Source organism: Onychomys torridus, chromosome X, assembly GCF_903995425.1.
Source record: "Onychomys torridus chromosome X, mOncTor1.1, whole genome shotgun sequence".
Taxonomy (NCBI): domain Eukaryota; kingdom Metazoa; phylum Chordata; class Mammalia; order Rodentia; family Cricetidae; genus Onychomys; species Onychomys torridus.
Window position 1 is genome coordinate 108,670,456 of NC_050466.1, and position 72,089 is coordinate 108,742,544.

Below are 72,089 nucleotides of genomic sequence, written 5' to 3' on the forward strand. Positions count from 1 at the left end.
AATCCCTATCACTTTCAGGATATTCAGCTTTTTATCTGTTATAACAGCGAACCTCACATAGTACTCATTATTTATAACTTAACTATATCCCGTAATTAATACTAAATAAATTTATTAATAGTACACCATTTATTTATGGTAGTTTCAAACATCTCAAATGAGAGTTTACATATATTACAATATATATTATATATATTTCCCAGATCGTGTAATTCTTCAGCAAATTCAACTCCAACTTTACATCTTCCAATGAATGCCCTCACAGCATCTTAAGTGAAAATACATTTGCATGGCTAGAGTGAGTGTTGTAGGGCATTACCATGGTTTGTGCTAATATTTTTTTTCACTCAGCAAGTTTCTTTAATGATAATTTATTAATTACTTTATCTTTTAAAGAATTAAAATAAATTCATATGTATCATGTTTGCCTGCATGTATATATATGCATTCATGCTTGCCTGGTTCCCAAGGCCAGAAGCAAGCACAAATCCCCTGGAACGGAACTGGACTTTAAAAGGGTTGTGAAGGCATATGGTTACTGGGAACTGAATCCAGGTGCTCTGAAACAGAGGCAATTGTTCTTAACCATTGAGTCACAGCTCCAGGCCATATTTTTTTAAAAAATAGGTTTTCAATAGCCTAGGCTAGTCTCCAGTAACTTGCTCTGTGGCCAAGACAAACTTAGGATTTTTGACCTTCCTGCCTCTAACTTCTAAGTGTTCTTCTATGATTTTTTTTTTAGCAAACTTGGCTGCTGTTGTTCTTGCTATTGTTGCTACTGCTGCTGACAGTGTCTTGTTATCTGAGCCTGGCCTTTTAAAGGAAATAGCAAATGTTTACATTGACCAGGGTGGATCAACTCTGGACAGGAATAAACTCATCATGGAGCAGATGGCATTAACCGTTAAGGAAGAGTGAAAGGATGAAGTGGCAGAGGTCACTTTCTTGCTCAGGTTGGCAGCATTGAGGTTGGCAGTTGGCTTCAGCTTTGAATAACAGCAAAAAAGAATCTAAGAAAGGTATGAAAGATCCTGCTAAGCATCTCTCACAGTGCCATTAGCTTCATCCTCAGGAGATTTCTTTTTATAACATCCACTGGCTTATGAGTTTCAGTAGACAAATATGCATGCCAATGAATGCTGTAGGCTAATAGGTTTCCCTGCTCTTCTTAATCTTCACAAGGAGTTGATGCAGCCTGCACAGACTGCTTGTTTCAGGAATCTTAATGTTCCCATTACACGCCTTCTTTTGTAATTTCACCTCTATCTCCATTCTCAATAGTTAAAAGTTAAACAAATAGCAGGAAACTCCATTTAGCTTCTCTTACACCTATCCATTGTAATTCACCTTTAGTCTTGAGAATGAAACAGCATCTGTAAGCAAGTCACACTTTAATATGTTTCTGTGTGTTTATTTTTTCATTATGAAAAACACAGAGAAAAGCTGCTAAACTTTAGTAAGAGTTCTAAAAAGGATGTTCATTCCAGATAGAACTTTTAAAGGTTCTAAGTGTTGCCTAGCAGCTACAAAATATATCTACTTTGGCAACCTATGCAGCCACAGAACAAAGCATATTATATTTATTAGTCTTCATTTTAGCTCTGCGAAACTAGTAAATCTACCCAATGACATTTTTTAAAATAATTTTTATGTTCTCTGAATGTTCCATATATTTATATATGTTTTAATCATAGCCATCCACCACTACCACCTTCCAATTCCCCCCAAATCTCTCCTCCCCATCTCCCTCCCATCTTTATATATCTTTGATATTTATAACCCTGAGTCCTGTTAGTGTTGTCCATATGCACATGCTAACTGGTCATGCTGAAAAACTGCATTATAAATATTTGTTTATTCCCACAGATTTATACTGCTTTCAACTCTCGTCAGAGACGCTCCTTTCTGCATTGGACAATGGTTAATGTAGAGACCCATAACTGGTCTAAGTGCTAATTATAAATAATTGATTGCTCATCTGAAGATGGATCACCTATGTTCTAAGGACTTTTGTTGAGCACAAAAATCTCAATTACAAGGGGCATTCTTTGCTGCCAAACAGTACTATAAAAATAAACAATTTGTTTCTTGACATTTATATCATAACCTAAAGATCCAAGTATATGTGACTAGTTATGTATACATGTCATGAGTTATACATATTTTTCTTTTTACATACATGAGATAGAAAACTGTTATTAAGCAAGAATAAAAGAAAGATACTGAACTATATGCCTTGTTCTGTGGCTGCATAGGTTGTCAAAGTGGATATATTTTGTAGCTGTTAGGCAACATTTATAGCAGAACCTTTAAAACGTTTTTACCTGGCATGCAACATCCTTCTTAGAACTCTTACTAAAGTTTAGCAGCTTTTCTCGGTGTTTCTGATAACAAAAAGGGAAACACACAGAAACATGGTGGGATCTGGGATGATTATTACCAAGTTTTATGCTCAAAGGCCCAGAAATTCTATAATCCTGTCTTCTTCCTGTCACAGTCATTTCATATCATCTTGATGGAAAACACCTGTACGGAGAAATAGTAATGTGAAATAAGGTACTTTATTACTTCTAGTGCTTATTATGTCTTTATAGTCTTAATGCCCAGTACAGAGCATATTAGTAAAACTGAATTTAAGGAGCCTAGTCCTCTGGCTAGACTCAACCCCAAATTTCAGGATGTGATTACCTTGGGACCAGCTGTGATGTACAGATGAAAAATGATGTCACCTATAAAAAAAACAACAGTCAAGATATTGCGACCTCCTGCAGATCAAAGGACAGGGTAGGCCCTGGGCATTTGAAAGCAGCAGCTCACATCTTTCTGAGTAAGATACTCTCCCTCTTTCCCACCCAACTCTTCCCTCCCTACTTCATTCCCTTCCCCTTCCCTATACACATATTTCTCCCTCTTCTTCCTCCCATTTACTTCTTTCTCACCCTTTGTCTACTTCCACTTTCCTCTTCTACCTCCCATCATCTCCTCCTTCTCCTGTACCATTTCTCTCCAATAGCTCCATTGGTATCCTCCAGTTGAAGAATTATGATCTAGGAAATATATCAGAATGTTAATAGTCATATATTTATTGAACAGTCATAAACTCATTCTATTAAGAGAAAATGGCAAGTTTTTATAGCATGGCAGTTTATTTGACATTTATTTATTTTAGGGTGCAATAAAGGAACATGAAAAAGTATCAAATAATGTATTAATTTTCAACGAAAGGCAAAGCAGAACACATTACAAATAAAATGATTTCTTTAGTTTTCAGTTACACAATATACAATGATGCAACTTTTTAAAATACTGTATCATATTTAACACTTCAGTGGTAAATAATACTTTTGTTTATAGACCAATACATCACATAAAGAAACCCACAAAACTCTAATGTGGCACTGACAGACATTTTTTAAATATATTCTCATCTTTTTTTCTCAAGCAACTACATTTCACAATAGAATGTTTTAGTTAGTATTATTACTACATTTCCAGGGCAAAGTAATGAAGGCACAACTAGTGCAAGCAGATTGAAGTCCTTAATCTCCTGGGCCGAAAAAAGAAAGAGAAAACACTTATACATTGGCATTTAAAGTTTTGCTTTTTCAGGCAAAGATTTGTCTAACAAGTCTGACAATTTGCACAGGTACAATCTACTAGGAACATGACAAAAGGACTTCACAAAACCAACACTGTAGCACCAAAAAAAAAAAAAAAAAAAAAAAAAAAAAAAAAAAAACATGCTTTGGAAAATTAACAGCAGTTTACAGATTTTGAAGAATATTACAATACAACAGGCAAGGTAGAATAAACAGATGCTTAAGACACTTTTTAGGACATTACCAGGAAAAAAGAAAACACCAGACTATAAGGAGTAATAGTGTTCAGGTAATAGGGTAAGTTTTATCTTTTACAAGGTTAGGTGAATCTGTTTCACTTCTGCTTGCTTGACTTCTTAACATTCTTGAAAAATCTTTTAGCTTGCCTTTTTCACTTGTAGTACTTCCTGTTTCCATAATCCCTGACATCATGGTAGTAGGGATCATTGATTTCTCCTGTGAAGTAATAGATTGATTTCAAGACGACGTTATCATGCAAGATTTGACCAATTTCAAAGTCCTCATCAAGGATAGCATCTTCTTTTGGTTCCAGCTTCCCAATCAAAGGAATCTCAGGAGGACTAAAAAAATTGAAGAAGGATGCATTAGGAACCACTCTTGGCTGGACTTCAATTTCTCCAGTCGCAGCTGGGCGACTCCGGGTAGTTGTCACTGTAACATCTTTTCCTCGTCTCCAGTCTATTTTGCAGCCTTTGCACTCTTCAATTTCCCATCCCCAAGCAAAGAAAGGGTCATAGTGATCTGGTTTTGACCTTATTATGTATGTCTTCATCAGGAGCTCATTTCTGAAGTATGGATTAGGCAGGAAATGAAATTCAAAAGTGTAACTTACAGGCTGGCCAGGATTTGAGAACTTCAGGCTAACATCAGACAAGAACTTCAAAATGGGCTCATCACACTTTTGAATCATAGGCCCAAGCTTATCAACATTCTTTAAAACAGTCAGCCAATAGTCAGGAATACCTTTAGGATCTTCTCTCTTAGGTTTGCCCTTTCGAGCTCTTTTAACTTTCCCTCCTTCAGGCCTTGTCTCAGGAACTCTTTTTTGAGCCTCTCTTACTGGAGCCCTTACTTTGGATTCTTCCGTAGGCTGATCCTTATTTTCTGCATTTGCCTGGGGAACTTCTTTGGGGTCTTCTTTTTCTTCAGGAGTTATCTCTATACAATCTGTAGAGTCTGCCTTTTCGTCAACCTTTACCTCAGGAATTTCTTCAGAGGCTTCCTTTTCTTCAGTCATCACCTCAGGAATTTCTTCAGAGGCTTCCTTTTCTTCAGTCATCACCTCAGGAATTTCTTCAGAGGCTTCCTTTTCTTCAATCATCACTTCAGGAATTTCTTCAGAGGCTTCCTTTTCTTCAATCATCACTTCAGGAATTTCTTCAGAGGCTTCCTTTACTTCAGCCTTTACTTCAGGAATTTCTTCAGAGGCCTCCTTTGCTTCAACTTTTTCTTCAGGAACTTCTTTTGGAACTTCTTCAGTTTTCACCTCAGGAATTTCTTTGGGAGCTTTGTGTTCTTCAACTTTTGCCTCGGGAACTTCTTTTGGAACATCCTTTTCTTCTTCCTTTACTTCAGCTTCTTCTTTACAGCTTTCTTCTTCTTCCTCACCCTCTAAGGGAGGCATTTCATCAGGTGTGTCATCTTGCATTTCCTCATCACCGCTGAACTCTTCTTCTGAATTCCACTCACATTCTTCTTCTGTAGGCTCATATTCTGCATTTATGATCTGAAAACGCTTATCATATAGAGGCTTATTGAGTTCAGCATATTTTCTTTCAAGATCATGAATTGCCCTTAAGAACAAGGTGTCTACCTTGTTACACTCATCCTGAATATTTCGGAGTGCCTGCACCCGATTTCTCACTGCCTGAGGCAGGTTATCCAAGAAATGTTTCCCGGAGGGAGGCCGCTGGGCCCTTCTGGGAGGCTCAGGTACCCTCTTCTTTCGGTATACTTGACTGCCACGGCTGCTGCTGCCACTGCTACTGCTGCTGCTGCTGCTACTGCTGCTGCTGCTGCTACTGCTGCTGCTGCCGCTGCTGCTGCTGCTGCAACTAGAGGTACTGCTAGAACTATTGCTGTCAGAGTCTTCCCCAGAATCACTAGCTGAGCTAGCCATCGCCTCTTCAGCAACCCCCTGGGTGGCAGGTTCTGTGACCATTTTAGGATCCGCTTCTGCCATGCTGCTAGCCCTGTACACCTCTTTAAAGTGGTGACAACAGAGATCGCTCACCCAGAGATGGGCAGGAAATGACTCACGGATGCTCTGGCGGCGACTGTGAAGGCCGGGCTGGTGCGGCGGCGGCTGCGACGGCGGCTGCGACGGCGGCGACTTCGGCGGCGGCAGAGGCTGCGGCAGGCGACCCACAGAGGCAAGGACTGCAGCGGCTGCCGCGGTGGTGCGGCTGGGGCGGGGCCACGGCAGCGGCGCGCAGGAAGCCGCGGTAGCGGAAGCCGGCCAGGAGCCTTGGCGACTAGGCCTGTTTAGGCCGCAATAGACAGGGGCCGAGACGTGCCGCAGTCGAATGGCGCAGTACCAAACACAGAATGGTCTTCTGGGTTAGGATGGCGAGCCCCTCCCCTCGCTGATACCCCTCCCGTTAATTTCCTTCCCAGGTTGCCATTAGTTCGCTCCTCATTTGTTGGACAGGATTGATTGACTAGGGTTACAGCCAATAAGTGGCCAAAGGCAGCGGCTCTTCCTCTCGGCTCCTCCCACCTTCCCAGATCAGCCTTGGTAGCTGAGGCACAAACCCCCGAAAGTCGGGTTTCCTCCCCCCTCCCCAAATTCTCTCCCTATGTGGTTTTTAAGTCAAAGGGAGAGGGGGGGGGAGGGAAGCGTAGATGTGAGGTTTAAAATGCCAGCTATAGTTCCTAGCAACGGAAGAGAAGGATCCCTTTAGCTCAACTGCCCATTCTGAATTCCCATTTGGTTGATCACAGCTTCCGCACCGCAAACTGTTAATGGAAAGAAAAAAAAAAAAAAAAAAAAAGTGAAAACGCTCCAAGTGGCGTCATTGGATAGTGTGACTGTGGATGATTGACGTGGGGAAAACACGCAAACAAACATGATTTTCTCTAAATATTCCATGAGCATGTGTTTTCACACTGGAAAGGGGGGAGTCATTTATTGGCAGAGGGGGGAGGGGCTAGACAGGAGGCATATTGCACTCCACGTAGCAGATTTAATAAGTGCTGTCTGTGATGTTTGGCAAGCCTGGTTTATATCCATCTACAAGGTTTGCGAACCCATGTTGCCGTGAGTCAGTTACACCATTTTTTTTGGATCGTATTTCTGTTTTAAAGATGGCATAAAATGTACTCTAATCTTATTGCTAAATTGCCACGTAGTCCTTTTCAATGCTTGTACCAAAATTTTAGATAAAACAAAGGGGTATTCAAACGTAAAGTAATATTTTTTAACAGCAAAGGATTTGTTTCAGACTCTTGTGCAGCAGGTTTCAATTCCACGAACAGCAGGATGGGAGGGGGGATTTGTTCTAACGCAAGTGCATCATCTGTAAGTGTTTAAGGTGTCATCTGCTACCAATTTCCTTCTAATTTTGTATTGTATCCATATTAAAGGATGATTTACAAGTCCAGTAATATGTAAACAAACTTTTGCTAAATGAAGTTTAAAAACAAATATTTGCTATTTTTATTTACAGGATTCAGTTCTGCTACAACCAAAAAGACCAGTGTTTACTTTTCATTGAAAGGTAAGGACATATTAGCCCCTTTTTTTATGAATGACCAGAATTGTCCATCTGTACTTAAAAAAAATTCACAGGCTATAATCTGTTAAAGATTTGATTGGAAGATATCTTGATATTTCCAGACAAGCAAAAAAATCCACAGGGGTAACTTGGCATACAAATGAGAAAATAACCTACTTAGCCACATTCACTCTCTACACTTGGTCATAGACTATAAGTGCTATGTTAAAGTATAAAATATACTTCATTATTAATTTCAAATGAAGAAATTATTAAAATGAGACTAGCTTTGTGTAGTACTTTTCATTATAGTTTGTGCTTTTCATTTAGTAACATTTTTAAGTTAAGAAATGCATTTATTTGAAAATAAATTTGTATTTATCTGTAAGTGTCAAATTATATGTACATTTTAAAGAATAAAATTCAGTATAGAAGATTCTGATGAGAGTCAACATTTAATTTTAACAACCAAATGATAACCATTTTTAATATTTTTATGCATTCCCTTCTAGAAGTTTCCTTATGCTTGTATACACTGGCTTCTTTATGTATACTGTTTTATCTTTGTGACATAATATGATGGTTTGTAATTTGCTGATTTATGGCTATTAATCATAGGAAATAATCAATTCCTTATTTTTAAATAGATCTATATTCCATTATAATAATTGCCTTGACATATTTAGCCTGAGTCAGGATATACTCAGGAAGATATATATCCTGAATAACTATAGCATGCATTAGTATGTACTTCAGAGCATTAACATAGGATATATTCCTGAAAATTGGAGTATGAACTAAGTCTTATGGTTATTTTGTAATTTTGTACCTATCACAAATGTCCGTGAAGGTTCTTATAGTTTAAAGTACATAAGAGTACATCCAGTCCAACATTCAACCAATAATGTCCTTGTCTTTCCTGTGACAGGCATACTCGTAATGGATGACACTATAATGCTAAATAGAACGTGTTTACCTTTCACTTCTTGTTTTGTGATTTTAATGTAAACATACACTGTTTCAACAATAATTAAAATCAGAGGGTTTGCATGATAAATGCTGTACTACCACTTATCTGTACTTATAATAATAGACGTATTGTAAATAAAGATACTTATATTTTATATTGTTTTAATGGTGTAATTTACATGTTACCTATTTTTGAGTCAGTTATGAGTTAATATCTAGATTTGTTTGTTTATTTTTCAGAGGTGGGTCTGGAATACAGGAATCACACATGTTAGGGTGCTTTATCACTGAGATATACCTATAACCATAGATATTTTAAATTTTTATTTTTGTAACTACCGATTTCTTTGTGAAATATTTACTCAGTAATCTCTCCTTCTGTACCTTTTGAATCCCCTTATTTACCATGTAAGTTGAATTGATTAGATCTATTTCTACATTCTCTTTTTTGATTTATTGGACACAAATTTTCAGCAAATAATGGAATGGGGCAAATTTTTGTTGTTGTTTTAAGACACAGTCACACTGTGAGTCCCAGGTGGCCTCAGAACTTTCTGTTTATCACAGATCTGCTTCAACAGTAAGGGACTTTTCAGGTCAACTTATATTTTTTGAAATTACATGTACTTATTGAAATAAATTGGTATATTAAATACAAATAATAAATCAAATGTAACTCAAGATATTGCAAGACACTATTACTATTCTCGATTTAACTAATATTTCTTAAATATTTTCTCATTGCTATAAACATCCATTTCATAGATTAGCAGTAAGATTCAATATCTTTTCATATTTATTTTTTATTTATTTTATTTAGTTTTATTTTATATTCAGCAATTATTTGTTATCTCCTTCTCATCAATTGAATGAAAAAAGAATTAATTGGTGTTGAAATCCAAAAAGTAAAGTGACTTGGGCCTTGAATTAAGGCAACCATGAATATTTTAGAAAATATCATTGCTCTAATATACCACATAATACTATATTATGGATTAAATTCAAAGTTATTGCTTTAGAAAATTTTTATAATTTTAAATTATAAATTCATATTCACAAACTTATATTGGAAATTCTCTGATAAGAAATGAGAAAGAAACCCATAAATAACAAATACAAAACATGAATTTTTATGAATTTTTTCAATAAACTATGAATTTTGAAATTAGATGACAGTCTCCATTCATAGTACACTTTAATGTGTATATTTTCTTCCTTAGTTAATATGTGACATTTTTGTCTATTATTTATATTATATAACATTTTATATATATAAAAGCCATAGGCATTTCTTCATGTAAGAAATGTTACACCATATACAGCATATATCTTCTACTGTAAGTATATTTAGATAATTTAGTTCTAGTACATTATGTGCCTGCTTTTCGTCAAAAGATAATGTATATACTTCTTTCCCAATGAAGCAGTGTTGATTCTATAATTTTGTGATGTTTTAGTAGAAACTAAATTCTCATTCTTTACAGGAGATAATATTTGTCATAAAATTTGTTACTCAGGCTATACATGGCTTTTTGAGAACTGTTTATAGCTTTCCTGATATAAACATATGCATAGTTCCTTGTATTGTTATCTCTCTCTCACATGTGCATGTGCAGGCACACACACACACACACACACACACACACACACACACACATACAATAACAAGTGTGGCAATGTTGTATTCAGTTACAAATGTCTATGAAGCTATGCATAATCAGCTTAATTATTTTAAGCTTTTAAATTAAAATTGTGTAAATTGTGTGTGTGTGTGTGTGTGTGTGTGTGTGTGTGTGTGTGTAGTACCTGGGAGTGCATATGGAAGTCAGAAGACAAATTTGGGAGTTGCTTCTCTCTTTCTTCCATGTTTCTCAGTTTGCATGCCAAGCATCTTTACCCACTGAGCCATGCTACAGACATTAGTTCATTTTTTTTTCCTAATTGGTGTGCAGTCGGGGATCAAGGATTATCTTGACAGTTTTATCTGACTAAACTCCCATCCCCTATTTTAAAAACTATTAAAATATAATATACACAACAAACTTTAATAAATCTCTACAATTTGACATCATCTCTGCCACACAGACAATGGGGTTTTTTGTCATACCAAAAGTTTACACATATATCTATGCAACTATGATTTCTTCCTCTGTCCTTTGGCAACCACTAATCTGTTTTATGTTCCTATAGATCAATTTTCCTTTTTTACAATTGCAAATAAACAATATCATTGGATATTCACAACTTTTTGCCTGTACTCTTTCTCTAGCACAAATGTTTTGCAATTTATCCACTTTGTATGTATCAAGAGTATTTTCCCCATTTTTAACTGAGTAGTGGTAAGTTCTGTAAGTACAATCATTTATTCTTATTCATTTGTGTGATTTTGAGTTTCTGAATATAGTTGCTATGATTCCTTTGTGTACAAATATCTGTATGGACATATGTTTTCATTTTTTTTAGAAAACATTCATAGGAGTGGAATGGCTGGATCACATGGTAGGTACATGTTTGCCTTTAAAAGAAATTACCTATTTTCTCAAATAAGTTGTTATTTCAGCTCTACCAAGAGTAAAAATATTTGGTGTGGTCAGTGTTTTTAAATGCAACCATCCTAATAGATATGTGGTAGCATAGTCTTGTGGTTTTTATTTGCATTTCCCTAATGACTACTGATGTTGATCATCTTTTCATATGGTGATTTACCAATCACATTTGTTCTATGAAGTGAGTACTCATATTTTCCCTTTTTAAAAACTGAGTGTTATTTAAATTGCTATTATTCTTTGAGTGGTCTTCTATACTGTTCGCAAGAGTCCTTCATCAACTAAAACATTAGCTAATCTAGTCTGCACTTATTTTATCCTCTCTCAACCCTGCCCTTCATAGTTTTCAAAAAGCAGAAGCTTTTTTTTTTTACATTTATGAAGTCCAAGTAATATTTCTTCCAGGTACCGTGTGTCATCCAAATTCACAGATATTTTTCTTTTTCATTTTTTTCCCGGAAATTTAATGCTTTTCAGTGTGATACTAAAGCTGATGTTTTGGCGTATGACAAAAATATGTGGATTGATGTCATTTTAATATCATAAAGATATACAATTAGTTCAAAGTCAAGAGACTTTCATTTCTCCACTTATTTGACTTTTCACAGTTGTCAAACATTAATTGACTGTATATGTGTGGGTTTATGATAGAACATTATGTTCCAGTGTCTACTGGTTTTAATCTCCTAACTGGTAGGCATGCATTTATTAGATATATTCATTAGGGAATAAGAACTACAGTGTGGAATAACAGAATTTCATTACAATGGAGATAATTAAGCTGCAAAAATTTCATCATTGACCTTTCAGTTCTACTCCAAATGTTTGAGAGATAGAAATACACAACAGCGGGATAAACATAGAGAACAAATTAGAAAAAAAAAAAAAAGACAAGTTGATTTTATGGAGTTGCCAGTGTATAGATATATACAGTATAACTATCGAAAGAGTATTTAGCAATTTTCAGAAGCATAAATAATGCCTTTTTCCTTCTTATAACAGAAACACCTGTTTACTATAATTAAAATACAAATAATTTTAATATTGTGGTGATATTTTATTTGTACTGCATAAGATGATATAGATTATGATGGAAAAGTAATAGTAAAACTATATTATTTGTTATTTCACAAAATTATTTTCAGTATATTATTATACTTCATTCTCATTCCTTTGTATATTTTACAAAGGAATGGAATGTGTATAGATATGGATTTTGAATTTTTAAAGTAATTACCTGTAAATTAATTACATCTTAGTCAATGTGCAGTGAAGTGTACAAACTAAAGTTATAGTTAATGTAATAGCACATAAAGAAAAATCAATTATTTGTATAATTACTATAATTTAAAAGAATTTTCAAGTAAAATTGTGTGTATAGCACATAGCATGACACATATGTATGCATATATGTTCACATATGCATTTTAGCTAGCTAGGTCATAGACTGCTAGATCATCTGTTCATGTTTCTGTGCCTGCTTTCTGTGCATGTTTCTGTTACTTCACTTACATAATGTCCGCCATACTCATCTGTGTTGTCACAAATGACAAGATTTCTAGTGTTTTGGGGTTTTTAAATGCTATCTACTCTTAACTTTATATGCATTCCAAATTTTTTCTCATTTTTATAGTCACTTAGATTGATTCTATATCTTGCCCATTTCAAATAATGGTATAGTGAACACAGGCAGCAGCTGTTTTCCTGACATAATGATTTTGTTTCTTCAGCATACTCATTTTTGTAATGGCGTATTAATTTGTACTGGCTTCAAGAATGTTAAAGGTTTCCCTTTGCTCTACATCCTTAACAATGATTAGGAGTCTTTCTTTTCAATGATAATCATTTCAACAGGAGTGCAATGATATTTCATTGTGGTTTTACTTTTTTATTCCTTAATGATTAATGAAATAAAACATTGTTTTTCATGTATCTTTGTATGTCTTATGCTGAAAATGTATATTTAGTTCCTTTATCCATTTTTCAACCTCGTTATTTTTTTAATTCATTGAATGCCTTTTCTATTTGGAGCATTAGTCACTTACAAGATCAATGGTTTGGAAAAGTAATTTTCCATTCTACAGTTTTACTCTTTACAGTGTTGATTGTTTCTTTTGCTATCATAGCTTTTCAGGTTATTACAATCCCATTTGTCTATTTTGTTTATTTATTTTATTTTACTAGTGATAATTTTCAAATTAAAACTGCATACATGGTTCACAGATATAACATCATATCACAGAGGGATACTTTTACAGGAGTTTTCAAAGATTTTTTTCTTTATTACAATACCTATCTAAAGTGTTCTCATTATAATTCCAATAAATTGTATATTTTAAATTATAAGTTTATGTTTATTTTATATAGTTTATTGAAGACAGGAAAATGTGAAAGAATTTAAGTCGTGAACTGTTTTAATATGTATTTAACCTCAATAACTTATGCAAAAATTTATGATTTATTTGGATAGAAGTAGCATAATGGCTTGATATTATCTGTCAATTTCAAGGCAGAATAAAGAAACATCGTTATTTCATTTTATGCTTGTGTTGAAGGAAAAATAGTCTCATGATAGTGCAGATATCCTTGCAGATAGAAACAAATACATATTTATTACTATTCAAACTTGTTTATTTTCTGTTTTTACAATGTGGTTACATTCTTTTTTTTTTTTGAGCTGAGGGTCAAACCCAGGGCCTTGCGCTTGTGCCCTACCACTGAGCTAAATGCCCAACCCACATTCAATTTTTTAAGTGAATGATTACAAGTAAAATACAGCATGTTTTCCATTGTTCATTTTCTTACAGAATTTTATATATATATTCAGTACACAGAAACTTTTCTTTGAGTTAAAATGGAGAGATTTGGAACAAAAACATTTTTTTCCAAAAAAATAGTTTTTCTTCAGTATAGACTCTGGAGTCATAATTCCCAGACTGGATTCTGATTTCTTTACTAACTCTTCTAAGTATTGAACAGTTCATTTCACTTTCCTGCATCTGTTCTCCATCTTTGAATGAGTGTTAATAATGGATCATAAAATAGAGATTTTTGTTACTTTGCATTTTGTCTATTATCATTAATTTGTATACAAATCCTTTCTTGTTATGATTTGAAACACTCTTAGAAATTTCTCCTGTACATGCTCTAATTTATGTTTTAGAGGTAACACATGAATCTACATACAGACAAATCCTTTTAAACTGTAATTTGACTGAGGGTAGAAATACAATGTATTGTGAGAATCTCTTGATATTTATAACATTATTTGATCCAGATAGTTATAAGGTCATTAAACAGTTAGCCTGTCTAATATTTACTTATAGAATGTCCTCTTACATTTCAACACCCCCCAAAATCACATTTACAATAAAATATCTGAGCCTAGAGAAATGGCTCAGTGTTTTTTTTTAATTGGTGTGAAGGTGTCAGATTCCTTGGCACTGCAGTTACAGACAATTGTGAGCTGGCATGTGGGTGCTGAGAACTGAACCCCGGTCCTCTGGAAGAGCAATCAGTGCTTTTAACTGCTGAGCCATCTCTTCAGCCCCTAATAGTTTATTTATTTTATGTGTATCAGTGTTTTATCTGTATACATATCTGTGTGAGGGTCTCAAGTGCTCTGGAAATGGAGTTACAGACAGTTGTGAGATGCCATGTGGGTGCTGGGAATTGAACCTGGGTCCTCTGCAAGAGCAGCTAGTGCTCTTCACCACTGAGCCATCTCTCCAGCCCGGCTTAGTGTTTAAGAGCACTGGCTGCTCTTCCAGAGGACCCAAGTTTGATTCCCAGCACACATATAAGTGCTTACAAAATTCTGCAATAGCAGTCCTTGGTATCTGTGTTCTCTTCTAATCTCCACAGGCACCAAGCATACATATGGTGCAAAGAAATGCATGCAGGCAAAAACAAAACAAAATAAAACAAAACAAAACCTGCACATAGAAATAAAAATAATAATAAAATAATTTTCAATAAAAATAAAGGTTTAATATTTGCACATTATAATCTGTCCCCATTCATTGTGAAAATTCCCTACTCCTAAACTACACCGTCTGTCTTATCTAATACAAATTTACTGAATATCATGACTCTTTATATTTTTTTATTCCATTATAAAGATGTAAAATGACATCTGCTTGCAATTAACTATATCTTAAAATATAATAGCACATTTGTGAAATAATAGTTTCTGTTCTTGATATTGATAAAACCTCTTTTTTTTAATTTGTCTATAGCTAAAATTTAGCATATATCAGAATGTGTTTCTCTCTCTCTCTCTCTCTCTCTCTCTCTCTCTCTCTCTCTCTCTCTCTCTCTCTTTCTCTTAGACAAGGTGTCTAAGTAACCCTGGCTGTCCTGAAATTCTATGTAGACCAAATTGGCCTCAAATTCAGAGAGATCCATTACCCTCTGCCTTCCAAGTGCTGGGATTAAAGGCATGTGCCACCACACTCAGCAGAGTAAGATTCTATGCAGTGTGTTGTGTGAGTTAGGTTTACATTCAGCTAATACATTTATTTTCATTTCATTTAGTTTTTCCTTTTTTTTTTTTAAGCTGAGTATTGAACCCAGGGCTTTGCGCTTACTGGGCAAGCACTCTACCACTGAGCTAAATCCCCAACCCCTTAGTTTTTCTGTTAATTATATGAACTTCAGAATTATCAGTTGTTGTCCTTGGAAGTGGGTGGTATTTGGGAACTGTCCAGTTCAATCAATGTCCACTGAGTAAACTTTTGATGGACATTCTAGGTGGTTCTGTATACTCATCACTACAAAATTTGGAGGTTACTATACTTATTTTTATTATTAAGTATCCAATAGATAATTCTTATTAGGATTTTGGTTTAGACGTACATCACAGAATAAATCCAGGTTTCAAGTGCACTAATAGTGGATACTTATCATCAACATTATGTGGAAAGTGGTCATAGCTGTGAATGAACAATAATATCCAACTTCATCATTTTTACTGTAGTATTTGATTAAATGCATTCCTTTAACTGTAACATTTTAGTTAACAGAGTAAGGTGTTCCTTGGTATTCTAACTTATCAAAGTCATATATTTTATTATTAAAAGAAACTCAATATAAAAACAGATGGTTTGGCATTATGTTATATTTTTGTTGTTGTTGTTGTTTGTTTTCGAGACAGGGTTTCTCTGTGTAGTTTTGCACCTTTCCTGGAACTCACTTTGTAGCCCAGGCTGGCCTCGAACTCACAGAGATCCTCCTGGCTCTGTCTCCTGAGTGCTGGGATTAAAGGCATGTGCCACCACCGCCCGGGTATATTTTCCATTAAAGAATCACATTGAATGAACAGCAGTGGACTACTGGCTCTAGAACTGAAATGATTATGTTACAGTCATGGCCATACTCTTTTATTGCACTAATACTGTCTATTTACCATCAGCATTAGGAGTACTAGTCCTCATGTTTCTCTGATTTACACAAAAGTTGTATAGTGATCCAACAAGGAATACAAAAATGAAGTTACCTAAAGAAAAAGATAGGTTTCATTAATTCTCATACATTCAAAGGTAATACCAAAGTATTTTATTCAAAATGAAGTGAAAAATACCCCCAAAACTTTTCCACCTAATTATCGCGAGGAACAGAAGCAAATGAGGCTACCTATAAAATATGTGAAACTCTTTTGAGATTTACACAGTTAAATGTAATTTTGTTTAGAATATTTGAACTATTTTCTACAATTTGTTAATACTAGTTGTTATATGGAATCAAATTTCTTAGCCCTGTGTAAGATTTTTCACTCAGAAAGGTGCATTATAATGATCCATATCCCTGTGAGTTTCACCTTAGAATAGCTCTGGAGACAAAGTGCCAGGATTTAATTCTTAACATACTATTGCTTTTATGGCCCTGGATAAGTCACATTTATCTAAAGCTGTTTTCTTATCCAAAATAAATAAATAAATAAATATAGAAATTGTACCATGATGGAGTCTGGCAAGATGGCTCAGTGGTTAAAAACACTTTTTGCTTATCCAGAGAACCTGGGTTCTATTCCCAGACTCCACATGCATCACAACATTTGTAACTCCAGTTCCATTGTATCTCATGCCTCTTGTGGCTTCTCTGGGTACCGGGCATACATGTGGTACATAGGCATACATGCAAGCAAAACACCCATGCACAAAAAATAAATATTAATTACAAAATAAATTTTGATAGTTTATGTAAATTGCATATCAATAAGTATTCTCTATTATGCTTTTTCCAAGGATAGGTAGAAATTCCCATGTAAGTTAAATATGTATGATCCAGCATAATGGACTTAATTGATCTGTATTTGTTATATTTTACAAGTGTGCCATATCTTTCAAATTAGGGAATAGATAAAATTTTCCTTGTAAATGAAAGTCATATTTTTTATTAGATGACAATTGGAGTCCTTGGATCATTTATTCTGTTCTCTGGTAGGCTTTACTCTTAAATTATATTTTTGCATGTAGAGAATAGCAATGCTTCAGCAATCTAGTGTTAATGCATTCAATGTGAAGTTACTTTATACGTTATTGTTCTTTAAGTCAGTAGTGAAGGAAAGAGGGCGAGAGCACCATGATTGAATACAAGTACTAAATAAGAAAGTTGTCTCATAAATCAATAACTGTTTCAAGTCTCATAAAAAATCTCTTAATTGTTGAGAAAGAAATGGGAAACAGAGTCATAAAACTCTCTGATTATATTCCTTCTTAAATGAATATCTTAAGACAGTAATAAACAATTTTGAATCATTATATTGAATGTGCTTGTCTTATAAGCATTATCTGTTTATGAAGTGTTCTCTGATTTAAAGTAACCAGAAACTCCAATAATTACTATTTCCTTATCTGACATCATGAGAGTGTCTCTACCTTTCTTTTTAAGTTGGAGTAAATATTAGGTATGAATAAAATTATACAAATTTTTAAACTAGTTGACCACTATGGTTATTGAAGCTTCCAAGTTGTTCCCTAGGTTTTTACATATACTGAATGCAGTTCTTGTAAAAATCATCCTAAAAATACATTTCATATGTTCTCTAATTCTATGTGTCTTTCTAAAACATTATTTGTTTTATGTGTGTAAATGTTTAGCTCACATGTATGTGTATGCAACACATGTGCGTAGTACCTGTAAAGGCTGGAACTGGAGTTATACCATATGAGCATTTGGAATTGAATGCACATCCTCTGGAAGAGAAGCCAGTGCTCTTATTTGCTAAGCCATGTTTCCAGCCCCATCTAATTTTCTACTTCCAATAATACTTCACTGTCCAGAGTAAGACTTAGTTATAAACCATCTCTTTTATCGGGTGATAATCATAGGTAAATTTCTTAATTCCTGTTTTTAATGATTTATCTATGTATTATCTGTGGTAGTTGAGAGATAGGTATGTAATGTGAACACATGTGCATGTGTGTCACACTATATGTGGAGATCAGAGAACAACTTTTGGGAATTAGTTCTTTACTTCTATGATGAGGCAGGGTTTTTATATGGCAGCTTTTGCTAATTTTCTTCTCTCTGCCATGTATCTCACTGTTAGAGCCCAGAGATTATCCTGGGATTAGAGACTATTCCATCTGACATTTTTTTTAATATGGTTTGTTAGGGTTACCTGGCAAGTGATTTTACCCTACTCTGAGCTATTTTACATGTCCAATATTATCAACACCTTATGGCCTAGTTTCCACATATGTAATAGGGCAATTTTAGTAGTATCCAATTCTCTATAGTCATGATATGATTTGAATGATAGAATACATACAAAACCTTAAAACAGTGAGGACTCTCAATCATCCTTTACTAATCTTATATTTTTTGTAGTAATACTTGCTCTGTCTTCCATTCCTTTTGATCTTTTACTCTTGGAGTTTATTACATTTGTGTGTGTGTGTGTGTGTGTGTGTGTGTGTGTGTGTGTGTGTGTGTGTGTATGTTAAACATTATAACAGAAATGCATAGGTCATTTTTCATACCTGCACACCTATGTTCTTTTCTAATACATTTCAGCTCCCCTAGGAGAAGAGCACACTATTTCCTCATGTATTAACCTTCATTATCACACAGAGTTTCTTTGCAAAAGAACATACTTACTTCTAATAAGCTATTTTGTCATTTAATCACATCATAATTTGTATATAAATTGTCCACTTAATTTGCCTAATTTAAAATTGGATTACTGCCACACAACAAATCACATTAGTGCACTAAAATTTCAGGTTTATGGTATTATTCTTTTAGCAACCAATTTCTAAATATTAATACCTCATTCACTTGGTTAATTGCTAGATAGCCATAAAAATACTTTAAAAGAAAAATTATCTGATGTGTTTAAACATTTAATATTATCTTAAGAAATATGCACATGTAAGTATTCTGTTTCATTAGTTCTTTAATTCTAACAATTTTAGAGAATAATTGTGTCAAAATATTTTAAATGCAGTAGATATTTAAGAGAAAATGCTTCACAATACCAGGATTTTTTCTTCTTATCCAAGACCAAGTGGTGAGCTCTGATATTATATCATATGCATACAGGTAAAATTACATAGACTTTTAAAGTTATATTTACATATTTAGGAATATATATATATATATATATATATACATATATATATATGATAGAAATATTAGGAAGATATGTATATTAGAAATATATATGTATAATATATAATACACACACACACACACATATATATATATATATGCAATTGAAATCCAGGGCATGAATATGACACAGAAAGAGCAAAGGAGTTCAGAGCAACAGTTTTTGGGAGGTGATAGAAGTGTCAAATTATGTGATTATAGTTTCAAATAATATAATTTTATAAAACTTATAAACAGTTTATTTGAAATGAATGCTGAACTTTTTAGTATCATAACCTTATTAAGGTTATACATAATTTCAATTTCAGTTTTCCTTTCTCATAAATTATTAAAAACAGTGCCCACAAATTTCTTTTTATTTTAAAAGATCATTTTTTGAGGAATTTAATGCATTTTAGTACAAAAATATCAAGAATTTTGGTCATGGTGAAATAAATGCAATAAACAAGAGATAAAGAACATACTTGCTTTGTTAACTTAGAGTACAAGAGTTGGTCTTTTTTTTTTGTGGTTTTTCGAGACAGGGTTCCTCTGTGGACTGGAGAGTTGGCTTAGCTATTAAAGGCTAGGCTCACAACCAAAAATATCCAATAATATAAGAGTGATACTTAATAGTGACCAAAGATCTACAGAAGTGTCTCATGTGAAAAAGCATGCAATAAAGTTTGGTAATATATTATCATGTATATAATATGTATAGGCATATGAATGATTTGCTTTTAGTGTAATTAGAAGACATACATATTTACTGTTGTGAGACATTTCTTGACCTTTTAAACTGTGTTTTTGTTTGTTTCTTTTGAGACAGGATTTCTCTGTGTTGTTTTGGTACTGGTCCCTCGGTAGACTGGGCCTGGCTCTTGCTTCCTGGGATTAAAGTCATGAGCCACCACTGCCTGGCACTGTTTGTTTGGTTGGTTGGTTGGTTGGCTTTTTATTTTTTAATTATATTTGTAGTTAAGCAAAATTTTAAGCCATAATTGAATAATATTGAAAAATTGTGTTTTTGTTTAGTCACAGTTTATAAAAAGAACTGAACTAGTGTCCAATGACTACTTTTGTGAAATTGTTTCAAAACTATATAATAATCCCTAGATGGAATTCTTCCAAGGTTCTATGTGTGTGCAGAACTTCCCTATTCACTGGCAGAAGTAAATAATAAGTGCGGGTGCCAAGGATCTGCCAGGGATACACTACTACCTTTTCAACTCTCAAAGACTACCATCTCTGGAAACTGGATTAACCACTTCTGAACACCCCTCTAAGAAAAATCCAACCCCAACCTCTCCAACTTCACTTCACAAAATACCTGGCCATGTGACCATTGAATTCCTGCTTCTCCTATTACTCGCTGACATACAACACCTCTTCAAGTCCCCTAGTTTCTGAAACCTCATACTTCCTTTCTCACTTCCTAACAGTGTACAACTCCTGTTACACAATCTCCTCTATATACCTTCATGAAAATGGCTTCTCTCACTTATGTAATACTGCCACTGTCACTTCTACACCCTACTAGAAATTGCTGGTCACTGCTCTTCCCCTCCAGAATCCACTAAACACCCACCTGTGGAAATGCTTTGAGTCTCAAAATTTCCAGTTCCTCTATAACTTCTGGGTGCCCCTCATATTTTAATTTCCTACATCCAAAAACATTTGCGCTCCTAGACACCTGTCCTCCAGAATGCCCCTCCACACACCCCATAAACCCCTACTTCTGGAAAGAACCTCCTTCTCAGTCCTTCAGCTCATCCATTCTCTAGCACCCAATGATTCTGAAATCCCTGCCCTCACATTCTGAGCATTACTTCTGCTCTGGTAACTACATGTCTCCATGTGTAGATCTCTCCTATCCTTGGAAATCTGAGCTCTTTCAGTGTTTGAATTTCTCTAGTATACAGAATTCTCTTCCACACTGCATGATCCCACCTTGTACTCCTTTATTATAGCCCATGCCTCCTGTGAAATTATCAAATCTTCCTACTGCTGCTAAAACTGAAAAGAAAGTATAGTTTGTTTCTGACAGGATCTCCTTGTGTTTCCACCTTAAACATTCTTCCTGATTCAGCTTCCTTGATGGCTAAGACTACAGGGAAAGAAAAAAACATAAAAATTAGCCTTTCCCAACCCCCACATTGCAGTCTCTAAAGCTTGTGTGATATAAGTAAACCATTTTGAGCCTCCTTAAATAAATACCTCTTTTATTGAGTATGTATGTGAAAGACAGCCCAGGATTTATGGTAGGGGAAAAGTAGAGAAGGGAAACATAATGGTGAGGGATATAAGCATGCAGAGCTGGTTTTATTATATATAATTTGTTTTGTTTTTGTTTTTGAAATATGACTTCAACACAGTGTCCTTTTTGTCTGGAACTCTCAGTGTAACCTAGGTGGACGTAGATCTTGTTCTGTCACTGAAGCTTCCATTAAGCAGGTAATTTTCCTTTGTCCACACTATGTTCTAGGATGACAGGTTTCTGTCATCATGCAGAATTCCAAGATCTATAGTGTCCCACCTGACTCTAGTACAGATGTTCAGTGGACATTATTTGAAAAGCAATTTTTTCAAAGCCATGGCTTTTAATATTTACCAGATAAGGATTATTTTCCATTATTGACAAATTATTGAGAACCCTAAGGGGCATCTCTTTATGTGGTAAATAGTTTATGATCTATATCATTGCAATTGGAATTTGTGGCTTTAAAACTGAAATACATATTTTAAATATTTAAAAATAACAATCACAAAACTATGTATAATCTAGATACAATTTTGTTTAAATATCATATTTTCCAAATGAAATAGTGCCAAGAAAATAGCACTTTATGTTTTCCAATTTTCTTTAATATACAACTGAATTTTCAGATCTTCTTCTACATGGAGTCTTTTGTAAGGTATATCTTAACTGAAGTACATAAATGCAGTCAAGCCTTATTTGTAATACCATTTTAGGAAGAGAAAAATCTTGAAGATATGTATATGCTGCAATGACACTTTGAGGTTCTGTCTTAGGTGTGTTACTGTTACTGGAATTTTCTATATTAATCAATTTATATTGGACATTAAAACTTAGGAACTGTATGGAAAATAGAAAATTAATTACTCCATAAAGTAAAGTTTGTATCACCACTCAAAGGGTCAATAAACATCATCAAAAAGAGGGGCAGTGTACCTGAAGCTTTCCTGTATCCCTGCCTGAAGGCAGTTGGAACAAATCATCTCCCAAGTAAAAACACAGAAACTTATATTACTTCTAAACTGTATGGCCATGTCAGTCTTCTTGCTATCTGTTCTTATAGCTTAAATTAACCCATTTCCATAAATCTATGCCTTGCCATATGGCTCATGATGTGGCTAGCTGCATCTCCCTGCTTCAGCCTTGCATCTCCCAGAATTCTCCTCTTCCATTTCTTGCCTATACTATCCTTCCTGCCTGGGTACTGACCAATCAGCATTTTATTTATCAATCATAGCAATATATATTTATAGCATACAGGACATCCCAAACCAGGGCAAAATGAATATAACAGGAGGAAGTTTAGAGTAGTGTGAACCACTGTATTCTACTCATGAACTCTCACCTGTTAAGTTGCCTGTACATGAGGTCACAGAGGGGGCGGGGCTCAAAGGGCCCCACCCCCAGAGAATTTGTAGTGAGTTAACAGTTGTTAGGAGAAAATGAAACATTTTCTCTAGTGGAGTATATCCAGGTAAGTTACCCATTCTATAAATAACCCTTCAACCACATTCCTGCACACAACCCTTACTAAATTTACTGGGTAATGAAACCAAAAAAGCCTTGAAAGTAGAAAGGAACTAGTTGGGAAGAGGGAGTAGAAAGGGGCAAAAATGTGCAATGGGAGTTGAATATAATCAAAATGTGTAAAATGAGTTCATGAAAATGTAATAATGAAATCTGTTATTAAGTATAATTAGTTTATGCTAATACAAACTTTAAAATAGATACATCTTATTACTTTCTTATTTTTAAAGCACTGTAGAAATTTAATATGGATGTATATGTGATTGATGATAGAGGAATTTCATGAGCCCAGGAGAAGAAATAGATTAGGTAAACAAGTATATGTACAGAAACATGAGAGGGGGAAGTAATTTCTATTGGTTTATAGTAGGACATACATAACTGAATAAATGACTAATAATGAGAAAACACTCATCCACTTTTGGAGCATTTTTCTGAATAAAAGAACATTTCTTTTTTTCTTAGCATTCTTCATTAATTTTAGTTGGAATTGTTGTTACTTTAAGTTTTCATTCTATAACCCAAATCTCAGTGCCAAGTCACTACAAGTACTTTAATAAACTATCTCATTTCTTTCATATGTGTTAAATGGGAAAGAACCTGCAAAGGAATTTGGAAGGGAAAATCTGGAGAGGTGAAAGAAAAAAGAAGTGTGTGCTATCCCGGATTCCCAATTAGGTAAGTAATTGAGGAATGATGAATGATGTGTTTTAATGTGGTGCTGATAATGAAGCTAAGAAGAATGCTGATAAAGTCACTACTAACATGGACAACTGACATTGCTCCTCATACTGGGTTGCCTTGTCCAGCCTTAATACTAGGGAGACTTGCCCTTTCCTAAACAGATAAAAATGAGGAGTGGATTGGGAGATGGGAGCAGAGGGTGAATGTGGGAGATACTGAGAGGAGAGGAGGGAGGGGAAGTGGAAGTCAGGATGTAAAACACATGAATGAATGAATGAATGAATGAATGAATGAATGAACGAATGGATGAATAAGTAAATAAAACTCAACAACAACAACAAAAAAGCATAATCTGGTTGGGGAAAATAAAAATGTTTATACCAATAATCAATTCTTAAATGTGATAAGTATTAAAATAAAATGTATAAAACGCTATAAAATATATTTATGAGACCTGACTTTTTTCAAGGTTATAAAAAGGCTTCTCAAAATAAACAAAATTGAGTTATGCTTACAGAAGGAAATACTATGTGCCAAGGCCCACAATAGAAAGGATGTGGTATATCTGAAATAGTGATGGAACACCACTGAGTTGGAAGTACAGAGAAAGGAAAGAATGAGTGTGCCAAAAGGAAATGTAGAAGTGGAGTGCAATGATGAAGTTGTTCAGGCTGGACATTATAGACTCAGTTGAGGTTTTTGGATTGTTTGCTAAGAGCTATGAAGCTCTTTGGTTTTATTTGTTCAGCTCATGAAAAGTGAACCAACCCAAACTGAAAAGTAAAAGGTAGAACAGATAGGAAGAAAGATTGAAAGGTGAATTGTGTGGCTAATATTCATGATGCTGCAGTCATGAATGTCTTACCAAAAAGATCTGCAATTTCACAATTAATTATTTTGTGATGAACTGTTGTTTTTTAGTATTTAGCAAGCAACTGAGAGATTTTTATAGTTGCTCAAATCACTCAGTAAACAGGTTTCTGGAGATGATAAGTAACAAATTACTGTGGCTACCACTAAATATCCTCTAGTGGCTTTTTTCCGCTCTTGTAATTTAATATATTCCACAACTTACAATATTTTAAATACTATTACAGTTATATATGCACTACCAAAAGTCACAGAGTTTTAATATTTTTACTATATATATATTTTTATCAAACCAAATTAAAAACAAACCATGTCATGTAATTATACCTATTTAAATATTTCCTTTCTGAAATAGTCCTCTTTTTTCTATGTAACTAGTTGTTTCACAGAATATCTCAATGTTCTATATTTTTCACACTTCCTCACTACATCATTTAACTTGTTCCTCTGTCTACTTTGTATGACACATCCTGATTATTTGCTGACAGAGTACTGGTTCCACTCATTTTTTACATATTTTAAGTAAAGCCCAACTTTTCTAATTTTTATTCCTTCCTTTAAATGTTAAGCCCTGAGATTCAGATTGCCTCTTTTGCCATTCAGGATAAACTTTGGGGCAATTAATTTTTAAATGATTATGGTTGTATTCAGCTTACATGATCGTGATTCATTTTCTAAGGTGATGAAAAGCAAGTTGCCCTCCATGTGAGCTATTTATAAACTTTTAAAGTGTTTCTCTATTTTTCCCCTTTGGATTTTGAATAAATCTCTTGCTATATAGTGCAGGATAAACTGGAATTCTTCTCCTAAATGCTAGAATTATAGGATTCTACTGCCACACTTTGCTTCATGTTTGTCTGTTTTGATTAATTATTGATTTTATTCTGATGAGGAGGAATTTTGTATTGACACATTTTGGAGTCATATAGCAAATAAAGTGTAAGATTTTTATAGAGGTACTTATTAGAATACTTAGGGTAATAAATAGCTTATCTGTGTGCTCACATTCATGGTTGTTGCTTAATTAGAATTTAAAACTTGGTTTGGGGATTTAGCTCATTGGTAGAGCGCTTGCCTAGCAAGCACAAGGCCCTGGGTTTGGTCCTCAGCTCCAGAAAATAAAAGGAATTTAAAACATAATATCATAAATTTAAAAAGTTAAATTCTAAATAATTACATAAGGAAAAAGAAGATACTGGGCTTAGGGTAAACAACATGAATTCACTGAGAGCTTTATATCCATAATTCCAGCAACTATACAGGCAAGTTAGTTCAATATCAGTCAAAGGATGAAAAATAACTACAAGGGATATGTAAAACAGATGCTATCTCACTTTGGAACTTTACTATGTGTATTTGAGACAATGTGGGGCTTATGCTTTTAGATCCTTAGGAACTGTCAATATAGTGAGGCAAAAGATAAATTCAAATAATAATCTACAGATAATGGAAGAACCATATTGCCTTGCCAAATAGATATAAGAAGTAACCTGGAATAGAAAAGGAGAAAATATTTAGTAGAGTTTATAGATTATTTATGCAGAATTAGGTAGTCTTCTTTTCCTTTTTGTTGATTAAAATAACTCTATTAAATAACCACCAATTTTCTCATGGGTATAAAGACAAGTGAAAACCTGCATCAGTATAAGTTTAACAGTAGTTATAATCAAGTTGAATAGGGAGGAAAGACTTTTAAAGTAATAAATGATATTTTACCTATCTCCTTTCCCCCAAAATTATCCAGACTATTGTAAAAGTTAAATTCCAAGTAGTCATATGACAATGCAGAATAATCCACTGACTAATCTAGCCTTAAGTCTCATCTCTGTCCTGTATACCACTAAGATTTTTTTGCTATGAATGCCTGAAACTTTTAGAATTATTTGATAAATTTGCAAAACTTTTTCTTTAAGATGTCTTAGTGTATAAAAATGGATTTTGTCGGGTTGGGGATTTAGCTCAGTTGTAGAGCGCTTTTGCCTAGCAAGCACAAGGCCCTGGGTTGGGTCCTCAGCTCAAAAAAAGGGGGGAGGGTTGGGGATTTAGCTCAGTGGTAGAGCATTTGCCTAGTAAGCACAAGGCCCTGGGTTCTATTCTAAGCTAAAAAAAATGGATTTTGTCAGAGAATTTATATTTTACTTTTATTAAACTGTCTCCTACTCTGTCAAGGAAATATTTAACTTCTGACCTGAACACTAAGTGCAATATACAGCTACAAATAACACAGGCACTCTTCTGTCACATTCCTACACAGCACAGAGTTTAAATCACACTCCTGAAGGACTAATCTCATTTTATCCCTTACTAGCTATGGGAATTTGGACACAATACTTAACCTTTCTGAGACTGTTTCTTCACTTGTAAATTAAGGAAAAGAGTTGTACCTAATCCATAGAATTATCAAAAGTTAAATGAGACAATCCATGCAAACCACTCAGAACAGTACCTGCTGCCCATAAGTGTTGATAGTGGCTACCATTATATATGACTGATGATAACTGTCATAGATATATCATTTCTATATTCATATGAACATTTTCAATTTTCAAACTAATCTTAAAGAGCATTCTATCTGAAAATAGGGACAGTAGCTAGGGCTGTAAAAAATAATGATCTATACCAGTTCCATTTTCAGAAAATAAAATGGAGAGAGGTTATATGGTTTGAATGTGGGCGTTCAACAATGAATGGAACAACTAGGCCATCCTATGAAGTGAACTGTCTGTCCTAGCATGCTGTATTTAGCTTAGTGTTCTTCTCAGTTTTCAGCTTTCTTCTCCCCTGCCCTGAGGATGAACACTGAATGATCTCTTTGCATAGTTTTTCAAACTAGGCTAGACATGCAAATGATTTACTTTTTGCTTCTGGCATAATGAAGTGATGTTAATATAAATTTCAGTTTCTGATGCTTCTGAATATACTGTACCATTGCTTTTAGTAGCTATCTATAATTAAATCATTGTCACATTGATATGTTGTAGAGCTGGAATTTTAAGGAAATGTGCATTTGCTGTCATTTCTATCAGGAGAAGCCCTGTGACATATAAATATCCATAGCTTCAATGGTAATTATATTGCATTTATCTCTTTCACTGTGAGAATATTAACATGTGCATCACAAATCTCTGTTCTGTTTTCAAAAATTTATTTATTTATTTATTTATTTATTTGGTTTTTCAAGACAGGGTTTCTCTGTGTAGCTTTGCACCTTTCCTGGAACTCTCTTTGGAGACCAGGCTGGCCTCAGACTCACAGAGATCCACCTGCCTCTGCCTCCCGAGTGCTGGGATTAAAGGCATGTGCCACCACTGCCTGGCTCAAAAATTTATGAAAAGAAATCTTCCTATGTAGGGGGTGGTTTGCAGAAGGTAGCACTGAGGCACTGATAGATGAAAAAATAAACAAGTAAAGTGATTGGAAATCATTTGTACATTATCTGCATTATCTGGAAAATAGTGAATAGTTCCCAAGGTGTTTTTCTTTTTCTGTGTAGGGCCTTAATATTTTATCAGTTATTAGAAGAGATGACAAGTTTATCTTGGTAAAACTGGATCCTCAGGAAAGTTGACACATTTAATAATATATATCTCTTTGGATGCTCAGTGCTGGCCTTCTAAATGTATCTCATGGCCCTTTACTATAATATATATCACTTCTATTTAACAAACACCCATAATATATGTGTGTAAATATGGAATAAATTAAAAGTAAGTCAATCTACTTTGAAAATGTCACATTTGCATATTGGTCATGAATTAAATTAATCTGTAGATGCTTAGACTTGAACTATATACTGTCTTAAACTTTGCAGTTTAAGAGTTCTGGTTAGGTACTTCTGTAAAATTTATACTGTGAAGTATTTGTTAAATAGAAACAGGGATTATGGGGAGAGGATATGTAAAAATCATATTTGTTTGAGATATACATATATTTTAGTTGTACTGTCACATGGATGGAAAATAACCAGTGTTCAGTTATTTTTGGTTTTTGTTAGATAATCTCTTTCTGTAGGATGTTCAAGTATGTCAGATTTGTTGCTCTGAACAGTTAAAACAAAACACTGATTGGCCATTAGCCAGGCAGGAAGTATAGATGGAACAAATAGAGAAGAGAAGTCTGGGATGTGGATGGCGGAGCCGGAGAGAGCTGCCAGCAGCTGCCATGACAAGCGAGATGTTAAGATACCGGTAAGCCATGAGCCACGTGGCAAGTTATAGATTAATAGAAATGGGTTAATTTAAGAAAGATGAAGTAGATAACAAGAAGCCTACCACGGCCATACAGTTTATAAGTAATATAAGCATCTGAGTGACTATTTTATACGTGGGTTGTAGGACTGTGGGGGCTTGGTGGCACATGGAGAGAAGATCTCCAGCTATAATCTCTTAAAAAGAATAAATATAATTTTCAGAATATTTTGGATCTATAATGTATAGCTACCGTGTCTCACTTCATAAAATGTGCACAAACAAATTTTGTGAAATTCTCTGACAGAATAAATAAAATTTGGGGAAATGCTTAATTAAATTAGGGACTTATATATCCAGCTTTGAACATTCATATTAGCAGTATATAGACTATTGTTATTTTTGTCAGTGGTTTCTTGTATAAAACAAAGTGGAGAACATTAGTTATTTTGGTTTTTTTTTTCTTATATAGTTTGCTCTTTTCTTCAGACCATACTTTTGTCCTTTCAAGAAATTTCAGAAATGTATACAAAATTATCCTCCCTACTATCTCAGTAATAACTAAAAGACTGAGCCTAGTTAAGGTGAATCAATCTTAATACTTATATATTACATTATAGACAGTAAAGTTATATGTATAGCATCTATAAATAATTTATATCTATAGCTCATAAAATATGTTATTAGAAACAGTTTGCATATTTCCTAGTTCAGTATGTAAGAGAGCCTGAGAGAAATAGTACATGTCATAGTTTGATTTCTGTAGTTAGAGATTTCCTGCCTGGCCCACAGTCAGGTCAAATCTCTCTCACCTGCCAGGCCCATAGATGCTCAGAACCAACCAAGTAAACACACAGAAACTTACATTGTTTACAAACTGTATGGCCATGGCAGGCTTTTTGTTATTTAATTCTTCTATCTTAAATCAACCCATTTCTGTTAATCTATACTTTGCCATGTGGCTCGTGGCTTACCATTATCTTACATCTTTTCATGGCAGCGGCTAGCAGCATCTCTCCAGCCTTCCCTTTCTCCAATTCTCCTCCTCCTTGTCCCGCCTACCCTATCCTTCCTGCCTGGCTACTGGCCAATCAGCAGTTTATTTATTTTAACCAATTAGAGCAACACATTTAACATACAGAACATCCCACAGCAGATTTCTATTTCTGTGATAAACATATTGTGAAGAAAACAACAATTTAGGGGAGAAAAGGATTATTTCAGTTTATAACTCCAGGTTTGTTAATCATTGTGAGAAAGTCCATACAGGAACTTCAAACAGCTAGTTCACATCACATTGACAGTCAAGAGCTGAAAGAAATCAATGGATATGTGCTTAATTTCCTATTTGCACTGAACTCTATTTATATGCTATGAATTTCTGGTACCCAGATTACCTGGGTCTTTCTATATGAGTTTATTAAGATATTACACCACAAATATGCTTAGAAACAAACCCAATATACATGAGTCCTGGTTGATATTCTCTCCTTAGGTGTTTCTTGATTGTGTCAAGTGGATAAATCTGAACATCACAAAACACAAATAGCAGTGAGCACATTCTCTGCACCTTAGTCTTCTTGTTGTTGTAATTTTATTGTAAGTGAAAGAACCAGAAATCTTTGTAGAGGAGGCTGATTCTGGGAATAATTCAGGGTATAGACAAAATATCCTGCACTGCCTGCTAAGTGTCAGAAAGTATAGGAATCCTAAAGAACACAAAATGATCTGTGTATGTAAAAGGGAGACAAATACTTACAATGGCTAATACTAAAATTATATAAACAACAAAATAAATTAATACCTGCTCACAGGATAAAAAGGAGGTAAATTAAAGAACTGTTAATAGCCAAAGCTAATATATTTTGAATGACAAAATAAGTTAATATAAGATAATATCAATACTCATGAATACACACTGATGTGAATAATTTAGTTAATAAATAAATAAATAAGGATGCAAAGACGTCTTTCATAGGGACATATAACTTATATACTTCTCTATCAACAAAGTGCAATATATCTTCCCAATCATTAAGTGTGGACTAAATGTACTGACATCTCTCAGGAAAATAGTGCAGTATGCAAAAGGAGGAAAAGTAATCATACATTACAGTTAAACTGGCGTAATACCTGTCAGATGATCAAAGACATGAGTGATAAGTCCTATGAGTAATATAAATCATGAATATGATATGATGACAATAGTACTTTTTCCTTGTGTTCTTCTTTGTAATAACATATAATTCAAACCTAACTGTGGTCAAAAAATCATAAAATTTCAAATTGAAATAAAATTCTGCCAATTAAATGTCTGATCATTACTCCTCAAAATACACATGTCAACAAAAGCATACTTTGAGAAACACTCACTAACTAGAGTATGATGGGAGATGTAACTAACCTGAATGGGCTGTGAATTTCTGGGAGAAAACTGATATTAGCTCACAACAAAGACACTTTAAATGAAGAATAGGTATTAGTAGACGTTACATAACATTGTAATATATTTAACCACAAGGAATATTAGGAATAGGGGCTACCAAACTTTCTTGTACTTACTTGAACTTTTCGATGAATTTAAAACTATCTTAAATAAAGTGTTGGTTTTGGGGGTGAGGTGATGGACTTGTTAATTAGCTTGATGTAATTATTCTCCAAAAGGTTCATAAGTCATAACATTACTTTGTGCCCTAAAAATATGTGCTACTATGATTTGCCAATTTCTTAACTATTTGAAATGACATTGCTTCATTAGCATAATATTTAAACAGTTTAATGTGGCTTATTTTCCAAGTATTAGATTTACAATGTATTTCTTTGTTCACAAACATCAGAGGGTGTTTTACTCATTTATCATATTCTAACAACTGTTTAAATGTGTGCCTGGGCACCTTCCCCATTGTTTTAGATTTTATCTCTTTCATCTGTAATCTTTCATTGCTACTTTAATCTTTCTGGTATCACCTTCAGGACTGTAGAAATTGACCCTTTGGCATTTGACAATTATGGAGAGGGTAAGAAATTAGAAGTAGCATTTTCAATTTCTATGCTGTTTTTCCTGACTAACAAATATTCAGTGGCAGAGCTATGCTACAGCGAATTCACTGGAGTAAAATGGTTCTAACATAGTACTTGTCTAGTATATTGATCTCAGTCAAGATAAGAGCAGCAAATCCTCCTTCAGAGCAGTCATGTAAATAATCAAAATAGGGTGTGTTTATTCTAGAGTTTTATTTCATAGAAAATATATCCCATTATACATACATACTTGCTAGAGCTAAATGTTCCAAGAATTTCAAAGTATCATTAAATTTGCCCATAAATCCTCATTATCTCTTATTTGACCTGTGTATTATATTGTATCTTGGCATTTCTCTGTTATCAACAAATGGGAAATGGCAAAACACTGTGTTGAAACATTGCTAATATATATGACTAAATTATTTCCATTTTATAGTTTAGTAGAATTATTGCTACCTAAAATCCTTCAAGTAGCTTTTCAAGAGGTTCTAGTAGCAGGGTACTTCAGCTTACATGAGCTAGAGTGAGCAAAAAAAATATTAAGCATTTTTCAGTGTCCAAATCTTTTCAAAAGAATTGGATGCTTCAAGCTAAGTCTCAGAGCAATTGACAACCATTTTAAAAAATGCAGTCAACTCAAGTGCATTTGTATGTGAGGCTGCATGAGCAAGTAATAAATATCACTGAAATTCAGCATAACAATTTGTAAACTAGAGATCTATAAAATAACTAGCTTTAGTACAGTAGGAACTGTACTATGAAATGTTATTATATGCTTTTAATAAAAGCTGGCATTGATCCTTAGCTCTACCTGAGCATGATAACTGACAAATGGCATACATATAATCACTTTCAAGAGTGAAGAAATGGGGATGAATTAGTTTATTACAGTATAAAAATATGAGTAATTTGCATTATATTCAACTTTTCTGTTTTCACCTCAGGATCTTACCATGTGTATTCTTTCAGATTAGATATTCACTTATTTTGGGCTCTTATTTCTAAGGTACTATTCATCTGCCAAGCTTAGGTATCACATTATGTGGCAATATCTCTGATTTCATCTTCTCTTCTGAATCGGGACCCTCATTATATCTGTCTTAACATCCTTTATAATTCTTTTATCTTTCTAACTACAATTATAATTATATTTTCATTTGATTAATATCTGTAAAATGACTATTTTATTAGACCACATTCTCCATTGCATATAATATAGTCTCTATCACATAATAGATGGCCACAATGGGATTATAAGAAACAATGAACAGATACTATTATGTGCCTGATAAATAGAAATAGCAAGGCAAACTACAGTATGTAGGGTTGTTTCTGTACCCTGAAGCACCGCCCCTAGTAGGTAGCAGGTAAGTGCTAGTTTCCTGCCCCCCTGGGGATGTGGCCCATACCAGACACTACTTACTGGTCTTGGATGCTGGATGCTGGATGCTGGATGCTGGATGCTGGATGCTGGAGCTGCTGACCAATGCAGTTCTCTGGAGAGTTCTGCCTTGATCCGCAGAACCAGCATCTAGCATCCAAGACCACAAGATAGCCAAGTGAGAGTGAGCACTCCTCTCAGGTCTTAAGGGGTCCCATTCTTGGCCACACACAGGGAGGGGGGACCTAGCAGTTACCTGCTGACTACTAGGGCCAGTACTTCGGAGTACAGACAACCAGCCCTACAACAGTGCAGTGTTTAAATGGTGTGGATTCCTTCTAAATATGTTCATACTCGAACACAATTACCACTCTTGGACTTAAACAGAGAACCTGCACTTTCTTGTGTGCTGTGATAAAGTCAGAAAATTATGCATATATAAGGTGCAGACAATAACTAATGGTTGAGTGCTCAAAACTGAAAAATGCCATCTATACCATCCTTTCTAAGACTGAGAGAAAATTGAGGAAAAGTGGGCTGACAGATCATAATAGCCAGAAGATAGTGAAAAAGGCTGCAAAATTCCATCTCTGAGCAATAGACAGCCACTGACATCCCAAATTTTCAACAACTAAAGTTTGCTCAACTGCACTGGCTCTGCATAAGAATGTTCCCATGAATAGTCAGGAAAGGATGGGGGAGGACTGCAGTTTCCCTATTCCTCACTGCTTACTTACTTCCTGTAGATAGACTCATGGAAAGGGTTTGGTTGTAGATCCATTGATGATTCCCCACCAGGCAGCATTGGATATTCCTGATTCATTAGTAACAAAGGTGTTCGTGGTTAAGCTACATGGGTCACAGAACAAAACCAAAGGTTGTGAATTTGTGAAAGTGATAGAAGGGAAATAAAAGTATAGAAAAGGCAAGGAATGATTAGAATGCAGTATATACACATATAAATGGTTTAAAAAATAAACCTAAATAATAAGAAAAATTACATATTGTCATATATGACCAGAACACTGTTAGTGTGACTCTTCTTATTAATTGTATCATTTAGAAAATATTTATTTTGTAGGTCCAAAGATCTCTTACATATTTGCTTGATTTCAGTGCCCTCTTCCATTTCCCTCTGTCTTTATTTCAAATTTTGATTAGTGGGCCCCAAAATTCCTATGGTATCTACTCTTAAAAGATAACCTTAACACACATATCACTGAACAAAAGCAAAGGCCAATGTTTATATCAACATAATATGTAAAATATATTTATCTCCCATAAACCCTGCTTATGTTCTGTTTTTCACCTAAGTTCTTACAAGAAAAGATTCCCTCTGCTTGTGGATTTGATTCCATTTTTTTTGAGATTTTTTGAGTATTGCAAATACTTTTAAAAATATTTTGAGGATTATAAGTACATCATTTCCCCCTTCCCCTCACAAATTGCAACCTTCCCATGTACTCCCTCTTACTGTCTCTCAAATTCATGGCCTCTTAGTCTTTAACTGCTGTTACAATACATATACACATATATTCCTAAATGCATAAACACAGCATTCTCATTCTGAATATTGTTACAGATATTTATATATTTTCAGGACTTACCATTTCATATTGAATAATAAATTGGTGTGCTCTTTACAGGGGAAGATTATTTCTCTAATTCTCAGTACTCCTTATTTACTTGCAATTCCTTGTCTTGCATTGAGGTCTCATGATATTGCCCCAGTTGACTTTAAAATATCTATTATTCTCCTTGTTCAGTTTGTTTAGGCAATCGTGTTAGTGAGACTTTATACTTGTAGCGTATGACATCCCTAGGAGACACAGACTCAGAAAATATTCTTGATCCTCTGGCTCCTTTAATATTTCTGCCACCTCTTTAACAATGATACTGGAGCCTTATGTATAGGAATTGTGTTGAAGACATATTAGTTGGGACTAGGATTTACAACTATGCATTTGGATTGGTTGTGGTTTTCTGCACTTATATGTGGATAAAATGACATATATTTAGAACATAGTTCAGATTATGATGATTTGATAAAGTAGCAATTTTAGGTTTCCCTCCAGGATCCATCACTCCTCCAGCCCTGGGTTTCCAGTGCTGGCCATGATTCCCCTCTTTTTGAGCACTTCTTTAGTTCAATTAGAGATCTGTAGGTTACACACAAACTATGTGTGCCATTACTGCATCTTTAAGGTTTCTAGGCCATGCTGCTTTTGTTGCCATAGCTGGGTGGGAAGAACTATTGATTGCTCCTGTCCTTTAGATGCTTACAGGGAGTGTTCTGGTATCATGAAATCAATTCTTTAGCTTTTTTTTTCTTTTTTGACTTAGGGTCTCATATAGCCCCAGCATAGCCTTGAGTTTCCTAAGTAACACACGCTTATCTTAAACTCCTAATTCTCTCATTTCCACCTCCCAAAACTAGGATTATAGGTTTGTACTACCATGCCTATTGGTATTCTATTATTTTTTGGTTTCAAACATGTTATCCCATATCTTACCTACTTTTATAAAAGTTAGTTATTTCTCTAGGCTTTGATTTTTCAAACATTTTTCATTTGTGATCCCTCTTTTCTTACATTTAAATTCATTTTTACATGACCTGAGATTCTATATAAAATTAGTATATAGAGGAAGCATTTACCCACCATAAATCATAAGTAAATTATATATAAATAGTTTGATATGCATATAATTTTACCATTTATAAAACTGAAAGGAAATCTATTCATTAATGAGATATGTGTGCTTCTTTTTCCCCCCCAGGGAAAATGGAACGTTAGCTGACTATTTGATACTAGGACACAGAGTGTCATTGACATCTTTTAGAGTTAATTGGTATTTTTATATTACATTTATCAATACAGAGAATAGTGTTTCATTGCAGAAATATATTTTGAGTCATTTAAAAAATATAGGAAATTTTGTCTTAATCCCAAGATTAAAAAAAAATAATTGCATAATTGTTTTGTAAAACCCAAGTCAGTAATTCAAGCAGCAACTAAACTTAATCATTCTAGCCTAGTGTTGGTGGCTAATCCTAGCACTTGGGAAGGAGAAGCAGGGAGACCTCTATGAGTTCAAACTAACCTGGTCTAGAGAGTGAATTCCAGGGCAGCCAGGGCTACCCATAGAGAAATCCTGTCTAGAAACCCTCCCAGCAAATTAATCATTCTAAGGCAATACAATCAAAACATTGGCTGGATATATGTTGAGGAATCATGGTAGGAAAATATTAGAAGTTTTTGTTTAAGATAATTATAAATCATTATGTTTCTATATGCTTTGCCAGTTTTGCCTGTACAGTAGTAACCACCAAACACAGTATATACAATAGTCTCTTATCTGACCTGGGGTGTTCCAAGCAGCATATGATGGCATTACATGACATGATGGTATGTATAGCAAGAAGTGGACATATTGTACATTACAAACCAAGATGGTAGTAAAACCACAAAATATAACAAATAAATATGTCTAGAAATACAATGTATTCATTATATTTGATTTAAAATTAATTTTTGCTGCATATTCAGAAGTGTTTTACTGTTGTCAGGTGTTTTGTGATCCAATGTTCATTTCTGCTACTCTATAAAGAAGCTGTGTTATAAACAAATCTGTAAATATGCACAAGTGCACCAGGTCAGACAGACCCAGTCAAAAGCCATGCTTACATGTTTTCTTGATTACCCATTTGTCCAAGCAAAAATCAACATGAAGTATCCAAAGGATTTCAGATTAAGTCCAAAATCAACCAAGCTTGAGAAACAGCAAGACGGGCAATGGTGGTGCATGCCTTTAATCCCAGCATTTAGGAGGCAGAGCCAGGCAGATCTCTGTGAGTTGGAGGCCAGCCAGGTCTACAGAACGAGATGCACAACAGGCATCAAAGCTACATAAAGAAACACTGTCTCAAAGAGAGAGAGAGAGAGAGAGAGAGAGAGAGAGAGAGAGAAACAGCAAAAACAGAACCAAACTTAAGTTAGTGGAGGCAGACTAGAGTCACATCAGACACACAACCAACAAAAGAAGTCCACATTCCTAGGTCACCTCACAAAACCACAAGATCAAAACAAAATCCATTAGTTCTATAGAAATGTTCTCCAGTCAAAATTAACTAGAAACCCCCCAGGAAACATAATTTTTAAAAAAATCATAATTAAAATCAATTCACTGAATTTAAATAAGACATAAAAACATCTAAATTTACTTAAATATGTTATTATTGGGATTAATTGATAGAACTGCATTAGAGGTTGCTCTTGGTTTCTTAAAGAAGAGTTCAGTGGGTATTTTTATATGCAAATTTACTTGATAATCTATTCCACTTATTCTTTTTCAAGACTTCTTTTTTTCTGAATATTTAAGGGTAGAAAGTACTTGCTTATCACTGAAACTGAATATTATACAGTTGTGAGGATTGTTTTTCTAAATGAAATTATTTATCATTTTTTTTTGTATTGCTTACTATGGTGATTTTTTTACAAAAAGCCCCCAAAGGAAGAGGCACTATTAGGAGGTATGGCCTTGTTGGAGTAGGTATGGTCTTGTTGAAGGAAGTGTGTCACTGTGGAGGTGGGCTTTGAGATCTCATATATGCTCAAGCCATGCTCAGTGAGACAGTTTGCTTTCTGTTGCCTTTGCTTCAATATATAAGGACTCACACCTGTAGCACCATGTCTGCCTGCATGCTGCCTTACCTCTTGCTAAACATCTGAAGTGAAAGTGGGCCACCCCAATTAAATGTTTTTCTTTATAACAGTTGCAGTGGTTGTGGAGTCTCTACACAGCAATATAAACCCTAAGACAGAAGTTGGTACCAGGGACTGGGATAATCTTGTGATAAGCCAGGCCATGTTTTTTGGTTTTAAGGAATATGGACCTTGGGGCTGTGGGTTAGAAAAGCAAATGAATGCTTTAAGTGCTCTTAATGTGGCATGCTTGATGTTGTACTGAGAGTGATTTGAACCATGGGGGGCTAGATCAATAGGTTTCAGAGGAGAACAATATTAATGAGACTGCTTTTTGTCCTTGTCTTAAGAGTCTGCCTGAGGCTAAAGTGAGTTTTTTTAATTACTTCATTGGCAGAGGAAATCTCAAAACAGCCTAGTATAAACTCTGCCATGTGGTTATTAGTGGTAACTCTAATGAAGATTTATAGTGAAAAGGAGCAAGCCGAGCAAGAAAAAAAATACAAGATGTAGAACAATTTGAGTAGAAAAGGAGCACCAGAAATAGAGTTAAGTGCAATGGAGTTATGTCCTGTATTCAAGAAGATAAACAGATTAAGAAATGAGATAAAATGGGTGGTGACCTCAGGGTAAGATCCCACCTAGCTAAGTTTCCAACTTGTGAAAAAGAATTAAAGAAAAGCTTAGAGTCAGGAGTGGTGGTAAATGCCTTTAATGCACTGGAAAGGCAAAGGGTGGCAGATCTCTGAGTCTGAGGCCATCCTGGTCTACAGAGCAAGTTGCAGAACAGCCAAGCTTAGACAATGAAGGAAATCATGGAAAACAGAAAGCTGATGTAGATATAATTGAAAAATCGGAGTTCAAGGCCAATTGGGTATACAAATCCAGTTTCAGGACAGTCAAGCTTAGGTAGTGAAGGAAACTATCCAAAACAGAAAGCTGTTGAAGATGTAATAGAACAAGGTGGCCATGTTCCAGTCCCAGTTAGCAGCAGAACTTGGCAGCTTTGGTCAAGTGGTTCTGGCTTCAAGAATAGAAGAAAAGTATTATGGAACCTACCTTCATGACTAAGTAATGTGGCTGAGGCTAGGCATGTGTCAATTATGTCCCTGAATGGAGGCCTGAAGAGGCCATTGCATGAAGCTGTGAAGGTGAAGCCTTGATTTCCTTAGAGACACCAAGATGTTGGAGTAACCAGAGCCATGTGATGCCTGCCAAGGAAAGATGGTAACCATGAGTGGAACCAGCCTAAGAAAGAAGTATGTTGCAGTTAGAGATCTGAAGAGTGTTTTGACACTAGACATGGAGATGTAGAGCTTGGAATTTGTCCATCTTGTTTTAGGTCTTGCTTTGGTCCAGTATTTCCTCACTATGCTTCCTTCCCTATGTTTTAGAATGGTAATGTATATCTGGTGCCATTATATGTTGGAAAAATGTGATATGTGCTTTGATTTTGATTTTACAGAGGATTACAGTTAAGAGATTGCATGAATCTCAGAAGAGTCATTGAATTTTAGATTTTTAAATATGTTTGAGATTGTTATAAAATATGAATACCTTTGAAGTTTGACTGAATGCATTTTTTTTGCATTATGATATAACTACAAGCATTTGGGGACCAGGGAGTAGAATGTGGTGGTTTGAAAGAAAATGGCCCCCACAGGTTTAGGCACTGTTAGGAAGTGTGGCATTATTGAAGTTGGTGTGGTCTTGGAAGAAGTGTATCATTGTGGAGGTAGACTTTGAGGGCCATACCCAGTGAGACAGTTTGCTTTCAGTTGCCTTTGGATCAAGATGTAAGGACTCTCAGCTCTAGCACCATGTCTACATGAATGCTACCTTGCTTCCTGTCTTGATAATAATGGACTAAAGCTCTGAACTGTAAGTGAGCCACCCAATTAAATGTTTTTTTCTTTTTAAGAGATGCAGTGGTTATGCTGTCTCTTCACAGCAAAAGAAACCCTAAGATACTTACATTGTTTTCTTTTTCTGGTCTAGCTCTTATAGTCTGGTTAATATCATAGAGTAGTCTTTATAGGCTTTCTTTCTCTGTCAATCCTTGTCTTGCTGACTCCAAGACTCAATTTTATAAAATTTACTTTGAAATATTCCTGAAGGGTACACTTAAATTTTCTCTCATGGCCTCTGGCATCACTGACTGATTGCTGATACTATATTTCTAACTCAATTCATTTTCAGAGTATCAATACTCATATATCCAATGTTCTACATATGAATTAATTCAGGTATCTAGAGCACTTCAGATAGCATAAGTCTAAAATGGAGCCTTGAACCTTTACTCTATTTCATTTCTTATGTTACCTCATAAATGCTATTGCTTTTATCTAGTATCTCAGACTGGAACCTCACCTTAATTCTTTTCTCTTCTCTGTCCCTTATATGTAATTGTTCACTAATTCAGTATGAAAATATTCAAATAATTTACACGCATTTTGCCATTTCAACAATTCATAGCATCACTATTTTTACCAACTACATGACTGCATAAATATTTTCATTGCCTTAAATTTTGTCCTGATTTCAACCCATCATTCTTTCTGTAAAAACGTGGTCTCTTAAACACTCACATATGTAAACATGCCACTTTCTTGCTTAAAATAGCATCTAACTGTTAACTTCCCTAGATGTATGTACCCCTAGATAAACTTAACCTTAACCTCCTTATCATAGGTCCACTGTAGCAGGAATCTTAGAATGTCTTATTAATAAAATCAAACCCGAGCCAGGTATTGGGGTGAATGCTGGAAGATCAGAGAGACAGAAAAAGCCACAGCTTCCTCACTTTGCCAGTTCCTCAGCTGGTCTTGTTTCCTCAGACTGCAAGCTTCTAGTCCTCATCCAAAATGGCTCTCAGCTGAACTGCTGCTAGAAGCCTAAAAGCTTAACCAGCCAAAGACTAGTTTCTGGTCTTCACGCCTTATATAGCTTTCTCTTTCTGCGGTCACTCCCTGGGATTAAAGGCGTGTTTCTCCATGCTGGCTGTATCCTTGAACACATAGATTTCTAACTCTAGAAAGCTGGGATTAAAGGTGTGTGCTACCACTGCCTATCCTCTGTATTAAATATTGTGGTTGTTCTGTCTCTGACCCCAGATAAGTTTATTAGGGTCACACAATATTTGGGGGAACAAAATACCACCACATTCCTTTTTGAACTGACCTTACCCTGATTTTCTAACTGATGTAAGAACTAAAGCTCAATGAATGAAAATTAGAATAGATTTTGTTATTGTATGCATAGAGTAACATAATGAACCATCAAATCCAATGTAAACTAAAGTGCTCATGGGCTTCTAATGTTCAGATCAAAAGGAAAATAAGGTTAGACAGGTCTTTGGGTAGAAGTAAGCATGAAATTGATAGAATACCTGATAGGAGCAAGATATAACAGAGTGGAATGTAAATAAGATTAAGAACACAGTAAATAAAACACAGGGAACTAACTCCTAGTCACTGACATGTCTATACAGTCCATATTGTGATGGGTAGGTATTATAGGTTGATTTAACAGGTCAGAAGTGAAGATTGTGACCAAGAGAAAAAATCTATAATGTGTCTGATCATCTTCATCTTCTGCTTAAAAGGTGGCACTGGTTTCTTAGCAACTATAGAGCAAAGAATTTTGAGAGTCGGAAGGGCCTCCTCAGCTTCTAACTGCCTATGAAGCCATACCTCCACCCCCAACTGTACCATCTTCTCTTTAGCCTATGCCATCAGTAATTGCATGGCATGCTTTGTAATCCCAGTGTTTTTTCACATACTGTTTCCCCTTCTTGACATGTCCTTGATTACTTCATTTCCAAGGTGAATTTGTTTATTCTTCAGATTTCTGTACAAAAAAAAAAAAAAATGACTAACACTGATTGAGCGTGGTGGCACACACCTTTGATCCCAACACTTCTGAGGCAGTGGCAGACAGATTTCTATGAGTTTCAGGCAAACCTGTTTGACATTGGGATTTCTAAGCCAACAAGGACTACATAATGAAATACTGTCTCGAAATAAATAAATAAACTGCCTTTGCTCAGCCTGAGAGGAGGTAACTGGACCTGCCTGGATTGAATCTACCAGGGGAGTCTTTGCCCTGGAGGAGATGGGAATGGGAGGTAGGCTGGAGGGAAGGCAGGGGCAAGGGCGGGAGAGGGGAGGACAGGGGAACCCATGGCTGATATGTAAAATTAAATTAAATTATAAAATAATAATTTTAAAAAAGACTGCCTCTGGGAATCTGCTGAATGTTCCTTTCTCTTAGCCAATCCATGTTTAAATTCTTGTATTTATAAATGAGCAAATGTTTTGAGCATTTAGTATAGGCCTGATTATGTTGTTATATACTGGGAAAACTATGAGGAATAGGAAAAGTCAAACATGTTCTTTATCCCTTTTGCCCTTATGTTTAGAAGTCCACACACATGCACAAACAAAATGACTATTGATTTAATATGTCCTATAAATTAAAGAAAAAGTGCTGACATATTTAAAAAGAGGATGAAGGGGAAGCGGGGCAAATTACTTCATTATAAGGTTGAGTTATATAATATTGTTGGTGTTATAACAGTGTGTCTTATAACATTGGAGATGTTATATAATTCATTCTACAGTTTTTCTTACTGAGGAACTGATACTTAAACTGAAACTTGAAGGATGTATGAATTCAACTGCAATGCTCAAGCTTGGAAATTGGCATGTTTCCTGAACCAAGAGAACTAGGAAAGAGTTGGTGACTAGATTAAAGTAAGAGTGAGAAACAAGGTATTTCAAATAATACACTTATAACAATGTTATTGAATTCTCATAAAATGTAAAGCTTCTAGATTTTCTTCATGATCTCTCAGATTACTGTGGGCCTGTAATGGAAGATAGGAAGTAAAATAGGGAAACTAATTTAAAAGTAGTCATAAAGGAGAAATACAATGTGTTATGTGCTCAGGGGCTGAAAAGAAAGCGTCTTTGATTTAAGTCCTGTTTATGTTTTAATTTTAGCTCTGTTTCTTCACTAAAGTTATACCCAAATTTTCTAATCCTTAGTTTATTTATGAAGTGGGTATAATAATAGGGTCAATTTTTCATAGTTTTAGGCTGAGATAGGAGTGAGATAATTCATTGTAGTGATTATAGACGTCTATGGTTATAAATATTTAATAAACACTAAAGATTGAAATCAAATGGTAAGTAATCGTGACCTGGACAAATTTGGAAAGACGGAAATTGAATAAAAACTATCATGAAGGATTAAACAGCCCAATCTAGTAATAGTTTGGATATGAGAGATGAGAAATAAGGGTCTCCCAGATATGACACCTGGGTTTTTGTCAAAAGAAGTAGGGTAGATTTTTCTGTACTTACCTAGGTTAAAGAATATCTATCTGCCTGGTAGGTTTTAGCTGTAAATTTTCCTGTTTGCACCATGTAAGGCAAGAATGAAAGAAAGGAAAAGATGGTATGTAAAATGCTATGTAAAAGAAAATGGTTATTAAACACTTCTGGTACCTGTCAGACTCTTACGTGAAATATATAAAATGTGTTTAATTTTGTAACAATTCATAGAATAGTGTCTTGCTATGCAAAATAAATTGATATATAGTTTTTCCTAAAATGTAACATTTTTGAAATTTTCTTTTTAAATATAATATTTTAATACTTGGAGAACTTCATACAGTGTAATTTGATGGTATTTACCCCACTTAAACTTTACTTTCTCACAGACCCACTCTTCCATCTTCTACCCCCCAACTTCGAGGTTGTTTTTTTTTTTTAAAATAATACTATCAATCTTAATTTTTGCTTCTCAAGTACTCATGGGTATGGAGTCATCCATTAGAGCATGGTCATCTTACAGGAGCCATACCCTTAAAAAATGGCTGTTCCTCACTAGAATCCATCAAATCAATAGTTCCTCTGTTAGAGGTAGAGCTGGAAGCTCTTTCTAGCTCTGTACAAGAATGTGGACTGCTTGATCTTGTCCAGGCAACACAGCTACTATGACTTCATGAGTGCAGCAATCTTTGCATGTTCAGAAAATGCTGGTTTGCTCTATTCCAGCCCTACATTTCATTTATAAAATTTCCCCCTCCTCTTCCATAATGGTTATTGATTAAATGAACAGTTAGACTTATATATTATTTTGTCTTAAAGGTGTTTGGTAATTCTTTGATCTGCTTCTATCACAGAATGGAGACTACTACTTGGTAAACTAGCAGATGAAGATTTTGAGGAGTGTGCCTAACCTTCTTCCCCTTGGCAACTGGTAGTCTACTCTGAGGACCACCTGGCACACCATGGGAAAACGTGATAACCGAGTGGCATATATGAATCCTATAGCAATGGCCAGATGGAGGAATGCAAGCCAATCTACAGGCCCAACTATACAAGATTATCTGAATCGACCAAGGCCTACATGGGAAGAAGTAAAGAAACAACTAGAGAATAAAAAGAAAGGCTCCAAGGCATTGGCTGAATTTGAAGAAAAAATGAATGAAAATTGGAAGAAGGAGCTTGAGAAAAGCAGAGAGAAAGTATTAGCTGGAAATGTCAGTTCATCCAAAAGAAAAGAAAAAAAGAAAAAAAGGAAGAAAAAATCTTGTCGGTATACATCCTCTTCATCAAGCTCTGATTCATCTAGCAGTTCTTCAGATTCTGAGGATGAGCCCAAGAAACAAGGGAAAAAGAGAAAGAAGAAGAAGAACCGTTCCCACAAATCATCAGAAAACTCCACCTCTGAATCAGAATCGCCAAGCAAGGAGCTTCCCCCAAAGAAGAAAAAAGCAAAGGATGAAACTGAAAAAGAAAAATGTACCAAAAGCTCCAGCAAGAAAAGAAAGAAGACTTATCCTGAGGAAAAGCCATCCTCTTCCGAATCCTCATTCGAATCAGATTATGAAGAGGAGGTGCAGCCAAAAAAGAAGAGAAAATACAATGAGCAAGAAAGAGAAATGGAAAAGATGAAAAAGAAGAAAAAGAAGAAACATCACAAGAAACACAGTAAGAAGAAGAAGAAGAAGTCTAGTTCAAGTCACAAGTCAGTGTAACAGAAAGGAAAACCAAACAGGCTTTCCATATTTAAAATGAAGCAAAATCTAAAGGAAACTTCAACTGTGAAAAGCTAGGTTATATTTACCAAAATGCATGAGATTCTCTGTGTTAATAGAGTTATTCTGGACTTTAAGTTGCCAGTAAAATGCCACTGTGCCAGAAAAGGCTGTATTTGTTGCCTGCAGCTTATATAGAGGGTTTTGTTTGTTTAATGTCTGTCATTATGCCTAATAGGTACTCCTCTGGGAACCAAAACTCAGTTGTCATACTAATGTTAAAATGTTTGGAGTTCACTTAAATTGTTTTAGATAATGAATAATTTTGACCAAAAATACATCCAACATTAAATGTATGTAATTTTTACATATCTTTAAAATACAGTCAGAAACATGGTGACAATTACAGTTGACATTTTGAAGATATGACAGCATTGTTGTTCAAAAATTAATTTTTTAGCAATGTTTACTTGATGTTGCGTTTTTTTCAAGACGTTTTTGTTTACATTGGGGAAGGGCTCATGTCAGGAAGTGGGAGGGGTGTGTGTTTGCTACTCTGGTTAGCTGAATTGTGTGCCTTTAATCCTTACACATCCTATTTTTGCCAGTGCAGCAACCATTTCTTTCTTACATTCTGAAATTGTAGAATGTTGTTGTGTACTGTATCAAGAGAACAAGAGAGCAGTTTACAGCACAAAGCCCCCAAAGCTAGGACATTTACCTCCATTTCAGCACTATTCACTCTCTAGTAATAATGTTATTTAACATTCGATTACTCCATAACTTAAATTAGCTTATTATTTGAAGGAGAATCATTTTAAACTGTCCCTGGTTTTGTTTCTTTGTTTTTATTCATAAACATTGTGATTTTTGCACACTTTATACTGCCATTTTAATTATCCAGTTATATACTTTATAATGAGTATTGATCCTTTTAAATATAATTTTTATGGCAAAGATATAAAGTTCAAGTTTTTCATATCTTAAATTTTGGATATTAATTTCATCTCATTAGTAAATTTAAATTTCACATTTGCCAAAATATTTAGTATGTAAAAAGAAGGTCTTAAAAAATTGTAATACCTTCATATTGATGCTGGTTTACTAATAAGCAAGTTGAGGGCCAGACTTCTAGTATGCTCTGTGTCTTGTTACATAAACTACTGCCAAAATATTAGTATGTTCATTAATAGTTTCTTGTCCTAAACATTAGTACTGAAGTATATAATGGAAGTTAAATTTAGGTAATAATGACATCATTTATCTTTCTGTGTCCATATATTACTAAGATCTGGTGCCTTGTGTCTGTTGCTGATTCGTGTTCACCACTAATGTTAAGAACGTGTTAAAATATTTTACTTTACATTTCTATAACAGAGTAGCATAAATTGTAAGCTTATGTTTCAGAAGCACCTATTGCAGTAGACACACTAATAATGTCATGGTACAAAGGATTTTGGCATGATGAGAGAAACTCAGTGTTTCTTTCTTTCAGATACGTAATTTATCCTCAGAGTCTTTGAAACAAAAGCAAAATTATATAAAAGATCTAGTAGATAAAGGACTTGATACCTCTGAAGGATGTTGCAAGGGTAATCTTAGATTCTCTCAATATTGTTCTTGGAGTATTGTAGTAATGCCATACTAGATCACCTTGAAGTTTCATAAATACAACTGTTTCTTAAAATATATCTACATGTATATTGCTGATAAAACTATTGCATTTAAGGGGAATTTTGTATCCATATAGAGTTTTTTTTCAAGAGTATTCATTAAATGTTTTTAAAAGCTATATTATTTGTAGACTATGTCAAAAACATTCACAATTCATCCTATAGCTCTGTGCTTCCATTCACTTCCCTGCTCTTTGTAGTTAGGGGATCCCATTTAACTTACAACAGACAACTTGAAAAGAGAATTGATGTGTCAGTTTTTCCCTTGAGCAGAAACAATTCCTGCATGACACTTCAGGTGTCTCTTTACATTCCACCATAAGTGGAAAGCAAAGGCCAGCCTCCAAGAATGATGCAACCTGTAACTTTATGTCATATTTTAGAAGGGTTTTGTCCTGGAAAACTGATGAAGTTGCCACGAACTTTTAATAATAATAAATAAATTGTTATGTGTTCAGTCACTTAGATGTTGGGTCCTTTCTTTTTGTATCACCACCTAAACTAACTTGAACAATAACAGAGAACTTTACATCTGTTTATCATTTTAAAAGTAATTCAGTTACCTTTATCAGACATATCCACAGATGGCTGATTAATCCAAAAGAGATCATATATGTCACATTGAAAAACACATGTTCATTTTGTTTGCATTCATTTTCACATACTGACTCTGAAATAGGTGGATTTTATATCCTATTTCATTCCTCTGGTTATAGCCTAAACAAATTTCCAGGAACCAATTTTAGAAGGAAAATTATTTTAAAATGCTCATTACTTTTGATGAGGAAGAATACTGTTGTTAGGTATGAGTAAATGTTATGATAGAAAAAGTGGTCTGGAAATATGTGGGGATTAATAGTCTAGGCAGATTAAGTGAATATTTAACACATAGTCTCCATATTTTTAAGCATTATCTCCACCTGCCAAGCACTGAAATTTTTTTTAATGATTTTCTTATGTAATTAGTAAGAAAGCTTCAACTATAACATTCAACTAACTTTTACTACTGTAAGGGAAACAGCACAGGCATCAATATGAAGAGAGATTTGAAAAATAAGTACAATTTATATTAGGAATTTAATTTCAAGGATGTAAAGGATCTAAAAGATCTCAGGCTGAAGATAAAGAGATATGAATAAAATTAAATGTCTGGCTTTGCATTTAGTGATAACTTTGCAATTATAAATTTATTTTGATTTATTTCAATTGTTAATTATATTGCAATAGTTGTGTGTGTGTGTGTGTGTGTGTGTGTGTGTGTGTGTGTGTGTGTATGGATTTATGTGTGAGGGTTAGCATGATTGTAAGCCAGAGGCTGACATCTATCCTTCATTTTTTTGGGGTAGGATTGTACAGGGTCTCTCACTGAACTGTAACCTCACTGATTCAGCTAGCTGGAAACCAATGAACTGCTAGAATTCTCCTACCCCACTTTCAGCACTGGGATTACAGATATATACCACCTTTGAATTGATGTTTGTGATCCAAACTCAGGTCCTCATGTTTTTATCAAAAACACTTTGCCACCACGCATTTTCCAGAGCTCTCAATAGTCATTTCTGTTCAGCTACATTACTTATTTAAGATGCTTGTGTATCTTAATTTATGCCTTATATACATTTTAGGCAGACGTTCAGAAACATCCTTGTATTGTACTTGTGGTGAAATGACTTTTTCATTCCTTCCTGAGCTGCAAGAAGGACATTATGTTTTATCAATGTGTGCTATCTTTTTTAAAAAAAATGTTTTTTGAAGAAAAATATTGTGTATCACAGGTATGCCTCAAAAGTCAGTATGTATCCCAAGAACAACCTTGAAATTCTCGTCATCCTGCCTGTAGAAAGCTAAGATGACAGGCATGTACCACCATAACAGGTTTATTCCTGCAGAGGACTGAATAGCACTTTTTCTTGACTCTTCAGTGGCACTGTTCTAATTTGTTTTCTATTATTGTGATGAAAACCATCAGCAAAAGTAACTCATGTAGAAAAGGGTTTATTTTGCTTATACATGAACATTGCTGTCCATCATCTACCTAGACAAGCCAAGGCTGGAGCTCAAGGTAGGAACTGAAGCAAAAGCCCTGGAGGAAAGCTGCTTACTGGCTTGTTCTCAAGACTTGCTCAGCCTGCTTTCTTAAACCCACAACCACCTACCCAGGGATGGCAACACTAACAATGGACCAGAGCCTCCCACATCAGGTAACAGGCCAGTATGATAAAAGTACTTTTAAAATTGAGGTTCCTTCTTCCCGGAAGATACTAGCTAGGCTCAACTTGACAAAAACAAACTAATAGCATAAACACATACATCAATTTGCTTTGTATCTTTGTATTATAGGTATTTTTTATCCTTGCAAATTCCAGTAGCTAAGATCTTGACTCTAAGATAATTAGATTTGAATCCATATTCTATGTTTTCTTGATACGTGGTCTCCAGCAAATTGGTTCACTTGAATGTGACTCAATTTCCTCACATACAAAAATGAGAAAAATAATAGTAGCTATTTCAAAGACTCAAGAATAAGATAACATTTAAAACATTTAATTCAGTCCCCCAACACACAACAAACATTTGCTATTATTTTTCTCCTCCTTTTGTTATTATCACCATCTTCTCTTTATTTTTTAAGAGAGGGTTTTACTATGTAGCCTTTGCCGGCCTAGAACACATTATGTAGACCAGATTGTTCATGAACTAGCAGAGATCTTCCTGCCTTTGCCTCCCAAGTGCTGTGATTAAACACATGCATACTACACCCAGCACATCACCATTGTATTCTATTGTCTTTATTATTATTATTATTATTATTATTATTATTATTATTATTATTATTTATTGCATCATCACTTTAAGTGGTGGAGTGTATTTTTACCCTCTTAAAGCTAGAGAGTTTTCCTTCTTTTTCTCATACAATGATGATTAATAGTGTTAGGGAGCTCCTCATTTTAAAGAAAGTAGTTGAGCAGGTCATGGAAGAAAGGGGACTAAATAAATGCAATATACTGAAGTTTATCTATAAACTCTTTTTTTGTACAACAGCATGAGGTATAAATTCATATATTTTATGAATGTCCTCTTCATTCAGTCCAATGTTAATTATAGTTACAAATATATATTTGCATAATGAGTTGGTGCTATAACATTTTAATCAGTACACTGACTGTTTCATCACAAACACACACAGAGCAAGAGAGAGAGGGTGGAGGGAGAGAAAAAAGAAATAAATGTAATTAAATTTAATTCCATTCTCATTATACATCGAACCTCCACCACCAATGCTTCTACAAGCCCTTGGAAACTATTGATGCATCTTATGTGTCTGTGGTGTTCCCTGTTCCATACATTTCATATAAGTAGAATGATAACATAGGTGCTTTTTGGTATAGCTTTGTTCAATTAGCATATTTCTACTGATTGTAAAATAATATGTATTTATTGTTTGAAAATGTCAAATGTGTACAATCTATTTTCATCATATGTACCCCAGCACATCCACCTAACTCTTCCTGGACTCTCTCCTACAACATTTTCCCTCCTAACTCAATTTCCTTATTTTTTAAAATTGCCCACTGAGTCCAGGTAACACACATGGTTATAGAGCCATCCTCTGGAGCATGGGCAATCTATCAGTGCCTGCACACGCAAGAGAAAACTGATGCTCCCTCCTTTAACAGCCATCAACTGCCAACAGCTTCTCTGCAAGGGGTCAGGCCCTGTAACCCTCTCCTCTATCCAATTATCATAAGATTTTAAGGTTCATTTCATAAAGTAGTAAATTTGAGAAAGAAGTTTTATAAGACACCATAACAGGTCAAGATGTGTGCTTATCAATTTTAATAGATGTTATTTTAGAGTGGTTTTATACTCACAGAAAATTCAACAGAACATACAGATATCCTGTAAATACCCCTTTCTTAAACATGTGCACCTTCCCACACTATAAGTATCCTGTATGATAATGACATATAGGATTGAAATTATGATCCTATGTTGATACTACATTATTATTCAAAGCCCATAGAATATATTTGGCTAGTTCCTGATATTTCACATTCTATAGGATTTGAACACATGAATAATCATTTGTATCCACCACAATTTTATTATATAGAATATTTTCTCAGCCTTAAAATCCTTGTTCCATCTCTTCGTCCCTCTCGTCTAATTAAATACTAAAAAACAGATGGTTTTTTTTACTGTCTTCATAGATTTTCTTTTTACAGAATATTTTTTTTATTTATGATCACAAAATGTAGTCTTTTCATGGTTACTACTTTGACTTGGCAATTTTCATCTAATTGTACTGTCTGGAACTTCATGCTTATTAACTCACTTCTTTTGGAACTCAAGTAACATTCTATTGTCAAGGTGTACTACAATCAATCCATTCACCATCAAAACATATCTTTGTTGTATCCAAATTTGGATACTATGAAGAAAGCTGCTATAACATCATTGTGCAAAGTTTTGTCTGACCAAAAGCTGTCAGTTATTTAGAGATAAATACAGTATTAGGATTGTGCTATTATGGCCAAGATTTATGACATAAACAACATAAGGAAAACAGATTTATTTTGGCTCATATTCATTCCAAAAGCGTTTGGCCTTAAGTACTTAGGCATGATATCAAGGAAGTAGGAACATGTGGCAGAGGAGCCTATTTATTTCATCTCAGACAGAAATCAGAGAGAAGGAGACTGAAAATAGAAGGTATTCCTAAGAACCACCATATGTGTTCTATTTGTGTTAGTGGCATCCCATCCCCTAAACTTTCAAGAATATACCTAACAACTACAGCCAGGGACAGAAGACATAGATAGACTTTTGTGGCACACACTTTATATCCAAGTCATACCAAATACTAAGAAGTGTGACTGCTGGATCATCTGCTCCAGTTTTTACAGTTCTCACCAGCTTTATTTAGTCCAGGTATGTACAAATTCTGATTTATATTTGCATGTCTCTGTGCACATTCAAATTTATGATTATTTAAAACTATTCTATTTGATAATCAGCAATACTGTTGTCCGTTGTCTAGAGCTCATTCATCCACTAAGAACAATGTTCATGTCAAGAATGAAATAGAATAAGACCTATATCCTACAACCAAGGGAAATATATTATTATTTTCTTATTAAGGTTTGCTAGAGGTTCAATATGTATCTTTATGCCCCACAAACTTCTAACACCTTCAGTACCTTTAGTTTATAAAGTACATATGTGCTTTTGCTTGGATCTGGTGAAAAGACCATTCTTTCCTGGCATCAAGTTAAAATTGGAAGTTTTACAGGTTAACAAGAGATGTGCTAAAACAGCCTAACAAATGTATGAGATGATGCCTTCCAAATCCTGAGAAATAGACTAAACCCTGCAATTATTTTTCATGGTTGGTGGTAAAACCTTCTGCACCTTGGCTCTCATTTTGGAAGGAACTTACTCCATATGTTTAAGAACAATGCACACAGACATTCATTAATATTGCAAGTTATGAATTTCTGTATAATTTGTTTTCTACTCTCTGTCATTTTTGTAGGTCGTACTGAAGTATCTACAGCAATGCTACTCACTTTATGATCTATGGACTTTTGTCAGTTCCTGAAATGTTTAACATTAGTATAATAAGAATATAATTATAGAAACTGAAATGTGTACACACTTATCTGAAAACTTTGCATTCTTGAATTTTGTGTTTATTTTATAAAAGCAGAAATCATTAATGAATCATAAAATTTCCAAATATGTTAAATTGGAAATCTGGAAAAATGATACAGTGTTAGTGAAATTTGATAATAACTAATGTAGAATGGTTGATGCTTTTCTACTCAATAGATACAAATAGTCTAATGGTCAGTGCAAAGTGATATTCTGAAGGATATCAATTTGCTCAAAGTCTGTTCAAACTATATTTTGACAGAGAAAACGTAAGTTCATAGCCTTAGGGTGATACACTCAATAATATATTGTTGTCCATACACATGTAAAGTAGTTTTTTTGTAACCCAGCTGGTGAGAAAATGAAACAAAATAATTTTATAAATCTATAGTTATGTACTAGATTCCAGGGCCTGTGTTGATTTCCTGTCATAAAGATTTCACATTTGATACAATGGCTGTCATTGCATTTCCTATTAGTTATTTGTGATGACCTATTGTTATTTTCCTTGACCCAGCTTGCTTTTGCAAGTGTGGTAAAGGAAATGTTATAAAAAAATTTCCTATGTTTCTCCTAAATATTTGATGGTGGTGATTACATAAAAATTCCTCAGAGGCTTTGGTTTTATGTCATAACAAGTTCCCTTTCTCTGCCAAAATAACTATTTTTCCATCAGACAAGGATCAATTAACCCTATCAATTACTTCACATATTTCTTTGTACTGCATATTCTGCTACCATGTGAGGAAGTAGGGTGGGGCTTCACAATGGATTTAGAGTCCAAATGAATGTGTTGTGAATGGACCCTCACTGATGTCATTTCACTAAGCTCCTGCTTTGACTAGTGGAATACAGTGTCAGTCTGAAATCTCAGGCAACAACTCAAATTCCAGGCACATAGCTATTCTCAGGTCAGAGTTTTTCTTTGCATGGTGCACAATCTAACTGTAGATTTCACTAAGAAACTATTGCCAGAATTTTATGGTATAAGCCTATGACCACATTTCAGGATACTCTTTGGAGATTATACTTTGCACCCTCAACTGAAAAGCCTTGATTGGATTTAACTCTGGAATCTCTGAAGAAGCTAAGATTACAGAAACTCAAGTTGGACTTCTGAATTGATTCAGGTTTTTTCTACCTTTATTCTCAATCAGCAATTACTGAAGTAATTTCTGGGGATGTATGATAAACGTACTGATTATTTCCAGTTTCTTTAGAAAAAAATTTAGATCAACAAAATATCTAGCTTTTTCGGGAATTATATATACTTTATCTCTGAGACTTCAAGGTTGTTGTTTTACCTTTACCACACCAGCATCTCATTATTTCCACTGACAGCTTAATGGCTTGCTCTCCACTGCTTGCTCATCCTGCTTTTTTATAGAGTTTAGGACCATGACCCAGGGGTCATCTCACCCACAACAGGCAGCCTCCCCCATGAATGAGTTATTAAGAAAATACCCTACATTCTTGCTTTCAGCCCAATCATACGGAGGAATTTTCTCCATCAGTGGTCCCTCCTCTCCAATAACTCTAGCTTATGTCAAGTAGACAGAACAATAGTCAGAACAATTGAATGAACATAGTTCTTCTTTGTTTATAAACTTGTCAATCTCAAGAGTCAATATATCTGCTCCTAATATACATGTTTGGAATAGACATAAAATAGAAAGTTTACTATGAGTTAATTTGTGTTGCTGTGTCCAAATGCCAGACACAAAGAATTTAAGGGAGGCCCATTTCATTTTGACAGAAAAGACATAGGTTAGCCGTTTCCTTTTTGCAGGAACATGTAATAGAAAGCCTCGCAGAATGTTAAGCAAAGAATGACTTTAAAATCAGGACTAGACTTTTGCCCTCAAATGCTTATCAAATGGTATAACCGACAGGTAAGCCTTCAACCTCTAAAAGCAGTGCCATTAGAAAGGAAACAATTATTTAAACATACAAGCCTGGGTTAACATTTCATGTCAAAGTCCAACAGCAAGTATAGGCATCACATTTTTAAAAAGGAAAAAAAAGGATAGGGAAGAAAAAAAGAATCACTGATACACGATGGTTCAGTGCCTGGAAACTATTTCCTGTGTCTCTCAGCTTTGCTCTCTATTCTCTGAAGTATACTTGTTGTACTTTTTAGAATGTTCACATAGCCCTTTCAGCCATCCTTCTTTATTCATGGAAGCTTGCATGTGCTTGCTGCTTAACTGCCTGGTTACTTCCAGCAGCATTTTGAAGGTTTGCCAGCCTTCTTGAATTATGCACTTCCTCTGTTCTTTTCAAGCCATGCTGACAGTGTGTCACTGATATAAAATTCTCAAGAACTTTGTAGATTTGCTGCTAATACAACAAGGGATTTCTTGATTTCCTTGACAGAATCTCTGAGTCATGATCTTGATCTCTCCTATGAACATTTTGTATGACTTTTGGCATCTGAAATGATCCCTTTTTGCCCTACAGTTCTTCCTTTAATTCCTCTCTCCTCTTTCATATACTAAGAGAAGCAGTGGAAGATACCAGCCTACATTTTCATCAGTACGCTTCGAAATCTCAACTAAGTGAGTAATTTCCAAGTTCTGCTTTTCACCTTCCCTCACAAATTTTCATGTATTCCACTCCAGCAAGAAAAGTAAAATTCCTCACATTCCTTGATTCTTTCTTAAAGTTCTTTCTGTTTACTCCAGCCACAAAATTATATATCAGCTATTAATAACAAATTCACAGGTTTGTGAGATTTGCACATAAATATTTAGGGGGTACAATTCTATCTACATCAAGTAAATTAATGGGAAAAGGTAGACAATTATATCTTCTTTCTGTTAGTTTTTATATCTTGTCTAGATATTTAAGTCTTAAGTGAACAAAAAAGGCTATTTGACATAAAAATAGGGTTCTACTCTTTGATTTTTATACTACTTGAATTATTTTCTTTTGATTTAAGATTTATTTTATTTTAAATGTTGTGAACTTACACATGTGTGCATAAATATGTGTACATGAGTGAAGGTACCAGCAAAGTTCATACCTTTAAGAAACCACTGGAACTGGAATTATAGTCACCTATAATGGTGATATGACTGTGATTTAACTGTGAACACAGGAAAGCAAACTTGGATCCTCTGAAAGGCTAGCATAGACTCTTAAGTACTGTGCCATCTCCTTGGCCCATCTACTACTCAATTTAAAACCAAGTATTTATTAGGTGCCTTCATTATGTAGCATTATAACTTAAAATATATAAAATGCAGAATATAGTTGTTGACCTTAAGTAATCAATACCATTTTCAACAAAGAATAAGAGACAATTAAAATTTTAAATTCAGTAAACAAACCTGACCAATAATGCTATTTTGAAGTGTGAACTGCATTAAAAAATTGACATTGTCCTCTGAATATAATTCATCAATAGTAGTCGATCAGAATTAGAATAATGAAGCTCTTTGAGCATATTTAGTAATAGGTAATGTGATTTTATGATTGAACTGAAATCTTCAAACCAGTTACAAAAAAAGAAAAGAAAAAGAAAATCAAAGATATCTGAAAACTGCTGTAATAGAAACAGCCTTATTTTATCATTTCCCCCAAAAAAATGTCATTTGTGTGAGTTTGAGGGTAAATATTGGGAGCAAATGGCAACTAGAAAGAAAACAGTACATATTCAAATATATAATTAAAATTCATAAAAGAAAATAATGAGAGAAAGAATGAGATGGAAAGGAAAGGATGAGAAGTTGAATGATTCTATGAGGACTTTCCCGAGGATAAAGTTAGTGATTTTAGTTATAAGAAAAAGCATTAGTGGCAGTGGTGATGGGTATTTTGTCAACAGTTCACAAAGGTAATATTAGTTACCACCGTAGTTTCCTGTTGCCTCGAGAAAATACCCTAGGAAAAAAGCACTTATAGGAAAAAAGGTTTAATTTGCTTACAGATCTAAATATTTAGAGTTCACCATGGCTGGAAAAACATAACAGACAGGTAGTGCATGTTTGCAGTAGGAGGAACCTGGATGATCACTTTGCATCTGCACATAGGAAGCAGAGAGAGAGAACAGCAAGTGGAGTCTCATCAGGTTTCCAAACTTCAAAAATAGTTCTTGCAGATGGACTTCCTTTGGAGAGACTCCACTTAAGAGAATTCCCATAATCTTCCCCTACAATGCCACCAACAAGGAAACCAAGTATTCAAACACATGATCCTATTGGAACTATTTCTCATTCAAAGCACAAGAGTCACTCTCCTAAATAGTGTAAGGGAAAATTGTTGCTTTTCTGAGTGTTTCAGGATTTCTTTACAATTGTTTGATAATAACGCCCCAAGAGACTACAATGAAACACTGCATGTTACAACATAATGTCTGGTAACTTACCATATATATATATATATATATATATATATATATATATATATATGTATGTATGTATGTATGTATGTATGTATGTATGTATGTATTTCTGATCTTGTTCCGTTTTGTTTTCTTGAGACAGGATCTTACTTTTTAGCCCTACTTGGCCTGGAACTCACATTGTTTATGAGACTGACCTAGAATCTACATAGATCTGCCTTTGCCTCCTCTGTACTTGGAGTAAAGGCATGCACCACTACACCTGGTTAGTTTTATAATCTTTAGGTTGAGAATTTGGTCACTGTATTGTCATGTGATTATTACCAATAACTGAGTTTTTATGTGTGATTAAGAGACTAGTACCTAGCACATATAATAAGCACCATGCTATTTGTTACTACTGCAGATAGCAACAATCACAAGCAAGAAACTAGGTCTAATGTGTGTCTTCAGAACACAGACTATTGTTGCTCATGCCTGATAGTCTGGAATTATTGCATAGTGTAAGACCAATAGGACTTAGTTCCACATTAGTCATGACTTTATGGTGTTTTTGAAGTAAAGTAAGTTAGAGACTTGTTTCAAAGTGTCCTGAATGCCATAAGCTATGAAATAAAAATCCTAATTCAAATCACACACACACACAACCTGCCCTCTACCAAACATGAGAAGGCTGGGGAGGGAAGGAGGCAGGGAAGGAGGGAGAGAGAATTTGCCAAGGTTCATTTAAAGGTAAATTTCATGAAGGAAGAGGTTTTGTGTTGTTTTGTTCTTTGATGTTCTAGAACAGTGCCTGGTGAGGAGTAAAAAGCCTTACCAAATGTTTGTTGAATGGGTGAATGATATAAGTATCTTTGTAAGACTTTTGTCCTTAATTGCATCATCATCCTGGGATGCAGGCCAGCCTAAAAAGCAGGCAGGCCCTCTCTGTGCCTCTCTTTCTCCCTCACCCCTTCCTCCCACCTTCTCTCATACCTTCACATGGTCTCTGTCTGTCTGTCTCTATGTCCCTTTCTTTCTCTCTCTCTCTCTCTCTCTCTCTCTCTCTCTCTCTCTCTCTCTCTCTCTATCTGTCTCTCCCTCCCTCCCTCCCTCTCTCCCTCTCTCTCTCTCTCTCAATAAAGCTCTAGAAAGGTAACCATGGCTCATGAGTCTTCCACCAACCAGCATACCCCTCCAGCTGGCCACAGCTTGAACCACCATCTGGGCTTGGGTGGCTTCTAGGACTCTTGCCCTAACTCACCTTAACTCCACCCACTCATCCTCAAACTGCCTTGAGAAGCACTGATGGGTCTGAAAGCGGCTGAGATCTAAACAATTAAGTTTACAATAATCAGGATGGCTCCTAAGCCAAAAAATCATCTTATAGCCTCAGACAAGTCTTCCAAGAGGATTGGTTTACAGTCTGCCTAATGGCAGGTCTTCTAAAAGCTGTCATTAAGCCACCAATCATCAGAAAAAAAAATTTCAGGACACAGAGTAAAATCTGTCTCTTGTTCCCCAGACCTCCCGGCTAAAACTTAAATATCTGGAGAACAAGGCTCCTGACCTCACAGGCAAAAGAGTCATCTGTGGCATTTAAGGTTTGCCAGGGAAGAGATAAAAGCCCCAAAACAAAATTGCCAAGTGCTGGTAATCGCTGACTCCCGAAAGCTGTTGGGTCCCTGTTTTAAGTGAAAAAGGCCATGGGCTAGAGAATGCCCTGCCAGGCCATCAACAGCCTTGTTAAAGGTGCTGTCTAGAAAGACAACCAGTCAGTTAACTGCTCCCAGGTACCAAGACACATGGGTACATCAAGCTAAGACCTCCAGCAGACCTAGGCTTGGCTACAGACATGGCAGGGAACCCAGAACACAGCAGGGAAGTGATCCGTTTCTTTCCTTCTGGATGCCATAGCCATTGACTCAGTCCTGGGAGTTTTAGGATGTCACTTCTCCTTTCTATTGTTGGGTACAGAGGACAGCCTTACTTACCTCACCAGATTTAACTGCACCTTCAGAGTTACTTAGTGAAAAATATTTCCAACTAAGATAAGAGCTCATTGTCTCACCCCAAAGTTACTGGCTGTGTTTCTCATGTGCATACAGACAGGGCCATTATCTTTGCCTTGTCCATAATTGAAAAAAAAAGTTCTCATGTACCATAAGCTTTTCTCTTCCCAGCTTCCTGTTCTAAGTTACTGTTCAGCCAATGATACAGGACCATCACAGAACCAGAGTCCAAAGATCATCAAGTAAGAAACTGTAACAGCTAAAAGGTATTTACACCCCCAGACCCAAAAGCATCTGGGTGCTACAAAAAGACTTTAATATAAACATCTATTACTATGAGGTGCTTTAAAATACTCTGTCTCTGATAAAGCTTAACATGTTTCAAAATCCATCTGGACAAGCTGAATCTACCAACACAAAATAATAATGATTGTTTTCTCTCTAAGCTTTTGTCTATGTCACCAGCATCTTGTCAGTCCATGTTCCCAGCCATAGCCAAGAGGGATACATGCCTCCAGAACAAACAAATGACAGACAGCATTCCATAATGCCTGTCTACCTTGGAAGACTCCCCCTTCTTCATTCCCCCAAGGGCCAACCAATGCCCAAAACATCAGCTGGAAGCAGTTTTTGAGAGGAACAATGCCCCTATTCCCATCTACCTGCTTTTTTTTTTTTAATAATAATTGAAAGTCTGGGATGTAAGACTTTTGTCCTTAATTGCATCATCATTCTGGGACGTGGACCAGTCTAAAAAGCTGGCGGGCACTCTCTGTGCCTCTCTTCCTCCCTTCCCCCTTCCTCCTTCTCCCTTCTCTCTCCCCTCTCCCCTCCGTGCAGGGTCTCTCTCTTCTCTCTCTCCCTCTCTCCCTCTCTCCCTCTCTCCCTCTCTCCCTCTCTCCCTCTAGAAAAGGTAACCATGCTCGTGATTCTTCGGCCAACCAGCACACCCCTGCGGCTGCCCACCATGGGCTGTGGCCAGCCACCAGTAGTGCCTCTTTAACCAACATCTGGAATTTAACCAACAATCTCCAAGTACTGTGTCATATCCATCTTACATATTAGATAATTTTCATGACATTGGGATTGGGAGACAGTAGAGGGATTGAGTGAGTGAAAATAATTACTCAGTAATGTTCAGTAATAATTACTCTCTGGTAGTTAGGAACTGTCAAATCCAGCTCCACATTAGGAAATGCATAGATGTACTGGGAACCTGGCCAAAAGAAATGATAAGGAAGATCAAGGACTCTAGGAAGAGAACCACTACTGATATTTGCTACATGTACAATACTCAACCTGCCTTTAAACAGCTCAGTTCACTCCCATTTCTGGGGTGCTGCTTTCAGGCTGGGTCAAAGAGACTTTGGTTTCAGTCAGCAACAGGTATTTTAGAGATGCATAACTCATCAAATACTGAGAACAATTGACTGCTCTCTACACTGTCAACAATGGCAAATTCAGAGTACCTCATCTAAGATTATTCTTAGTGAATTTTTTCCATAATCCTTAATAACATAGAATCTGCCATAAACCAGTTTCATGTCCAGTTCATCTACCCCATCCCTTCCTCAAACTTAGCATACCTGGATCCTTTGTCTCCCCCTTTTTTCACCATCCAGGGCTCTTTTCACAGGTGAGCAGGACTGACTGAGCAATGTGAGACTTGCATGTGGGAAAGAGATTCTTCAGAAAGCACCTGGAACTTTTCATGGAACAAAAATGAAAGATAATAACAGATGCCAAAGGATAAACATGAAGAAGAGAGAAAATATCAAGGAAAATGTCTCTTTTTTTCTTAGGATTTCACTTTATGGGATGTGGAATTTCATCCACACACAGCCCACGAACATATAGAGTAGTCTGTCCAGGAGCTCTGAAGGGGAGCAAGGGAGACTGCAAAAAAAAATTATTTTGACACTCATAATCAGACTGTTGTACTTCTCCAAGAGTAGATCTCTGAAAAAAGCCCTGAGAGCAGGGTCTAGGCATTCCCACTCCTACAAGAAGTCTACAGTCATGGCACTGACTGCCAACAAACCATGAAATAAAAATACAACAGTTTGGCCAAGTGTGCATGGGCAGACTGCCTTTCTTCAATAAGGAGACATTTTTCTGATGTAGGTGTCTGAGCAGAATTATTCAAAAGGCGATTTCTAATTATGTTTTAATCTATAATGACTTTTCTATCTATAAAAATAGAGTGGTCTGATAACATCTTCTCACAGCATGAATACTGAGCTTGCCTGGACCTTGTCAGGTAGCAAATGACCTACTGAGGTGTCCATTAACATATCAAAACAGACTTTTTTTTTTCTTTTGCTGGGTGATCTTTTGGCCTTTCTTGGCCTCCACCTCTCCCATCTTCTCTTTATTTCTCTCTCTCCCATTCTCTACTCCCTCATGGACCAGTTCATTCTGGGTCCTTCCAGATGACTCTAGCTATTTTCTCCATCATACCTGTAATAAACCTCAACCACATAAATAAATAAATAAATAAATAAATAAATAAATAAATAAATAAATAAATAAAAGAAGTGTCAAATCCTATTTTATACAGTCTGTCTCATGCACTTTGATATTTCAAATAGTCCATGACCATATATTCTAATATATAGCCTTTGTTCATATGTGAGTTAAAGAAAAAAAATGAAAGTCATTATACAGATGACTTCACATTCAAAATAATCAGACCTTGAATTCATTAACCCCTTAGTTTTTTCTAAATGATTTTTTTTCCACAATGTGTGTTTAGACTATTATTCTTCAGTTAATTTATATTTTCAGGAGTTTTAAGGACAGTGGTAGCCAGTGGGCTGCTTTAGCAGAGATAGCACTTTGTATATCAATGACATATGTACTAGATAGTTTATTGTCAACTTGACAGTAGCTAGAGTTATCTGGGAAGGAGGAACTTCAATTGAGAAAATGCCCCCATCAGTTTGTCTTATAGGTAAGTTTGCAGGACATTTTCTTAATTGGTTATTGATGTTCCTTCCTCTGATCATGTATGAGATTCTTCCTTGAATTCAATTGACAGTGAACTGTATATAAACCTGTTAGCCACAAGTTGAATTTAGTCTGTGTTTTCTCACAACTGGAATCAAACTAGAACAAAGTAACAAAAATGTTTCTTTCAGCTTTACAACAAACATTATTTGTGCTTGGTGTTGGGAATGCATTGGTAAGAATAACATTTTTATCCTCATATTGGAGAAAATAGGCAAACAAAAGTATTATCAAGTTTGAAAAGCTCCATGAAGGAAAAATATATATTAAGGTTATGTAATAGTGTGCCTTTATAGACTGTTTTTTTATGTATTATCTCTGTGTTGAGTGACATCCAAGTAGATAACTTAATGAATAGGACTCAATGAGGGAAAAATGAGATTCCCTAAAGCGTTCTAAAAGTAATCAATTCTCCTTGTGAATTTTCAATATAGTTCATAAATTGGTTTCAAGGCTGGAGTTCTGGGACATCTTTTTAAACTCAACTGAAGTAATTAGCAGTTGAATAAAATACTTAAAACTTCAAAACACAGTAAAATACATTTTCAATCTTTAAGGAATAAATTAAACCAAGTACTTGTTCTCTGCTCCCTATTAGGTAATGGTAATGTTCCTCATTGTGTACAAAGGAATTGGTTCTAATGATGTCAGATAGGACCTTAATTATAACAGAAAACTAGGACATTTTAGGCAGCTCTAAAGTACTTTGAAGTTGCTCAAACAACAGTCTTGCTCAAAGAGTTTTTCAGCATACTGAAATGATCCTTATATTGAGAAACTATTGGACTATCCATAGGGAAAATCGATATTGGTACAGCATTCTTTCTTGAAACTCAGACTCCTGTACCATCTGTGTGGATCACTATGTCTTGGTTTGTCCTACCAGTCCCTCAGTTTTTTTTTTTTTTTTTTTTTTGGTTACCTCTTCTCAGAGTCAGCCTTTACTTATGATTTTGCTGTCTATGCTGAAGGCTGGATAGGTCTCAATAAAGAGAAACAGAAAGGTAGCTAGGTACTTCTACCTACTTTTTCATATTTTTGTCACTGAAATTTCAAAGAATTTCACATGTGAGACAATTTGTAATTGAAACTTGTATTAGAATAGTGAGATTTCAATCTCACAGAGTGAGTCCCAGCTCTCTTGGAGTGAGTTGTGCCTGCCATAATTTTGTCATGTTGCTTTTTGGGCAAGATTATTCATGAGCTGAGAAGAAATACAAGCAGAGAATTCTACTAGAATAGGTTGACTGTGTAATGTTCAGAATATGGAGACATCATTATGATGAAACAAAAGCCAATAGTAATCTTAATCACTACATTGGTTCTGGCAAGGTAGAAGAGGTCTCAATATTCTTCTGTAAGTGTTTCATTGCTAGGATAAAACAATATAACCAAAATAGGAAGGAAAATGCTTATTTCATCTTACAGCTTTCAGGTCTCATTCTATCACTGAAGGAAGGCACGGTTGGAATTCAATGAAGGAACCTAGAGGCAAGAACTGATGTAGAGACCTTGGAAAACTGCTGCTAACTAGCTTGCTCCTCATGGCTTGCTCAGCATGCTTTCATATACAATTCTGGACTACCTGCCCAGGAGTGGCACCACCTATAGTAGGCTTGGCCTTCCCACATCAATCATTAATCAAGAAAATGCTCCCACAGACACGCCAAGAAAACAATCTTATGGAAACATTTTCTCAATTGACAATTTATTCTCTCAAGTAACTCTAGCTTGTGTCAAATTTAGGAAAAACTGACCAATACATGTTCTTTGAGATGTGACATGATGCCCTGCTTTAATGTAGTTCTGATGTTTATCAGCCTTTAGTGCCTATGCAGGTGCCTTTTCTCCTGTGCTATCGAGCCTGTCTCAGTTTTTCCATTGTGTATAATACAGTATCTTCATAGTTTTTTAAATATACATAAGCTAATAAATGTAATTTATTAGGCATGCCATTGAGAAACATATTTGTATTTCCCAAGCAGATATGATCTAAGGTAAATCAAATATGAAATTTTGAGTCAGATCTGATGGTATAACATTCAAATTGTTCAAATCTCCATTATTAAATTCTATAGAGCTACTTTTTATGTGCATTTGTGCTTGTGTGTATGTGTGTTTGTTTATGATTATGAGTGTACATTTGTGTAAGCGTACAGACAGATGTTGCTTGGGTATGAATGTATGTGAGTTCTTGGGACAACTTGTTTTTCACCTGTAATATATAAAGTGTTTAAACATGTAAGAAATATGGAAAACATGCTGTTTTTACTTGTATTCACTATAATCATTAACTTAAAAGTAGATTGTAACCACACTGTAATTTTTATACTGCTTAAAATTTTTGCTGGGGTATATAATCTGTAAAGAAAAAAATAAAATTTGAAGGAAGACATCAAGAGAGAAAGAGAAGGAAAATATCAAGGTAGAAAAATAGAACAGAAAAGAAATAGAGTAGAACAAATCAACATTAAGAATAATAAAATGAGGAAAGGAGCTTTGGCTTTAGAAAAGCCATCATGTATCTGTTTTTCCAGTAGTTCATCTGCTCTGCATCTCCCCTGCAGTTTCTCTGCACTGGTGAAGGCTTGTCATTCATCAGCACCCTATGTGAGATCCAGACATTTTGAAGATGTGTGTGTATGTGAATGTGTGTGTGTGTATGTGTGTGTGTGTGTGTGTGTGTGTGTGTGTGTGTGTGTGTGTGTGTGTGTTTCCCTTTTTGTCTGCCCTAGGGAGTTAAGTTTTGCCCAACTTGCTGGCACCAAAGAATTAAGTTTTACTCCCTCAGATAATAAAGTCAAGTTGAGTGATTAGTCTGCCGAATCTGTGGTTCCCCCTCAATCCTTAAGCTGCTAGAGGCTGGTCCTTATGGCAGTGATAAAGAATTGTATAAAATAAAAAATTGCCAGGTAAGAAGACTAAGGAAACAATAAGTTGTCCTAATATTGCCAAGATAAAATATGAGGGGATGAGGGGAAGGTGAGGGTGAGGGCAGGAGGGGGAGGACAGGGGAACCATGGCTGATGTGTAAAATTAAAACACAAATATAATAAAAAAAAAAGAAAAAAAAGAAAAAGATGAAATTTGAGCAAAATACTCTGGGATAAAAAAATATCCACAATGCCCTCTTACTAGTTCACATATGATGTCATTTTTTTCCTACTCACAAAATATCATATCTAGAAACAAAGCCAATAAAGAAGGCAAAGTTTTAGAAAACACATAGAACCTGTTATCGACAAACAAAATAACATCTTGGTCTACAACCCCATTTCAGAAATGAAGAAATATACTCATATGGACCAGGGAGATTACTTAGAGGATACAGTTTTTAATGTGCATGATGATATCATACACTATACATAAGTGACACCAAAAACTCAACCAGGGATGTCTGACAGCTGATCATCACCTTCACTGAAGCATTTGAGTGAGATTAACTAAAAAAAAAAAAAAAATCAGTAGCTCTCTTGTATACAAAGGACAAACAGGCTGAGAAAGAAATCAAGAAAACAACATCCTTCAAAATAGCCACAAATAATGTAAAATGTCCTGGGGTAACTCTAACCAAGAAAGTGAAATACCTATATCATAAAATCTTTAAAGTCTTTGAAGAAAAAATTTGAAGAAGATAGCAGAAGATGTTAAGAGCTTGTAAGCTCATGAATTGGTAGAGTTAACTTAGTGAAAATGGCCATCCTACAAAATGCAACCAACAGACTCAACACAATCCCCATCAAAATTCCATTAGAACTTGTGAGAACAATCCTGAACTTCATATGGGAAATTAAAAAAAAAAAAAAAACCAGAAAAACTAAAACAATCCTACACAATAAAATAATTCCTAGAGTTATCACCATCCCTGATTTCAAGCTGTAATACAGAGATTTGGTAATAAAAACCACGTGGTCTTGGCATAAAAACAGACAAATTGATCAACAGAATCGAATTGAAGACCCAGACACATACCTACAGACACCTATTTTTTGATAAGGAAACAGAAATATACAATGAATAAGATAAAACATCTTCAACAAATGGCATTGGTTGAACTGGGTGTCAGCATGTAGAAGAATATAAATAGACCATATGTATCACACTGCACAAAGCCCAAGTCTGAGTCCATCAAAGACCTTCAACATAAAACTAGATATATTGAAACTGATGAAGGGAATGTGGGAAACAGCCTGAAATACACTGGAATCTGAGACAAATTTATTTTTTTAAATATTTATTTATTTTATGTGTATGAGTTTTTTGTCCACATGTATGTACAAGTACCATGTGTGTTCCTGGTGCTCCTGGGGGCCAGAAGAGGGTGTTGGATGCCCTGAAACTGGAGTTACAGATGATTGTGAGCCACCATGTGGGTGCTGGGAACACGACATGAATCCTCATGGAAAGCACCAGCTTTCTTAACCTCTGAAACATTTCTCCATCCCAGAGATGCAGAAGAATTTTCAACAGTAGATTTTACTTCTTATTAAATGTATAAGGAAGCAAGAATAATAAATGGAGTTAACCAAAAGAAATTGAATACATTAATATACATGAACACAATAACAATTCATTTCATATTTTGTTCCTTTGGCTGCATTTAAGATTAAGCATAATCTGTGGCCTTATTTTTCCAATATAATTTCTTATAATCTCCAAATCCCCAAATTTTATAGTGTAAACAGGATTTTCATCAGAAAACAGAATTGTTTGACAACTCATGATATTTTCCTCCTGTTTATATTATAGTTGTGTTCAGTTTCTTGAAATAGACATTGTGTTGATAATACATTTATCAAAAATTGGGAAGAATTACAGTGTCATATGGAAAATATATGCATTAAATTTTGTACCTATACAAAATGAGTGTACTGAACTCTGTGTTTACTTAAGGCATCATAGGCATTGTACCCTATGGGGAGAGAGATTCAGAAGGATGATTTAGCAATGTGAACTGTCATCAGGGGAGTTCCTGTGCTGATACTATACTTTCTGATATGAGTCTAATAATGAACTTAAATATAACGATTATAGTAACATATGCTTAATTAGTTTTTCAAATAATTCTCTTAATTAGTTTCTCAAATAATATAAAATTAATGTAAAATCTTAGTGAGATTATACTAAACAAAATTAGAATAACTGAAAATTTAAAAAACCAGAAATGCCAAGTTTTAGTGAAGATGAGTAGCATTTAGAGCCTTCATTAATTTCTGATGGGAAGTGTGGGGAGCTGAGGAAGGCCTGGATGTATAAAAAGCTAATAGATGAAGAAATACATCTTCACTTGAGGGCTTATATCAATATACACAGAAGCACTATTGGGAAAAGACATACTATGGAACAATACAATTGTTCATTAATCAGAAATGGATAAATATACAAAATTGACATATCCAAACATTGGGCTGTGAAGAAAAACTTAAGGTAATAAAAATAAATCTTGGAGGTATGATGTTAAATGCAAGACACCAGGCAAACAGATGGAATATTGAATTGTTCTTTAAAATGCAGGCCTAGAAATCACAAATTATAGGGATAAAAAAATCATACCACTAGTTTTAAGAGCCTGGAAGCTACTAGACTGTCTACCTCATGAGATCATGAATAAAGGAAATATTCTATATCTTTTGATGTTGATTACAAAGTTGGTTACATTTACCACATTTCATCTAACTGTAGACTTTAACAAGAACGAATTCTACTTCACATGAATTATACCATGAGATTAAGAAAGATAACATGTCTAAAGAATGCATTTCCTAACTCTTTGAGATTCTAAACCATTAGCCTTTGCCACAGATACTGCCAAAAATCTTCAGGAGAGAAAACCTGTAACAACCAACTTGTACCAAAGAATCTTCTCTGCATTTTTGTGTTTCCTTTCATTGTCTTGGTATAAGTGAAATACTGTTGGGGAATATTATTTTAAGGTATGTTACTTTTGTTTATGTTTCATTTGTTTAACTCTGTAAAGCTGTGTTACTTTGCACATCTAAAATACCTGATGAGCTAATAAAGAGCTGAACAGCCAATAGCAAGGCAGAAGACATGATAGATGGGCTGCTGGCAGACAGAGAGAATATATAGAAGGAAAAATCTGGGAGGAGTAGAGGAAGTAGCCAGAGACAGAGGAGGACTCCAGGGGCCAGCCACCCAGCTACAGAGCAAGCCAAAGAGTAAGATTTACAGAAGTAAGAGAACAAGAAAGCCTCAAGGCAAAAGGTAGATGGGATAGGATAATATAAGTTAAGGAAAGCTTGCAATTAACAAGCCAAGCTAAGGCTGGGCATTTCTAAGTAATAATAAGCCTCCACATGATTTATTTGGAAGCTAGGTGGTGGGCCCCCTGAAAGAAACAACATCAACAACAAAATACTTAAGCTGTAGATGAAATTCTAAACGGTTTTATTAAATAAGAAACACAGAGCCAAATACAGAGTTAAAGCCTAAGAGATCAGAGCAAGAGCCAAGACTACCTTTAGCTTACCACTCGCTGTCATCCTTCCCCTGAGAACTTCTTCCTGTGTGTCTTGAGTTTTATTGCTTTCCTGTTCTGGCTTCTCATTGGCTCTAAGCCCAGCCACATCACTTCCTCATCAGTGCCTGTCCATACAGACCTCCAAGTCACTATGGTTGGTACTGGGACTAAAGGTTCAGGTCACCAGGCTTGGCTGTGTCCTTGACCACACAGAGACACTGCCTGCCATGTGATCAGATTAAGGGCATGGACTACCACCACTTGACTTCTGTTCCTGGCTCACTAATGACCTCTGATCTCCAGGCAAACTTTATTAACATACAAATGAAATCACATTTCACTATAATTAAAATATCACCACCCTTAAGCCAATAATAAGAAGACACCATTGATCTGTAATCAGGATGATTTAGTAGGAAAGACCAAAGTTGTGTAGGCTTTATGACTTAGTAATAAAGAGTAAGAAAACAGGTTTCTGTGGTATGGCATCAAATCACTTTATATAAGCACTATACTTTACAGATCTGAGTTGAGTTTAATTCAAAACTTATGAAGTATACTTTTATAATATGACTTTGAAAACATTTAGAAGAGAATGAATCACAATAGAAAATACAAAAAATGTGTGACAAATAGCAAAAGAATGTTTTGCTTCTTGGATATTTTGATTCATGTATATGTTTGTACATGTCTGTACATCCACACACATCTATACACATATATTAAAAATAAGTGTATGTGTTGCATGTAAGCATGTGTAATGAGCTAAAACACAAAACATATTTATTATATAAATTTGGGGGGGGGGTTCGAGACAGAGTTTCTCTGTGTAGCTTTACACCTTTTCCTGGAACTCACTTGGTAGTCCAGGCTGGCCTCGTATTCATAGAGATCCGCCAGCAGCCACAGCAGCGTTTCAGTTTTACAAAGATTGCTATTACACAGAGAATCTGGTTTGTCTTGTCTTTGGGATTTTTAACTGCAGAAAAACATTCGATCATAAAAGCTGTTGGGTTAAACAAATATGTAAATTTTAAAGGTACCTTGACTTCAAAATTTGGATATAAAGATATGTTGCTTTGGAAAAGAGTCTCTGCTTCTGTTTCCACAGAAAGCCAGAGGCTGTGGATTTGTTCCAGATTAAGATACATCAGGTTTGATCATCCAAGACCACCTGAAAGGTCTCCGATGACACCATGGCCCAGATGATCCAACATCCAGAATGGTTTCAAGGCAACTGGCTCAGAGGTTTACCTTCATGGACCACTCCATAATCCTAAAATTTTCTTTGTGTCCCTATAAAATATAGTGCCCCCCTCCAGCAGGAAGTAGTAAGAGAAACTACGCCCAAATTCCCAAATATATCAAGCTGACTTTAGAGATGAAATTGGTTCACTCCTTCTCTAAACCCAGGCATACTGCTAAAAGAAAAGGTTAAGAGATTCTTGTGTCCTAAATCAAAAGAGCCCTCTGGTGTGGGACAGAGAAAAACCAATATTTTTTTATTTATTATATTTGTGTTTTAATTTTACACATCATCCATGGGTTCCCCTGTCCTCCCCCTTCCCGCCCCCACCCCTACCTTCCCCCAACCCCTCCCCTCCATTTCCATCTCCTCCAGAGCCAATTTAAATCATGTTTATTATAAATGTGATCTCTTTCTAAAAAAAAGGGGGGATATGATATAGATATAATAGGATGAAAGGGTAGTTTAATGAACTTACTTCTAAAGAACAATAACTTGTTTAAAATGATTTACATTAGTATAGATTTTAGTCTATTGATACAAACTTTAAGTTAATTTTTTTATACTGTGTGTATATTTCTACTCTTATTTAAGGTATGTTTGTACAGCTCATTTAAAATTGTAATGGATAATTAAAATAAATTAATAATTAGTCATCTATGATAATCATACTTGTAGCTATGTTAGTTAAGTCTTCTAGGTATACATAGATAAATTTCAGAATAAATAGGTAATCTTCAATACTTCAAAGACCTACAGAATATGGCATTTAAAATATTTTAAAAATTTAGACTTTCTGGACATTGAGACATGTCTGCTCCTGGCAGCACCGATTTACTTTAGAGAGGAGGATGGGCATCAAAGACACTTCATATAGAGTTTATCTTCACCTTGGCAAAAATAGCCATTTGGACAAGACACTGTTCTTGCCTGGACTGCTTGATCAACTGGACATGCAGGACCCATAGGAAGATGAACACTGAACTTTGCTTGGTGAAATAGCCCTTCAGGTACCTGCTTTGCAGAGGAAACTGCCAGACATTCTACAGGACACAGAGAAAAATGACTGAGAGACTAGCCCATCCAACATTGGATGACTGTCCAGGCTGTCAGCTGTCTCTGTCTATTGTCGCAAGACTCCTGAAAGTTGCTTGTGTCTTTCTCCCATTTCTCATGTAGTATTATATCCTTCTGAGGTCTTTGATGTAGTTGAAGCCTAGATAGGTATAATTTTCATTAGTTATGATAAAAGATAAGTTAGATATTAAACCTTAGACTCACAAATATAGGATAGATAGTATTTCTTCTTTAATTTTGCCAAATACTAATAGACTAGATATTATAAATAGACTAGATATTCTAACTGTAATTCTTGCTTGATAATGGTTTTGTTCTCTGTAATTTTACTATGTGAAAGTTAACATTCCTTAAAAAAAAAAAGAAAGAAAGAAAGAAAAGGGGAAGTGCTGTGGGATGTACAAGTATGTCAAATGTGTTGCTCTGATTGGTTAAAATAAAACACTGGTGAGTAGCTAGGCAGGAAGTACAGGTGGAACAAACAGAGATGAGAAGTCTGGGAAGTGGAAGGCAGAGGTGGAGAGAGCTGCCAGCCTCCGCCATGACAAGCGAGATGTAAGGTACAGGTAAGCCATGAGCCACGTGGCAAGTTATAGATTGATAGAAATGGGTTAATTTAACATGGAAGAAATAGATAATAAGAAGCCTGCCACAGCCATGCAGTTTGTAAGCAATATAAGTCTCTGTATGTTTACTCAGTTGGGACTGACTGGCTGTGGGACTGGAGGGTGAGAAAAATTTGTCCTGATCATGAGCCAGGCAGGAAAACTCTAACTACAAAGAAAAACTCTAGCTACACAGATACATAGAAAATCTGGGTCAAGTGGGCTATGAGCATTCTGATGGGGCTGAATTCACTACCACACAACCTGAATCGTGGTGAACTTATATACAGCACAGGGATATTCTCAGTATAAGGTCTCTGTATATAGGAAGCCTTGGGTTGTAAATATCTGCAGTTTGTAGTTCTGCACACATTTTTAATATTCACACTCTGAGTAAAGTATCACTTTACCATCCCTCTCAGCCTTCCTTATCCACAGGGAAGACTTTGCCAAATCCCCATGAGTCTGATACACTGGTCCTTAACATGTCTGTGTCCATGCCAATAATACACATATACTCAGGATTTCATCTGTTCTTTATACATTCATTTGTGGCTTACCAGGCCCTGTACAACTGGTGTGACACCTCCCAATGTCATTGAAATTAAAAAGTAGAAAATATGAATTACAAATACCTTCATTTCAACCAAACTATTCATACTTTATGACCATCAAATATACAGTTTCTTCTATGAGTAACTAATATGGCTCAAGGAACTTACATATACCAAACTCATTTGTATCCTTGTTGAATCAATCCTACTAAGGATTAGTTAGGGCTATAGCTTTGTAGCCCAGTTATCAAGACATTTTTCATCCTAAATAACATTTGGTCAGAATTCAGAAATCAAAAGATTATAAGTACTAGGGCAATTGTCTC

At 35.2% G+C, this 72,089-nt stretch overlaps 2 protein-coding genes and 1 long non-coding RNA gene across 9 annotated transcripts; 1 reads left to right on the forward strand and 2 right to left on the reverse strand.

Annotated features, from left to right (window-relative positions):
* Positions 1-1,672: 1,672 nt before the first annotated feature.
* Positions 1,673-3,073, reverse strand: LOC118574353. The gene is made up of 3 exons (XR_004943721.1): positions 2,940-3,073; positions 2,689-2,729; positions 1,673-2,526 (listed from the first exon to the last, which is right to left on the reverse strand). It is a non-coding gene; the product is annotated as an uncharacterized LOC118574353 (long non-coding RNA).
* A 671-nt stretch (positions 3,074-3,744) lies between these two features.
* Nap1l3 (nucleosome assembly protein 1 like 3) lies at positions 3,745-6,191 on the reverse strand. Of its 2 annotated transcripts, XM_036174604.1 has the most exons (2): positions 4,861-6,191; positions 3,745-4,818 (listed from the first exon to the last, which is right to left on the reverse strand). In XM_036174604.1, the coding sequence occupies exons 1-2, from the start codon at positions 5,800-5,802 to the stop codon at positions 3,991-3,993; spliced, it is 1,770 nt and encodes a 589-aa protein (XP_036030497.1). In that variant the 5' UTR covers positions 5,803-6,191; the 3' UTR covers positions 3,745-3,990. The 2 variants fall into 2 exon arrangements, with proteins under 2 accessions (XP_036030497.1, XP_036030496.1); XM_036174603.1 differs by having other exon boundaries at positions 3,745-6,191.
* A 453-nt stretch (positions 6,192-6,644) lies between these two features.
* On the forward strand, positions 6,645-47,261 carry Fam133a (family with sequence similarity 133 member A). Of its 6 annotated transcripts, XM_036175318.1 has the most exons (7): positions 6,645-6,879; positions 7,289-7,339; positions 10,769-10,804; positions 21,822-21,900; positions 23,828-23,908; positions 42,701-42,851; positions 44,270-47,261. In XM_036175318.1, the coding sequence occupies exon 7, from the start codon at positions 44,378-44,380 to the stop codon at positions 45,125-45,127; it is 750 nt and encodes a 249-aa protein (XP_036031211.1). In that variant the 5' UTR covers positions 6,645-6,879; positions 7,289-7,339; positions 10,769-10,804; positions 21,822-21,900; positions 23,828-23,908; positions 42,701-42,851; positions 44,270-44,377; the 3' UTR covers positions 45,128-47,261. The 6 variants fall into 6 exon arrangements, with proteins under 6 accessions (XP_036031211.1, XP_036031210.1, XP_036031213.1 ...); XM_036175317.1 differs by lacking the exon at positions 21,822-21,900; XM_036175320.1 differs by lacking the exon at positions 21,822-21,900 and having other exon boundaries at positions 42,701-42,833.
* Positions 47,262-72,089: the final 24,828 nt, after the last annotated feature.

Coding starts and splice junctions, on each gene's coding strand:
- Fam133a (XM_036175318.1), top strand. CDS start 44,378: ATGGGAAAACGTGATAACCGAGTGGCATATATGAATCCTATAGCAATG.
- Nap1l3 (XM_036174603.1), bottom strand. CDS start 5,802: ATGGCAGAAGCGGATCCTAAAATGGTCACAGAACCTGCCACCCAGGGG.